The sequence below is a fragment of the Furipterus horrens genome, unplaced genomic scaffold (genome assembly GCF_987537825.1).
Source record: "Furipterus horrens unplaced genomic scaffold, mFurHor1.1.pri manual_scaffold_5, whole genome shotgun sequence".
NCBI classification, from domain to species: Eukaryota; Metazoa; Chordata; class Mammalia; order Chiroptera; family Furipteridae; genus Furipterus; species Furipterus horrens.
The window spans coordinates 182,435,995-182,507,930 of record NW_028327175.1 but is presented as its reverse complement, the minus strand read 5'-3'; the positions used below and the strand labels follow the sequence as shown (position 1 = coordinate 182,507,930).

General features: G+C 41.1%; 3 protein-coding genes, 1 non-coding gene and 3 pseudogenes across 10 annotated transcripts in view; 2 read left to right on the top strand and 5 right to left on the bottom strand.

The window, feature by feature from the left end:
* Window positions 1-26,631, bottom strand: part of CNNM2 (cyclin and CBS domain divalent metal cation transport mediator 2) — a 133,471-nt gene extending 106,840 nt beyond the window's left edge. For both annotated transcript variants that reach the window (XM_090278529.1, XM_090278530.1), the window contains exon 1: window positions 24,751-26,631. In XM_090278529.1, the coding sequence (XP_090134655.1) occupies window positions 24,751-26,371 (1,621 nt within the window). In that variant the 5' untranslated portion in view covers window positions 26,372-26,631. The remainder of the gene's footprint in view (window positions 1-24,750) is intronic.
* Window positions 18,118-19,177, top strand: LOC150010571 (ATP synthase F(1) complex subunit gamma, mitochondrial pseudogene; annotated as a pseudogene).
* Window positions 19,856-20,620, top strand: LOC150010570 (large ribosomal subunit protein eL8 pseudogene; annotated as a pseudogene).
* Window positions 26,632-43,418: 16,787 nt separating the features above from the next.
* Window positions 43,419-44,020, bottom strand: LOC150010568 (ribosomal protein eL22-like pseudogene; annotated as a pseudogene).
* Window positions 44,021-48,528: 4,508 nt separating this feature from the next.
* On the bottom strand, window positions 48,529-57,461 carry AS3MT (arsenite methyltransferase). The gene is given in 13 exon segments (XM_090279423.1): window positions 48,529-48,660; window positions 51,151-51,269; window positions 51,386-51,417; window positions 52,139-52,254; window positions 53,867-54,146; window positions 55,013-55,088; window positions 55,091-55,144; window positions 55,868-55,914; window positions 55,916-55,982; window positions 55,985-56,007; window positions 57,167-57,224; window positions 57,227-57,298; window positions 57,452-57,461. Coding segments are annotated over 13 exon segments (1,086 nt in total).
* On the bottom strand, window positions 50,056-50,126 carry TRNAG-CCC (transfer RNA glycine (anticodon CCC)). The gene has a single exon. It is a non-coding gene; the product is annotated as a tRNA-Gly (tRNA).
* Window positions 57,462-64,875: 7,414 nt separating the features above from the next.
* On the bottom strand, window positions 64,876-71,712 carry BORCS7 (BLOC-1 related complex subunit 7). 6 transcript variants are annotated; one of them, XM_090278524.1, is made up of 5 exons: window positions 71,559-71,711; window positions 67,598-67,660; window positions 67,463-67,506; window positions 66,480-66,506; window positions 64,876-65,757 (listed from the first exon to the last, which is right to left on the bottom strand). In XM_090278524.1, exons 1-5 carry the CDS (start codon window positions 71,667-71,669, stop codon window positions 65,706-65,708), a joined length of 297 nt encoding a protein of 98 aa, XP_090134650.1. In that variant the 5' UTR covers window positions 71,670-71,711; the 3' UTR covers window positions 64,876-65,705. The 6 variants fall into 6 exon arrangements, with proteins under 6 accessions (XP_090134650.1, XP_090134648.1, XP_090134653.1 ...); XM_090278522.1 differs by having other exon boundaries at window positions 71,532-71,709; XM_090278527.1 differs by having other exon boundaries at window positions 66,480-66,500; window positions 71,532-71,689.
* Window positions 71,713-71,936: the final 224 nt, after the last annotated feature.

Sequence of the window (71,936 nt, the reverse complement as noted above, 5' to 3'; positions counted from 1 at the left end):
TTAGCATACTGGTGTGGGGCCTGGAGAGCATGGAGGAAAAAATAAAAATTGTTACTAATATTTGGATTGCTTCTTTTAATTTGTTCTATATTGTAGCTGTGGACTGTGTCTGGCTAGCAGACAAGCTACCTCCCTACCAATGAAGACTCTTGCTGACCTCTCAGGGCACCCTGCAGAAGAGGAGGGTAAGTGAGACTGTAAGAGCCAGTCACGAGGGGTGCGGTATGGCAGAAAGACTATTCCATGACATGACCACTGCCTGACTGTTTACAGGCTTTCCTGCCAGATCTTGGCCAGAACAGAGACTGCTTCCCGAAAATCCCCTCAGAGATGGTATGATTAACCCCCGCCCTTTACCCCGCAGTGTGCTCATGTGTGCTGATTCCTGGAACAGGCCGTTACCCAGTCCTGGGCAAGCATGTAAGGCCTTACCCCCTTATCTGGGGTGGGTCAGGCCTCAGCTCCACTATCCACCCTGCCCTGTCCTATATAACCCCTAGCACCTGCCACATGGCACGGAGGTCATCTATGGCATCTCCCCACTGCTCAAAATGAGCCTGGCACGTAAGTTCCCTTAATAAACTCGATATAACGACAGAGTAGTCAGCCTCTTCCTGCAGTCTCTTGGCTCCATCTCAAGCTTGTACTCAATCAAATAATTGGGATGGAGTGTATTCCCTCATCAAAAGGTAGCGGTAGCAGTGATTAAAATGACATCTAGTGAGCCTGACAAAGCCATGCTCATGGTCAGATACGCATTTGTTGCCTAGATTTAGATTTGATACACAGGAGTTGAATATTTTAGTTGATATGGTGTCAGAGGATAACTACATTCTCCAAACTGAAGGTTCTGCTCCTAAAAAGATGGAATAGCATAAAAGGGAGAACAGGATTGAGGTCAAACACCTAATTTCAAGTCCCAGGTCTACTTCTGCTTGCTAATCACATGATCTTTAACTCTTTGGGCCTCAATTTCAAATACCCATCATTTGCCCCTCTCCGAGAATCAGTGAAAAGGAGTTTGGTAAAGTCCTGTCACTTTCAGCATCATCAGAATCAGTCCCCACACTCCATCCCAACCAGCGTCTCCTTAGGCCCAGCAGTCATCTCTCACCAGACTTCTGCAACAAGTCCCCAAATGCCAGCCTCTCCTCACCCTTTCCATTTATCTCCAATAGATTTCCATACAGAAGACAGTAATGTTTTTCAAAATTCATCTCTAACCATGCCTGACCCACGTAATCTCAATACTTCACAGATGGATCACTGCCCTGAGAAGAACTGGCCTGCCACAGGCTGACTGGCTCCGCGCCCGCTTACCTCTCCAGCTGCATTTTGTGCTATGCCCTACCCACCCTCACACACAAATTCTGTGTTCCAGCCACACTAATCTTCTTTCAGTTCCCTGCGCACACAGCGTTGCCTCCCACTTTATCACATCTCCCTGTAATATTCTCTTCTCCACACCCAAAGTTCCCCTAGTTGACACCTACATATCTGTCAAATCTGAAGTCACTCAAAAGTCACTTCCTTCCCTCACCTCCCACCTGCCAATATCCTCTCACAGCGCTAAGCACATGTGCTCCAGAGCACATCCCATGATGGCGAGATTATCTGTGTGATTATTTCATTCATGTCTATCGCAGATGTCACCCAACTGTCAGCTCCAAGAGGATAATGACAGTCTTACTCAGACAAGAAATACGGTAGATGTCTCAAAAGAGGGGTGATCTTCTGAAATTTGGTAATAGAAAATTATGAGACAGGAATGCTTACCTGTTTTGTTTTGTTTTGCTTTTCAGTGTTGGTCAACGTTTCTTCTTTGTATTTCCAAATATTTTTAAAATCTTAGCCAGCACCTAAAATCATCACCATGTGAAACACTGAAAGACTAATACCTTTTTCTAAAGCACAGAAACAGGCATTCCACATCAAAAGTGCTTGCCTGCCTGAACTTATTCACAGCTTTAGAACATGTGAAAACATGGCTATTAAATATAAAATTGAACCTTTTATAGGTTTATTTTAAAACCCCGGAAATTGTAAAAGGATTACAGCGCCTATGAAGCAGTAAGAAAACAATTAAAATGTATGCCAGAGAAAGAATTGCAAAACATATGACTGGGGAATTTATGGCAACGAGATTAGTAACTATAAACTTGTTCAGAGCAAGCCAGTATTTATAAGGAAAATAATCAGTTCTTTATTGGTTCACACTTCCTACCTTACCAACATTTACTGTGAGCAAAAAGGCCTGACACTTGGTGAACAGTTATTCAAAATATAAGCAGAAGTATATTTTAAAGCAAAAAATGGAAATTGATATATTAAAAATGCATATATTTAGTTCTTTCTCAGAACACAATATTGTTTTCTCCAATTTGGTACCTTATGTTAGTGTGTTGTAGAATATTTTCCTTATCTGAAAAGTAAATAGCTGGAAAATAAGTACCCTATTCAAGTCCCCAGCCCTTTCTCAATGGTCTTAAAGTCCTATCCCAGAAGTAAACCAAAGTAGTTAAGTAGCTCTTTCAGGCTGCAAAAAAATACACTAAAAATTCAGAATTGAAGCAACAATGCATCATCAGTTTTCAATTATTAATGTACTTCCCCTGAGGCTTAATTTATCTAAGACTGAAGAGTTTGGGCTTAGAGGGGTTGCAGAGCGGGTATTACGTTCTAGACGGCCCCCCGCGATAGGTGAAAATCCGCGAAGTCGGAACCTTACATTTATTTTAGTATTTATATATATTTTAAGTCTTTATGAACCCTTCCCGCACACTTATAAACCGTTCCCAGTCTCTTATTAACCTTTCCCACTCCCTTATTAACCTTTTCCACACTTTTATAAACACTACTTATGTTCTTAAACATATTCTACACTCTTAAACCTACGTAACTTTAACAACATTCATATACAGTACCGCAAAATCCTGCGATATAGTGAAAAATCTGCGATAAATAAATATAATATTTTTAAAAATCCCACCGTACAGTGAGGCCGCAATAAGTGAACCGCGATATAGAGAGAGACTACCGTACTTTGGTTAAAACAACAGCTACCACAAGTGCTTTAAAAAGTCCTCGTGGTAGGAATTCCCCAATAAGACACTTTTCTGACCATACTCATGTTCAATTAATATCAATAAATGTATCCTAGGAATCCCTAAAGGGTAAAAGGAAAAGACTCAGGACAGCAATCAATCTGCACAAAGAACAACCTATATGTACACTATAAATAAGACAAAGAACCCTAAAAGCCAGTCAAATCAAGAGCTCAACTTTTCTGATTCTATGCCTTTCCCAAGACTGTTGCCTCCAAATGAAATGCTGTGACCCTTTCCTCAGCCTCTGGCCTCCTTTGAGACTGCCCCAAGAACAAGTCCTTCCTCTCATTGCTAAAGCACTTTATTCCCGATTGCACCAATTAACTCATTCTTTTTTATAACTACAGTCAGGACTTTTCCTCTATGCTACTTAAGGACCTGCATAACATATAAAATAGCTTTCTATTTTCTACACCACCTTGCACATCATACAACAAATATTTATGGAAACTGTCAGAACTACAGGGAACTAGAGGTCTGAGTGGCAACCATGTCTTTATGGTAAAGCAATCAATGACCACAGAGTTGAAATGGCGTCAGTGACAAAGCAAACATTGATTGAGCAATCTAAGTGGCAAGCCCAGAGAGAACTAAACAAAATCCCTGCCTTCCGCGAGCTCACGGTCCAATAGAAGAGAATATAATTATAAACTGCCGAAAGAAAAAATAATCCCCCACGGTGATATGATGTATGAACAGGGTACTATAATAACAAAAGGGACACCTAACTCAACCTGAAGATAGGTAGGTAAAGGCCTCCTCTGCAGACCTCAACTCAGCTCGTACAACAATCAAGAAGAGAAGGGAAGCAGGGAAAAGGCTCCATGACATTGGTCTTACAAATTATTTTGGAATTGACACAAAAAGCACAAGCAACGAAAGCAAAAAAAAAAAAATAGAAAAACTACATCAAAATAAAAAGTTTCTGCACAACCATCAACAAAATGAAAAGGCAGCCTACAATATGTGAAAAATATATTTGCAAATCACACATCTGATAGGGTGTTAATATCCAAAATATATAAAGAATTCATACAATCCAATAGAAAAAAAGAAAGATAACTTGATTTTAAAAATGGGCAAAGGGCCTAAATAGACATTTTCCGAAAGACATACAAATGGTCAATAGGTACATGAAAAGACGCTCCATATCATTAATAATCATGGAAATGCAAGTTAAAATTATACTGAGATATCACCTCACACCTGTTAGGAAGGTTGTTATCAAAAAGTCAAGGCCCTGGACAGGTAGCTAATTGGTTAGAGCAACATCCCCACATGCCAAGATTGCAGGTTTGATGCCCAGCCAGGGCACATACAAGGTTCAACCATTGAATGCTTGAATAAATAGAACAACAAATCAATCTTTCTCTCACAATTGCTCTTAGGCAAAACATTTAACGCTCACCTAGAAAATACGATGTTTGAATTATTTTCACTACTAGCTCTTCCTATCTCAAACATCTATTTTCTCACTAGAACGGAAAAAGGAACAGATTACTACAGACACAGATGGACAAAGAAGACCTTGCAGAATGATACTTTTTAAAAGGAGATGTCAAAACCTTTCAATAAAAATGTGGGGGGGGGCAGAATATATATACAATCTCAAAACATTACTCCACAGATTGGTAACTCATTAATTATTAAGGGAGGAAGGCATTTTACAATGTAGTATTCTTGATTTTTTTTTAAAGATTTTACCTTGATTAAATAAAGCAATTTCTGCTTAAGTTAAAAAATACAGAAAAGTATAAGATAAATATAAAAATCATCCCATCTTTATTATTAACATTTTGGGATATTTCCTACCAGTCTTTTTTATAGTTTTAAAAACACAGTTGAGATCATGTTGCTCTTTTCAGTTAAAATAATCATTTCCCACATGTTATTAAAAACTTTATAAATGTTAATCTAAATGGTTGTATTATATGTACATGCCTAAATTTGCTTAACCATTCCTCAATACTAGATTTTTAGATTTTTTATCATTTTTTGCTATTTTAAAAATATTTAGTTCCTCAAAAAAATAAAAATAGAATTACCACATTAACCAGCAATTCCACTTCTGGATAGCCACCAAAAAGAACTGAAAGCAGGGACTTGGACAGATATTTGTACAGCCACATTTATAGCCGCATTGTTCACAACAGTCAAAATGTGAAAAATAACCCGTGCCCATCAATGAATGAACGAATTTTAAAAAATACCATATCCATACAATAGAATATTATTCAGCCCTAAAAAGGAAGAAAAGTCTAATAACACATGCTACAACATAGATGAACCTTGAGGATATTATGTTAAGAGAAATATGTCAGTCACAAAAGACAAACAAATACTGTATGATTCCACTCATACGAGGTACCTAGTAGAGTCCAATTCAAAGAGAAAGTAGAATGGTGGCTGTCAGAGCCTGGGCAGAGGAGGGAATAAGGAGTTGTTTAAATTGGCTAAGAACTTCAGTTCTGTAAGACGAGAAGAGTGCTGGAGGTTGGTTTGTAGAACAATGTGAATGTACTTAACACTACTGAACTGCACACTTAAAATGGTTAAGACGACAAATTTTATGTTATGCGTATTCATCACAACTTTTAAAAAAATAAAAGTTAATCTTTTTAATATAATGAGATGATCATCTCTGTGTTTTAAGTTTTACATGCACTTCTCGTTAATTCCTAATATCACATTTCTGGAAGTGGTACTAATAGGTAAAAAGATATGCAAAAAGCATAAGGTTCTTAAGCACACCACCAAGTTACTTTCTAGGAAGATTCTCCCAACTCACACAACCATCAGTGTTATAAAAGAGCACTTGTCTCACTCCAAGCTTTCAGTCACTCAACACTCTTCATTAAGCACCTATGTGCCAGGCCCTCTTGTGGCCCTGGGAATACAAAAGGGAACAAGACAGACAAAAGTCCCCACCTTCATGGAGCACACGTTCTGGTGGGAGAGACAAGCCAAAAAATGTTTAAAACAAAAATTTAAGTAAGCAAAAGATATACCATAAACAGTGAAGGAAGAAAAAATAAAGAAGGGAAAGCAAGTAAGTGTTATAGCGGAGGGGCTGAAATTTTAGATAGGAAGGTCATAGAGAGCCTCACTAAACTGGTGAAATCCAAGTCAAGATATGAAGGAAGGGAGAGAGTCATAAAACTATCTGGGCAAAGAACATTCCAAAGAGGGAACAGCAACTACAAAGGCACTAAAGCAGGAACATGTGTAGAGTACCTGTAGTGTTCAAGAAGCAGCCAGGAAACCAGTGGGCTGAAGCGACGGGAGTCAGGGGAAAAGCAGTAGCAGAGGCAGTCTGAGAAGCAGTCCCCATCTCATGGGCCTTGACCATTGGACATTATCATTTTTTTCTTTTCTTTTTCATTTATTTTATGATAGTGAGAATAACATGAGATCTACCCTCTTAAGTTTTTAAGGGTACCATGCTAACTATAGGTAGAATGTTGTACAGGAGACTTCTACAAGTTATTCATATCACTCTTATCATTTTTTTCTATCCTGGCTATTTTGATAGGTTGAAAAAGACGATGAGTTAGTGGGCTTGGACTGATATAACAAAACGTCATAGATGATGGTATGAGCAACAGACATTTATTTCTCACAGTTCTAGATGCTGGAAAGTCTGAGATCAAAGTGCTAACCATTTCAGTTCCTGGTGGGAGCCCCTTCTTTCTGGCTTGAAGATAGTTGCTTTTTCACTGTTTTATCACATGGCAGAGAGAGAGTGGTCTCTCTCTTCTTCTTCTGATAAAGCCACTAATCCCAAACCTAAGGGCTCCACCCTTAGGATGTCATCTGACCTTAATTGCCTCCCAAAGGCCCCATCTCCAAATTCCATGACATTGAGGGTTATGGCTCAACATAAGAATTTGGTGGGTGACACAGTTCAGTACATAACAGATAATAATAGTTTAATTATAGAAGGCTTTTGATAAAATGTTAAAATGAAAATTATTTTTTAAGATTTTATTTATTTTTAGAGAGAGAGGAAGGGAGGGAGAAAGAGAGGGGAAAAAACCATCATTCTGTGAGAGCAACATCGATTGGTTGCCTCTCACACGTGCCCCAACTGGGACCAGGCTGCAACGTAGGCACATGCCCAGACCTGGAATCGAACCAGCAACCTTTTGCTTTGCCAGACAATGCTCGCTCAACCAACTGAGCCATGCTGGACACGACAAGATGAAAGTTTTATGTAAGGAAGATCAACTTGGCAGAGGTATACCTGATGAATAGACAAAATAAGAGAAATCATCTTGGAAGTTTTATAATAATGAAGATAGACAGACAGAGTCATTCATTCAAAATGCATTTACAGAACACCTAAAACATAGCAGGTGCCAGACAAAGCACAAATAAAAGGGAGTAGTAGCAGTGGGAATAGAGAGAAAACAAAAATGTGTAAGAGGCATTTTCAAAATATGTCAATTAAATTTGATAAGATATACAGGATGAAAAAGAAATAAATGCATATGTATTGCAAGTTACTTGCAAACAGGAAATATATCTACTTCATCTTTGCATTCCACACAGTTTACTATGATGCTTAATAAATGCTTATGGACTAGAGATGAGTAAAGAAAAGTTTTCTAAAGATGGAAAAAGACCATGGAAGGGAGAAATAAAGACAAAGTGTTGGGGAATGCTCAATTAGAAATGGAAAGAAGAAATCAGAAACCTTAAATTAAAGAGGAAGGAGTCAGAAAAGCAGGAGGAGAGCCAAGACTGTGCCATACCGTGGGGCAAGAAGGCTAAGAAGAAGAGGGGCTCTAGCCTTAGTGCCAAAAGCAACAGGAAACAAAGCAGCTAGGAAAGATGACAACCCAGATGTGGATTTGGCAATAATGGAAGTCACTGGCTGTGACAAGTTTGAAGCCAGGTTTAGAGCATCACAGATGAAGCCAGGGGCAAGAAAAAGGAAGTACATGACTACCTATTCCTTAAGAAATCTTGCAATAAACGAAGAAAGGAAAAACAGCGATTCCCTAAAGACATAGAACTCTACCAGAAGTGCCTACATTAGCCTCTGAATGTGCAGTGAAGCTAAGTACGCCTCAAGGAAGTATTAATATTTACAACATCCAGCCTAGTTGGGAACCTCAAACAACCATGTGGGTTGAATCAACACAGGTAAGATTCCATCTATACTACGTATGAACAGGCAGGAAGTCTACACATTTGCTACTAATAGGTGGCGTGCTAAGTGGCCTTAAGAGGTCACACAGAGAATAATAACTGTTGTAGTAACTGCCAGATTTTATTGTAGCTAATGTGAGCTAAACCAGCTTAAGTCAAGTAGGTTCTTTTTTTCTGTTTTAGTCTCGCTAGAGACTATTAGAGACTCTCTTCAAACACCCAGAGATATTTGGCTTTCTATTCATATTTAAGAGGCTTATGCTTAAATGCTAGCCAGAAGTTCTGTGTCAAGTGATGAGCTTCACTGGAGAATAACCATGACAAAATTTGTATACTGCTTTAAATATCAAGGAACTTAGTAAATAACAAATTCATGTGACTAATATCCTTGGGACAGTTTAAGAGCAATACTGTTAGTAATTAAAGCAAACATCAATTTCTCTTCCTAAAACAGTTACTTTTCTTGGGAAGTTAGATAAAGGTGTAGAGTCAAAATCCAGTACCATTATTTTGTGTCCTTTAAAAACAGACTTTAGGAAAGATGCCTAAATGACAGCTAACTTATCCTGTACATAAATATAGTTTCCGTATACATTCAGGTAAAAAAGAAAATCACATCTTTTTATCTGAGATAAATGACATATAATAAATGTATAATTTTATAGGAATATAATCAAAACAAGTAAATGCCTGATCCTCATCAAAGTTAAATGTTTTTGGTCATGCAAAACATATCAGATTGTCTGGAAACTACCGAGCTTCAAGCATGGTGGTTCCAGAACATTCTGTTGTCTCCTTTTAATAATCATCACTAAGTTTATAGTGATGGTTTCTATAGGTAAAAGGAAGCATCAGTTTCCAGAATCTCACTGTCCCCAATCAAAGAAGAGGTATCTTGGGATTACAACTTTATGCTGAAAGCACAAATCTAGTTGAAACTCAACTATTTTACCAATCTTTTATTTAATAAGGACAATCAGGTAAATATAAAAGAGCTTCATTCCAGGCAATCCAGATACAAATCTAAACAAACTGGATTTTGTCACCTACTAACATGTTTTGAAAACAAATACAAGTCAAAAACTTAAATTCCTTTATCTTCACATACAAATTAATTGTATTAAGATGTTGTACACACACACATGCGCACACACACGTTTTATGAGATTTAAAATGCTATTCATATTTCACCCCAAACATTAAGGATTCTTTATGACGATGAGAATAAAATGTCACAAATTACAGTATGAATGCATTATGACAAAATATTCCATATTTCCTAAGAAAAAAGGATGAATTTCACCTAAATATACTGAATTTCACTTAAATACCTAAATCAGTGGTTCAAGTTATACAATTTACACTTTTAATATCATTTTAATCAATCCCTCCCTAAACATTACAAAGTACATAGTTTAAAAAAAACTCAAAGCAATACAGAAAAACATACTTCCTCCTCTAAAATTCACCATCAAGAGGTGGTCATTATTAGTTAACATTCTGGTAAATGTTTTAGTTTTTGCGGGCAAATGGATGTATCCACGAACAAGGAAGTAAAAATTTTAAAGAAAAAAACCTAAGCAGATGGCCCACACAATATTATTTTAATAGTATTTTACCTGATTTGCTTCCAGAAGAATCTCATCCCCTCACCCCAACCAATCCCATGCCCCTAAAGTATAACCACTGAAGCAAGAAAAATATCTCTGCTCAGCACTCAACTCTATAAAGACCAAATTATTCCCTGCTACACCTTAAATCAAGGAGGTACACTAGTAACTAAAGAAAGCAAATCTTGAAGGAAATAAGGGCATGTTGTCTTGTTCTAGCTGTTTTTAACGTTATCTCTTAAAACCTGCTCAAATATTTCCATCTCTTGTGTGATTCTCAGGACTCCCTAAGCCCCAAATGCTGTTCTGCAGAGGCTCCAAGTTGAGTCAGCACATTTTATTATTGCAGATGGTTAAATGGAAAAACTGAGGCTTTGCACAATCCCATAAAGATCAGATGATGCCCTCAGTTTGTCTTTGCTGGTTTGGGAAAACATTCTCCCTCTCATATTACCAGACCTCCATACTCCCCTGCACGCGCACACATACACACTCGTGCATGCACACGTGCACACACATACAAACGTTTCATCTTATCTCTTCTAGTTACTTGGTGCCCCAAAACCTCGAGCATACTGATGAAATGCACCGTGACTAAAAGTCAAGGTATTTTTCTAGTCTCTGTTAAAAATGATCCAAAGAAAACCCTTGGTAAAGTGACCTAGAAAAGAAAGGCACTACAAAACCATTTAGATATTAAGTGAACAGTCTCTTCTGTTCTCCTAGACCAAGTTCTAAATCTGATACAAAGTCACTCTAAATATTAGATAGAAATCGATCATTAACTTTTAAACTCCCAAACTGCAGCCAGCTATATTTTTGGTCTCTTTGACACATTTCATACAGCCTATTTCTCTTTTCCCTGTATCTAATCTGAGATAGAATTTACCCTTTCCTATCAAATTTCCCGAAGGATGACACTGTTAATAACCAATAGTGAGTGCTTCACTTCATATGAAAGTGGCAAGTAAAAATACCTACATTTTTTTTAAGATTTTTTATTTATTTATTTTTAGAGAGAGGGGAAGGGAGGGAGGAAGACAGGGAGAGAAACATCGATGTGAGAGAGAAACATCAATTGGTTGCCTTTAGTACATGCCCAACTGGGGGACAAACCTGCAACCAAAGCATGTGCCCTGATGGGGAATCAACCAGGGACCTTGCGCTTTGCAGGATCATGCCCAGCGCAACCACACCCATCAGGGCAAAAATACCTACATTATTTAAAAGAAAAATAAAACCCACTAAAACAAGTGAAACAAATATAAAATACCCTCCAAAAAACTCACATTTTTAAAAAACACTTTCCTAATGGTTATTAGGTAACCATTTGTTACCTAATAAATGAGTTCAGCAAGGTTGCAGGAAATAAGATCAATATACAAAAATCAATTATGTTTTTATATACTAATGAAAACCTGAAAATGAAATTAATAATTCTATTTACAAGAGCATCAAAAAGAAATTTACTTCTAAGTATTTGTTTAATGAAAAGATTGCAAATACATTGAATACTAAAATACACTGTTGAAGTAAATTAAAGAAGACCTAAATAAATGGAAAGACATCCCATATTCATGGATAAAAGATTTTATGTAGTTAACATTGCAATACTGCCCACATTGATCTACAGATTCAATAAATCTCTATCAAAATTTCAAATACCTTTTTTGCAGAAATAGACAAGAAGATCCATGAAAAACTCACATGGAAATACAAGGGATCCTGACAACCAAAACTATCATGAAAAGGAACAAAGTAGGAGAATTCATATTTCCCAATTCAAAACTTACTACAAAGCTACAAGAACCAAAACAGTGTGGTATTGGCATAAGACATACAGATCAGCAGAATAGAATTTAGGGTCCAGAAATAAACCTTCACATTTATAATCAATTGACTGTGACAAGGACGCTAAGACATTCAATGAGGAAAGAACAGTCTTTTCAACAAATGGTGCTGAACAATTTGGTATTCACAGCAAAAACATGAAGTTGAACCCCTACCTCATACCATATATAAAAATTAGCTCAAAATGGATTAAAGGCCTGGATGTAAGAGCTAAAACTAATAAAATCTTAGAAGAAAACTTCAGCATAAACCTTTGTGACCTTGGGTTAGGAAATAGTTTCTTATATATGACAATAAAAACAAAGCAACAAAAGAAAAAAAAGGAGATAAACTGAACTTCATCAAAATTAAAAACTTTTCTGCTTCAAAGATTACTACCAAGAAAATAAAAAGACAGTTCACTGAATTGGGAGGAAATAATGCAATTCATGTATCTAATATCCAGGATGCACAAAGAACACTTACAATTCAACAATAAAATGACAAGCAGCCCAATTTAAAAATGGGCAAAGGATCTAAATAGACTTTTCTCAAAAGATATACAAATGGCCAATAAGCACATGAAGAGATACTTGACATGGTGAGTCATTAGGGAAATGTAAATCAAAAGCACAATGAGATACCACTTCACACCTACTAGGGTAGCTATAATTAAAAAGAAAAAGAACAAATAACAAGAGTTGGCAAGGAAATGGAGAAATTGAAACCATCATACCTTTTGGTGGGAATGTAAAATGGTGCAGCCATGCTAGAAAAGAATTTGGCAGTTTCTCAAAGAGTTAAAAATGGACTTACCATATGACTAAGCTATTCTACTCCTAGGTATATACGAAAAAGAATTGAAAACATATGTCTGCCCTGGCTGGTGTGGCTCAGTAGATTGCCGGCCTGCGAACCAAAAAGTCACTGGTTTGACTCCCAGTCAGGGTACATGCCTGGGTTGTGGGACACGTCCCCAGTAGGGGCATGCAAGAAGCAATCTACAGATGTATCTCTCACACATTGATGTTTCTTTTCCTCTCTTTCTCCCTCCCTACACCTCTCTCTAAAAATAAATAAATAAAAGCTTTAAAAAAGAAGAACTCTATGCCAAATAGACCAATCCTTTCTCACTTTCATACTTTACAAAAAAAAGAGAGAAAACATGTCCACACAAAAACATGTACACCAACATTCATAGCAGTATTATTTGTAATGGCCAGAAAGCAGAAACAACCTAAGTGTCCATCGACTGAAAAGTGAATAAACAAAACGTGGTATACCATAAAATGAAATATTATTTGACCATAAAAAGAAACGAAATACTAATCCATGCTACAACATGGATGAACCTAAAAAAATCACATTAAGTTAAAGAAGCCAGACAAAAGAGGCCACATTATATATGATTTCACTTACATGAAATGTCCAAAACAGGCAAATCCATAGAGAGAGAAAGTAGATTAATGTTTTCTAGGGACTGTGGAGAGTGGGGGATGGAGAGTGACTTGCTAACAGATACAGAGTTTCTTTTTGGAGTAATAAAAATGTTCTGGAAGTAGCCATAGTCGTGGTTGCAGAACCTTGTGAATACACTAAAAACCCCAAGCTGTACACTTTAAAGGGTGAATTTTATGTCATGTGTATTATATCTCAATTCTTAAACACTTTTTAAAAACCATTTATTTCAGTAATAAAATGTTCCTAAGGAGAAATGAAAGAATATGTATTCCCTAAATATGAGTAAAGATTAGTTTTCCCCAATTCCGGCCAAGATGGAGGCGTAGACAGACACGCTGTATCTCCCTCCACAACTAAGAAGGAATACAACTACCTCACAACTAGAAACAACCAGAAGTTCCAGAAAATCAAACTACATGGAAGTCCAGCAAACAAAAATATAAAGAAGAAATACTCATTCAGACAGACAGGAGGGGCGGAGCCAGGGTGGAGAGCATGCGGTGTGGTGGTGGCAGCAGCGGTGGCAGCAGCAGGCTGGCTGGCAGAAAGCGCAGTCACACGTTTTAAAAAGTCAGGAGGGACACCTGGGGAGTGTTCCCAGCTCCTCACTGGACCTCACAGCTCACGGTCCCAGCACCGGGGAAAATCAAGTCTCGTTGCTTCTGACTGTGCAGACCAGTGGGGGTTGTGGTGGAGGCAGAAACTGCCAGTCTCAGCAGAGTCCGCTTGTTTAAAGTGCCCCCACGGTCCTAGAACATATGCAGACCCATCCACTCTGGGAACGACGGACAGGGCAGCAGCTGGAGTGGCGCCAGTCTGGTGCAGAAGTGGGAGAGGTGCCTGGAAAAGGGGCAAGTCCTGGGCAGGTGGCATTGTTCCCTCTCGGACCCCTCCCCCACATACAGCGCCACAACGTGGTGAAACAGGCCACCCTGTACTGACGGAATCCCTAAGGCTCCGCCCCTCAAACATAACAGGAGCGACAGCTCTACCTGGGACACAGAGGCAAACAAACACAGGAGCCTGTCAGAATGAGGAGACAGAGAAGTATGGCCCAAAAGAGGGAATGGATCAAGGTTCCAGTGGGAGCTAAGCGACGAGGAGATAGCCAACCTAGCAGATGAGAAGATAGACAACTTAAGAAAAAGATCAAAATTATGAACATCAAAATGACAACAAACTCACACCTATCAACAACTGAATCTAGAAAATAAAAACAAAATCCAACTAAGCAAACCAGAATAGGAACAGAATCATAGGTAGCCGGAGTCCCTAAGGCGGTTTGACGTTGTAGTCAACACCGGCAACTCCTGCGGCGCACCTGAAGCCAAGCTGTATTGACTCCGTCTTTCCCTTGGACCCTTCAGCTGCAAAGAGAGGGGGGTTCTGCTGCATGGGCAACAGCAGACCCTCCATATCACCCTGCCCAGGCTCTGTAGCTTCAGCTTTACTGGAGAGGACACTCCAGCGTCATCGCAAGATGTCGATTCAACACGGGAGGAGACAGATACTGTGTCACTCCCGAGTCGGACTGCACAGCCATTCTCGGCGGTGCAGATAGACTCTTAAGAAGCTACACCATCGTCTCTCAAGACAGACGGCTGCCGACGACGACATAGGTATGGGGATCATTTGGAGGGTTATCAGCTGGGAGGGGTGATGGGGAGAAATGGGGAAATGATGCAGGGAGTAAGAAGCATAATCGGTAGGTACAGAATAGACAGGGGGAAGCTAAGAATAATATAGGAAAGGGTGAAGCCGAAGAACTTATATGCACAACCCATGGACATGAACTAAAGGGGGTGGGATTGCTGGAGGGAAGGGTAGTACTGGGCCGAGGGGAGCAAAGGGGGAAAAAATTGGAACTACTATAACAACATAATCACTAAAATATACTTAAAAAAAGAAAAAAAAAGAAAAGATTAGTTTTCCCAAGATTGAGACATAATGCTCTCAGCAGATATGCATTTTTTTCCAGGTATGTTATTGTAGAAAGTTAACAGTGACTTTTGTAAAGTCTGGTTATGATCACCCTATCCTAACACATCAACTATTTTCACTTTTCCCAAGTTCCCTTTCAGTCCATCTACATGTATGTTTTTCTGTAACTATAATTCATGCATAATAATCTGTATAAATTTCCCCATATAGCTACATGGCTTTAAAAATTATCATTAAATGCTGGTAATTAGTTGACATCTGTAATTTTCTTAACTCTTCTTGCTCAATATGTAACCTTGAAGTGTTAGATATTTCTTCCCAATTTTTCTCCATATAAATGCTGCCATATACGTACATGAAACATGAAAACCCAACACAGCTCTTTTCTTTCCTTGAATTATAACTCTGAATTAAGATTTTTTCAGGGAAAAAAGATAACTAAACCAAAATACATTTTTATTACTCCTGGTTTCCTTTAAAAAGTATTACAAATTTACATTGCTATATGCAACAAAAATCTTGCTATATTACACATTACCATTTTTTATGCTTTTAATATAATCGGTGTTAAAAGATTTTATCAGGGTGTTTTGAAATCTTTTAGTCTTCAAACTGGTTATTCAAGGGCATGAGCTTGCTCCAATTTTCTTAAGCTTTGTTGTTGTTTTCAATCACTTATAGTTTAGGAGAATGAAGAATTTTTTAAAACTCAGTATTCTTACTCTACGATGGGTAGAACATATAATCAATTGTTCTGTTTTCCTTAAAAATATATCAGGAAAGGCACATTTTTCTTAATCTTTGCATTAGCAGGTGGTCTCCTCCCCTCAAGACGAGAATTCAAAAAGAGAAACATTCCCACCTAGGTCTGACAGCAGGGGAATATAAAGCATGAAGAAATGAGGATCCCACCATCATCACAGCAGTATTTATGATCAACGATAGCACTAATGTAAAACAGGGGGACAATTACCTCTCCCATTATCTCCATCAACCAACCCCTAAGCAGCCTAATAAACATATCATCTACAGAGGGCTTGTTATTAGTCCCTTAGCTCTGCCTTCCGAAGCTGCCATCCCTGTAATCCCTCTAAATAGCCATCTGGAGTTGCCAGTGTAAGTGGTGACAAAAAAGAATGCTTCTACTGTCTCTCCTTTTCTGTGTTGGTAGGATTGGGGATTCTTGTTTGCGCATTCAGAGAAAAAGAAGATAAAAAGACAATACTAAATTAAATTGTATTCAATCTTAGTGGTCCATTTCCATGTATTTAGTTTAACAAATATTCCTCATATGCCAAGCAAATCTTACAGAAACTGAAGTTTACTAACAAAAAAAATATGCACTTTTGAAAGATAAATATCATATGATCTCACCTATAAGAGGAACCTAACGAACAAAATAAACTAGCAACCAAAATAGAACCACAGTCATGGAAACAAGGAACAGACTGACAGCGGCCAGAGGGGAGGGTGGAAGGGAAGGGGAAAGAGAAGGGGAAGGGTCTAGTCAAAGAACATGTATGAATGACCCATGGACATAGACAACATGGTGGGAAATGACTGTGGGAGTCGGGCGTAGGCTGGGCGGAGGAGGGCAAAGGGGGAAAAAATTGAAACAACTATAACAGAGTAACAATAAAATATTTAATTAAAAAATAAAATAAAATATATATGCATTTAGAGGAAAAGGTCCTGTAGAAATATGCTACTTTATACATAACCAAAGTAAACATCTAATTAAGAGTCCAGAGGTTTGTTCTTAAAAGTTTAAGTAATTCAACAGCAAATAAAACCATAAAATATTATGTTGGCTCAGTCTATTTTGTGGGTTTTCCTGATTAATAATATTTCAAATTGTGTTTAGATTTGCTAACACTAATTAAAATTAACCGGTGCCTCCTAGTAGTTTTGAATGTTTCAGAACTTAAATAATTCTGAGACTCTTTATAGAAGGGAGCAGGTGGTATGTAATCCCCATAAAAACCAAGAGAAAAGCAGAACAAGGTATTTTCCTGTTTCATCCAGACCGCAATAGGTCAGAGCCGGTATGTAACTATGGTGTCTCCAGACCTAGAAGGCTATGCTCAGCCTTCTGTGATACTAGTAACACAAATAACCTCCAAAAATCAGACATGATTCTCTGAAAGAATTTAGGTTGCATTACAAAAATCCTAGAAAAAAGCACACATATGCATGAATGGGACACATTCATGTGTTTTGATGAATATTTCAATGGAAGCTTTAGACTTGTATGTGAACAAAAATTAAAAGAGCCAAAAAACTTGCACCCCATAGTCCCAAATCCAACCTTCATTACTCTCACAAACAACCAAAAATAAAACATAATTCAGAGGTACCCAAAACAAGTTAACTCAAAAGAAATATCTGACATTTAACCACCCAAGGTTTCAAGAAATCTAGATAGCTCCTAACATAGTCTGGTCTTAGCAGAGTAAAAACCTCAATTAAAGTAAGCTAAAATAAAATAAGCTCACACAGTCAGACTTATTTTCTATGTAACAAAATGCCTGTCAAATATATCTTGACTCAGGATATCAAAAATACTGACATCAAAAATCACAAGAAATCAATGGCAAACCTGAATATTTGTTTTTTCAATGACACAGATCATTTTAGTGATGCAGGTACCTTCAACCTGGGACCAGAAGGCCTGCTTGTTGGAGCAGAATGAACTCCAGTCCAGAGTCAGGGACAAGGGGGCCAGTCCCCTTGATGCTACTAGCTAGGCAGACAGTCCTAAGCAAGTCACTTAACACTTTCTCCTCAGAGTTTACTTTCCTTACTTAAGAGGTTGACTACACCAATGATTCCTAAACTCACCTAATCGTAAGAATTACTTTGGGGTAACTGTTAACAAACTGGATTACAAACCCTCTTCCCCAGAGATTCTGGAATATCCAGGAGGTCCCTAAGTGAGGCCTAGGACCTCATAGTTAGTAAGTGATCCAAAAGAGGAGGCCAGTACCACCATGTTTCCTTGGGTGGACATCATTGGGGTCTCTGTCTGGGCTATACAGCCTCAAAGGATCCAAGTTTGAAATATGGCAACTTTGAAAGATATTGCCAGATAACTAAAGTCAATCTAAGACATCCAGAAAATTGCCCTGGCCAGTGTGGTTCCGTTGGTGGGAGTGTTGTCCAGTGCACTGAAAAGTCACAGGTTCGATCCCCAGTCAGGGCACATACCTAGATTACGGGTTCAATCCCAAGTCCAGCCAGGGCATGTACTGGAGGCAACCAATTGATGTTTCTCTCTTTTTCTCTCTAAAATCAAGAAATTGTATCCTCCAGCAGGGTTAGGGGGGAAAATCCAGAAAATTACCAAGTCTCTGAAAATGGCAGCAGCAGCAAAATATACCTAGACTGAGAGGAAGCTGAAACCAGCTCAAGTGTATGGAATAGGATTTTTGGTTCCATATGAAAAGATTGATATTAAGGTGCCTGAAGACAAGAAACACCCCTTATCAGTGTGTCCTCAGAGCAAGAGGGCTTTGTGGTGCCACCCATTCCTTGGTTGCTAACCAGGTGAAAAGTTAAGAGGCTATGCTCACAGCAGCCAGGAACGAAGTTTATGGTTGTTGGAACTGGTGGTCAAATTAGGGGTATATTTCATAGGACTCATTCTGACCAGTTTCTGATGACATTCAAAGATGTGGGAAGAAAACCCCCTACTTCTGGAGATGTGTCAGTCATTGTCCTGGACTTATGAAATTCTGGATATGAATTTGACAAAGGGTCTATCATCTTTAATTGATTTCAGGTCTGTCATCTCAAACAAAACAGAAGAAAAGCCCATCTTTTCCCTTTTTACCACTCATTGCAAGTGCTGAGAGCATGAGTATCTAGGATGATATTGATGCTGACATGCTGCAGAATTACCAAGAATACAGGCTGGCCAGCATCGTCTACTATTCTGTGAAGGAATCCACCATGAGTGAGCCAAGTGCCAGGATGACAGCCATGGACAATGGGAGAAAGAATGTGTCTGACATGATCAGCAAATTGACTTTGACTCTGAACCGCGCTCTCCACGCTGTCTTCACAAGGAGTTGACTAAAATGTCTCCAGTGCTGCAGCTTTGAATCAATGAAAATCAAGTTTCATCCTCAGACAAGACGTAAAGAAGGAAAATTCTGCCAGCTGATTTTGTTTTTAGCTTACTGCTGTCCTGTTCAGAAAAAATTATTGGCCCATTGTTTAAATTACTAAGGACAGCAAGATATTTGTAAATTATCTTACAATACATGACTTACAATAAAAAAAAAAGTGATCTAAGTAATTCTTATCCTCTGGTAAGTTTTGCAAACACTGGACTAGGTGATCCTCTAGCTGTCATGTCCTTTCAGGTTTGATCCTATACTATCTAAATATTTCATAAAGGTATTCTAAAAATATGCACAGTTATAAGAGTTAACATGTGTTATTGGACAAAAATAATAAATAAATAATAATAATAAATAATAAATAAAGATCATAGAAACAAGTACAACCATCTCCCACACCACAATGCTATTCATATCTTTAAACATCCTCCTAGATACTGGGCAAGTGGAATAATTTATTTGCTGGGGGAAAAAAGTTTTTAATATTAAACTCTCAGCACATTAATATGGAAAGACTTGTGTTAATAAGAAGAGATAATTATATACCTAATATTTTAAGTGAAAACTATACATTGCATTCTTCCCTTAAAGAACAACATTATCTGGCTCTCTCCTCCTGCCACCCAAGATGGGCCAGGGAAAGAAAGCTAAGGGGAAGAAGGTGGCGCCGGCCCCTTGCTGTCATGAAGAAGCAGGAGGCCAAGAAGGTAGTTAATCCCGTTTGAAAAAAGGCCCAAGTATTTTGGCATTGGACAGGACATCCAGCCCAAAGGGGACCTCAGCTGCTTTGTCAAATGGCCCCACTACATTCCACTGCGGCAGCCAAGGGCTATTCTCTATAAGCATCTGAAAGTGCCTCCTGCCATTGACCAATTCACCAGGCCTTGGACTGCCAAACGGCTAGCTACTCAGCTGCTCAAGCTGGCCTACAAGGACAGACCAGAGACAAAGCAAGAGAAGAACTCTGGGAAGAGAAAAAAACTCCCGGCAAAGGGGATGTCCCCACCAAGAAGCCACCTGTCCGTTGAGCAGGAGTTAACCAGAAGGCCCAGCTGGTAGTGACTGCACACGATGTGGAATCCCATCAGCTGGCTGTCTTCCTGCCTGCCTTGTGCAGGAAGATGGGGGTTCCCTACTGCAGCATCAAGAGGAAGGCCAGGCTGGGGTGCCTGGTCCTCAGGAAGACCTTCCCCACCACTGCCTTCACACAGGTAACTCGGAAGACAAGGGAGCTCTGGCTATGCTGGTGGAAGTTATACAGACCAATTACAATGACAGATGTGATGAGCTCCACTGCCACTGGGGAGGCAATGTCCTGGGTCCAAAGTCGGTGGCTCGCATTGCCAAGCTGGAAAAGGCCAAGGCTAAAGAACTGGCCACCAAGCTGGGATAAGTGCACACTGTTGAGTTTTCTATACGTAAAAGTAATAAAAATGCTCCTTCAGCCAGGAATTAAAAGAACAACAAACAACATTATCTGGTGATTCTACCTGTTCCTAGCTAAGAAAAAGCTACAAAACAGTCTGGCTAAGTCCCTAGCAGCTAGAAAACAGCATGCTCTGTGATACTGGACTGCAACTGTTACAAAGCTGAAAGTAAACAACATAAAACAAAAGAACAATAACTGGTTACTAATGCTTCAAATTCAACGTTGTAGACAATTAGGTGGCTAAGAGTCCCCAATCTTTAGAATGCTTTCTGCCACAAAGGTAGCAAACTTTAATTTAGCCTTTCCTTTTGTTACGCTATTTTTGCTATAGACCATTTTTCTAAAATTCTTATAATCTTCTATAGGATTTACTTTTATTCTCTTATTTAGATTTATAAGTAACAAAACTAACAAAAATGAGAAAGCTTGATTGCATGGAGCCAGAAGGGGCAAAACTGCAAAGGATGCTCATTATCAACCAACTATCATTATGCGGTTCCAAAAAAAAAAAAAAATCAAGATGAAAACACAAAGCTGAGTTTGAGTCACCCCTGCAACACAAACATGTAAGAAACTAAGAGTAAAACGTGACTACATGCTTCAGCTATTAGGGAAACAGTGCAGAGAAGCCCGCTAAAGCAGTGCACACTAGTACAGTAGGTTAGCATTAAACATGTTCAAAATGAATCTTGACGCTTGGTGCACACTAGTACACTAGGTTAGCATAAAACATATTCAAAATGAATCTTGACGCTTGACGTGGAAACACTGGAAATATACTTCATTAGATTTAGGATCATACAGGCCAAAAAGCACTTCACTTTAATGACAAAAGTAGGAACACCAACTGTTACGTACAACATCACAGAAGCACTGAGTTTAAAGCCAGGTATATGCTTAAGTACGTTTATGGATCTGTTGCCCAACAAGCTCTGAGGCAATGTTTTGACCAAACCTCACACTCTATTAAAACAGAAATGTAAAATCAGGATCCGGGGGACCAGCCTAATAGTGTGATTAAAAGCACAAGGTTGGCTGTCACACAGACCTGAGTTAAAATCCCAAATCAACAAATTACGATGTGACCTTGAACAAATCATTTAAGCTAAGCCTCGATTTTCTCATTTGTAAAATGTAGATAATGCTTCACTCAGCTATTATGAAATTTAGGCAAGGTGATTTCATGTAAAGCTTTCAGCCCTGTAGTTGGCATAGGGATAAGTAAGCAATAATAACAAACTAACTGTAAAGTTAGGATGATCACTGTCTTCCAACCTCAAGTAAAACTAAAAGTTTCCTGGTGGCCAGACAAAAGTTCTAATCGTTAGAAAAAAAGACATTCACATATACTTATATACAGGTAGTTTTTCATTTCTTTACATGTTACAGGAACTTTCCCCCTCCTTAGTACAACTATGTACAGCAAAGGCTTCAACGCAGGCCTTCTGAATTAGGGAGGGTAATTTTCTATGAGATCTGAATTTGAGGAGTTAACAGTTGGTATTGTTAGGAGAAAGAGGAATAAAAAGCCTTCAAACCAACCCACACACCACTGTTCAATAGAGAAAAACAACAGTTGACTGTTCACATTGTTTCATAATTGAATTAGAAAATGAAGAAGAAAAAAATCAGGTGAACTATTTTAACTTATACAGAATAAGGAACTAACACAGTTATTAGTAAGATTAAAGTGACCAAACTCACCAAAAAAAGATCAAGGAAAGGAAGGTGAAAAATCAATTATTCCCATAGTTTAAGTAACACCCACACACTGTGCTTTTAAGATCATGGCTCAAATTTCCCATTTCCTACTGTCTTTGCCCACTCTTCCAAATATGCCACTAGCTTGAAGGTACCTTTAATTTGTACTGTCTTCTTAACCAAGTACGTTACTCTGGTTAAGGACAAAAATTAAAATCTTGTGCACTATTATTTTCCTAGAATTCATGAGAAAACTTCCTAATTCAATTATTTAAGGGAGGCATTTCAAAAAATACTTTAAGAGGTCATTGGGGGGGGGGGGTTCCTCATGAAAATAAATCAGTCATAGTAATATTGTTCAAGGATAACCAAAAACAAATTTCAAAAATGCAAATTCTGAAATTTTGTGTTAGGAGCAGGAATAATGAGCTGTGAGGTACAGAACTAAATTCTCAAAGGAAAAAGTGAAGGACAGGCTTCTGAAGGGAGTATACACTGCTATCAATCTATCAGTAGAGGTGCCAAAATTCTGAATAATAAAAAAAGGAGAATAAATTATCTGTATCAATATTGAGAAATTTAGCAACAGAAAGAATATAAAGTATTCCATAGATATTGTCAAGCATTTAAAGATATCTTTGTGTTACAGATATTACTGCAAAACGAAAGAAGAGGCTGGTTACATGGTCTAATTAACAACTTAGCAGCGAAAGGATAATGACAGGTCAAAAGCTCATTACCTAAAGGTAATGGACATTTTCTTTTTACTGTTTAAGAACACAGAAGAAGCCCCGGTGCAGTATCTCAGTTAGTCGGCCCGATATGCCAAGGTTGTGGGTTCGATCCCTGGCCAGGACACATACAAGAATCTACCAATGAATGCAGGAATAAGTGGAACAACCAATGGATGTTTCTCTCTCTCTCTCTCTCTCTCTCTCTCTATCTCTATCTCTCCTTCCCCTCTCTCTCTCTCTCAAATCAATAAATAAAAATTAAAATAAAAGGGCCCAAAAGAATCTCCTTCTGCTTTTAAATGCAAATTACCAATCTCAGAAGCACATTCTGCTCTATTCCTTTATCTGAAAATTACTGCAAGGTGATCTTGTTCCAGAGAGGACCCATTCAGGCAGCAAAATGAAATTAGGACAACCACACACTCTATACATTGAGACCATCACATTCAGTGAGCTGTCACCCTAACACAGGGTCTTGAACCGCTATCTGACATCAAAATTCTCTTTGAAGAATGAAAACTTAGTTTTGAGGACTATTGGGTCTTTAAAGTTTACATATACAAATGACAACACAAGCTATTTACTGAAACTTTTTTACGGCAGAATTTCAGTAATAATATGAGTTGCTATTGAGTTGTACATTACATGGTAAAACGAACAAAAAATACACCACAGTGCAAGAAAGGTGAGTACCTCAGACTGCACTTCTCATCCTTGTTAAAAAATTCCCCAGAACAGTGAATGCTGATGTGGAGACATACTGCAATTTAATGTACCAGGTGATCAAGGTCAAAAAGAACACTTTTCCACCAGGAAAACTCAAGGAATAAATAAACCATAATAAAGGGATTCAACCCATTGTTAAAGTTTCAAGCTTTCTGCCAAAGCCACACTTGGTTTGGGAAATTTTATTTGTTGTCAGGTAAATATAAACAAATAATGAAGAACACTGGACAAGATATAGCCTTCGAAAGGGTTAACTTACCTCTAGCCTTTTCAAATTATATATTAAGAAGGAACTTTAGTGTTCAAAAAGCCCTCTTTTCTAGCTAAGGCAAGTCATAGTCAAATGAGTGCATTTTTTTGGTCACACTTGGTTTATCCCATCCCCTATCACCAAAGGCAGACCTCGATCTTCCTCCACCTGACAATCAGGAACAGAAGCTATTGAAAATGCACTTCCAATCTCTGAAACGTCAGTGAATGTTTAAGGAGGAGGAAAGAGATTGTGTTGAGTTTAGAAAAGCTATTTAATTGTTTTCCAAATGCCTGCGATTAGTACATGTCAACCAAGTGGCGTAGCATGGCAATAGCCGCCCCCTCCTTTCATCTACCCACTCAGAACCGGGCAATGAATGCAGCAGAGCACTCCAGACCAAAGAGCTGGGACAGTATCATGCACAGAAAATAGGAAGCCTGCATTTTTGATACGGGGAAAAAGCAAGTGATGGCAGTCTTGTGCTTTTAAAGAACCTAGAAGCGCTTACTAGTTCAACCCATCCCCAAATCCAAGCCACCCTTTCCACTTTGCAATTAAAAGAGAGGAGAAATTCCGGTCAACTCGCCTTGGGGGGTTGGGCTGAGAGCTGAGGGTTCAAGCAGGGAGGAACAAGAAGAGAGAGAAAGAACAAGCCAATGAAAGATACCAAAATTTCCCACCTTTCTTAAATTCTTCCAGCATAGCGTCCAACTTGGTGTCATTGAAAACAAAGTGTAAGGGGTGGTTATAAAATTTAGTGATGGTTTTCAGGGGAGTACAGTCGTCTGGATCCACGAATGCCAGGTCTTTAACAAATAGGAGGTCCACGATGTTGGAGCGCTCCCCCTCGAACACTGGGATGCGAGTGTAGCCGCTCTCCATGATCTCCGACATTGTGTTGAAGTCCAGAATGGCTTCACCGGTGATCATGAAGCAGTCCCGCAGGGGAGTCATCACGTCCTCCACCGTCTTGGTGCGGAGCTCCAGCGCCCCTTGGATGATGTTCAGCTCCTCCTTAACGAGGTCATTGTAGGGGTCTGTGACCCGGAGCATCTCCAGCAGTTTTTCCCGGTTATAGACTGTGCCTATCTCCTGGCCGAGGACGCAGTCCAGCAGCTTGCTGACTGGGTAAGAAGCGGGGAAAGTCATCATCATGAAAAACTTGGTGAGGAAGATGGTGTTGGCCCCTACCGCCAGGCCGTGCCGGGAGCAGATGGCCTGGGGCACGATCTCCCCGAAGATGACGATGCCGATGGTGGAGACCACCACGGCCACGAGTCCTGAGCCGGCGATGTCGTCGAGCAGGATAGTGAGCGTGGTGTTGACCAGCACGTTGCCCAGCAGCAGCGAGCACAGCAGGTAGTTGCCCTGCCTGCGCACGGGCTCGATGCGCTTGGCATAATTCTTCTCCTTCTCGGTGCCGCAGTTCTGCACGATGCGCAGCTCCATCGGGTCCAGGGCCATGAGCCCCAGGTTGAGGCCGCTAAACATGCCCGACAGGCACAGGAGCAGCGAAATAAAGATCACCTGCAGCCAGAAGGGCAGCAGGAACTTCTTCTCCTCGCCCACGATCATTTTGGTGTCCTCGCCGTCGTGGTATATCCAGGTGGTCTCAGCCCACGGGGCCGGCGGGAGCCCGGCCACCCCGGGGCCGCCCTTGCCCCCGACGGTGCCACCCGCGGACCCCGGGCCGCCGGCGCCCAGGGCTGGTGTGGACAGCGATGTGCACAGGTAATAGGACTTGCTCTTCTCCATCTTGCGCAGCGGTTTGATCTCGATCTCAATGATGCCCGATGTACGGCGGTTGAGGATGATATGGGGCAAGATGATGATATCTGATGTGCGCATGCCGCAGAGCTGGGGGCCGCTGTCCGGCTCTGGTGGCGCGGGACCCCCCAGCCCGCGCTCTCCCGGGCTGTGACGCCGCCGCTCGTGCTCGGTGAAAGCGATGCGGGTCCAAGTCTCGTTGTTGATGTTCTGCCCATACACCCGCAGCTTGACCCGAGTCCGCTCGCTCACCCGCAGCGCCCCCCCTTCCATGAACGACACGTCGTTCGTGTCCTCCAGCCGCAACCCGATGATCACGGTCTCCTCGTTCTCGCCCGCCGCGGTGCAGCGTCCCGCGCCGCAGCAGCAGCTCAGCAGTAGCAGCGGCAGCAGCCGTTCCGCCGCCGCCTGCAGGACCCCCCGGCCGCGAGCGCTGAGGCTGCGGTGCGCCGCCATCTTCCAAGTGGGCAGTGCGGCAGATGCCTGCCCGCCCGCCATCTTTACTTCGGGTTCACAAGCGCCACAGCCAATCATAGGGTGGCTGCTCCAGCTGAGGCTTCATCCTTCCCAGCCGGAGGCGCGAGTGCAGACACCGGCCCTTGAGCGAGATTGCAATGGAGTGTTCGCACCCAGTGCTCAGCAGTCCGCCTCCCTGACTGACACTGACTCGGCCTCGGCCAGCTAAGGAACCTGGAGGATCGCGGTTGGGGGGAGAGGGAGGGGAAAGCACCAGCCGCTACCGCGAGAGGCAGGCGGACCAGCCAGTCGCGAGCGGACGGCCGCCCTCCCAGCCAGGGGGCTGAAATGGGGGCGTGGTCGTGAGCGGAGCCGCGGGCCAATGGCAAGATAAGTGGGTGGGGATAAGATGCCCACGATCCTCCTCAGCACGCCAAGTTTCCAACTGAAAGGCGCGTGACTCTTGTGTATGTGCGAGGGAAGGAGGTGTGGCTAGCGGGGGCCCGAGAGCCAGTCACAGATGAGAGCTGTACGAATGAAGGCGGGGCCCTCCATCGGGCTGCCAATGAAAAGGGGCGGTCCGCGGGGTCGCGGTTCCCTGTGGAGCTTTGGTAGTGGAACTCTACACTGAGATTGGCCAAATGAGACTAAAGTCCCGCGGCGCGAGGCTGCAGGTTTCTCGCTGCACCGCGTTAACAACTCCCTAGTACCCGGTGCGGGTGAAGAGGAGGCTGCGCCTTCCTGCCCCAGGGGCCTGAGAAGCCCAGTAGGCACAGCTTAGGATGTACATTAGCTTAAACTGAAGCCGGGGCACCGGTTGTGCCTCACTCTTCTAGTCGTGGCCCCAAGACCGCACAGACCCGCTCTCCCAGCCTCCCTAAGGGATGTGCGCGCTCGGCAGCTTGCGGTCAGGTGCCGCCACCTGCCGGCCACCTGGGTGCTCTGCTACTTTCCAGGTGAGCCCCAAATCCTGAAGTGTTCGGGACGCGGGGTTAGAGGTGAGCAATTATCCCATCTTCCAAATCATAGCAATCTACTCATATTCTTGCTTACATCCCATGGACCCCATTTCATCCTTACTGAAAGGGGTAGGACCCAGAAGTCTTTATTTATAACAGGCACCCAGGGAAGTTTGGGAAATGGGAGGGGAGAAGACAAACATTCTAAGCAGACACATAGAGGCTTATCCTTTTTTATTTTAAGACTTTATTTATTTACTTATTTTAAAGAGAGAGAGGAAGGGTGGGAGAAAAAAGGAGAGGAACACCGATGTGCGAGAGAAACATCGATCGGGTTGCCTCTAGCACGCCCCCAACCCTCAATCCAGGTTTTATGCCACCTCCCGGAATCCAACCAGCGATCTTTCGTTTTGCGGGACGACCCACTGAGCTACACCAGTCAGGGTCTTACACTCGCCCCCCAGAACGGTTGTATTACAATTTTTTTATTGTTCAATTTTAGTTTCCACGTTTTCATCAATAATTACTAGTATTAGTAAAAATTAAAAAACAAATATGTGCATATGCATGCATACACTCATACACACTTAAGAATCCTCATCTAGAGTGCTTTTGTTGTATTAAGTGCATAATCTACTCAATATGACAGCCTCATTCTTTTTTTTAATTTTATCTTACTCAGATAAGAACACTTAACATGATATTAACCATCTTAACAAATTTTAAGTGCACAATACATTGTTGACTATAGGTGTATGTTATACATCAGATCTCTAGAGCTTATTTATCTTAATTGCCTGTTTCCCCCCTCCCCCACCCTCTAGCAATCACCATTCCAGTCTTTGATTTTATGAATTTGACTATTTCAGATAACACATAGAAGTAGAATCATGCAGTACTGGTTTTTTGTGTGTCTGGCTTGTTTCTTTTAACATAATGTCCTCAAAGTCCATGCATGTGTGGCATGTTGCAGAATTTCATGAGGCTTATTCTTAATCACACTGACCAAACCCGACCTAACTGGGCAGAATTCCCAAGCCCATGCTATCTGGAGGAGATAAGGTAGCAGAGAAACTGACAAATGGATTTTCATCTTGCAACTTTAACATCCAAAAAATAATTGCTTCTCTTTTTTTGTATTCTGCATTCCCTTTTTGTAAACCAGTCAAACTCTTCTGATTAATTTCTGGTAAGGATAATTGCAGTGGCCTCCCAACTGGTCTCTCCTCTACACCTGCCCCCTTCCTTCTCAACCTGGAAGCTAGTGGTCTTGTTAAATCAGATGCTCTTGCTCCCTTGTTTGAAGCTCTCCTCTGGACTGCCCATCTCATTGCAGTAGAAGTCATGGTACATACATTACCTGACAAGGCTCTCAAGGGTCTGCTGCCTCCTTTGACTTCTCCAACCTGCTCACCTGCTACTCCAGCCAGATCCTCCTTTTTCTCATTCTCTCCAGGAGGCTCGCCTGGGAGCCTGTGCACTTGCTGCTGTTCCCTGTGCCTGGGGCTCTCTTCCCTCAGCTGTCAAACAGCCCCTTAGCTCACCTCCTTCAGGACTACTCAAGGGCCACCATTTTAAAGCTTGTAAACTAACACTCCCTGTACTCCATCTCTGTTTTCATTTCCTTAATTTAGTTTATTGTCTGTCTCCTTCCACTAGAACCGGAGCTTCCTGATGGGAAGGATTTTTGTCTGTTTTGTTCATTGCCATATTATCAGGGCCTACAATGGTAGGTGTTCAAAACGGTATTTGTAGAATGTTTAAGAAATGAAAGAATTTTTATTCTGATTATTTCAAGTAATGTCCCCCATTCTAGTTTCCAGGCCTTCAGTTTCTGGTGCTGCTCCCCCATCTCCAATTCTCATACTGCTATATTGAAAAAATAAATTCAGATGAAAAAACATGGATTCACAGACTTGGAGTGTATTTATAAAAATAACGTTACTGAAGGTTAGAAAAAGAAAAGTTGAGCTTTTTAGAAATATCTGACAAAGGTTAAAGATAGGTCCTCCTAACTCAGCTGATTGAAAATGAAACTATTTTAACTTCATAAAGAGTATGAATGTATGTGTGTTTAAGGGAGCTAAGAGGGAAGATGATTAAAAGCTCTCAAATGCTGACTGTACACTTTTGGAATAAGAGTGTGGAGAACAGGGCGGCGGACAGCTTGTCAAACCTACAGACACTTCCTGTGTATTTCAGAGAACCCTAGAATAGTCATGAAAGTGGGGCATTCAGCAATTTAGAAGCAAGTTAGAAATTCAGGAATTCATAGCAAGAAGGTCAAAAAGGACATTTTACAATATATTGTTTCTCAACATAAAGCTCTAATTTTAAAAAGAACATCCCCCCCCCCCCCCCCGCAAGTCACCTAGTTGTGGAAAACCATTCTAAGTTATTGCTTCAAGAACTGCACTGTAATTGCACCGAAGCACAAGGTCTTCTCAGGAAAATACGAACTGGGAAAATGCTGGAGATACCCAACCTTTTCCTGGACTCAGGCCTATTCTCCCTGAAGCAACATTGTCCATCCACTTGTTTGCATACATCGGACTCTTTTAGCTCAAATGAGAACTTTTCACAACAGTGACAAAAATAAAATAAAATCAGCAATGCCACGTGCCTTCTTGTTTGGGGCTTTTCTGTTTCCCTCCTTTTCTAGATATTTGCTAGATATAGCCACTGCGGTATAAAGAAAAAGAAAACCATGGCTTTTTGACAGAGTAATGAGAAAAGCTCCCTCTCTTGAGAAGGGCCCAAGTTCCTCAAGATTAGGGAGTCTGGAGTCTCAAGTGGGTGTGAGGAAGCCACCCTGCTGATGACAAGTGGCCCCTTGCCGCTTCCCGCTCTGCCACCACCTCCCACCCTCCCACTCCATGCCCCCAATGCCCTCCTCCCAGGGAGCCTGCCCCTCCTGAACCTCCCACTGGGCAGCCCCAAGAAGTCCCCTGTACCCTGCACTGTACACTGTCACCCATTCCTTCCTCACTGCCCCCTTGACCTCCTGGGAGACTCCAAGAAAAATTCCTGCTACTACAAATGTCTTATTTCTGCTCTAGGATACCTATCATCCTGGCGGCAATGCCTTACAACTGCAGGATTTTCTGGAATCTTTTAGAATGGGCTTTCTGACTGGGATGGCCCAGTTCCAGCTTCCAGCTCAGCCTTGGACAAAGGTATAAGAAAGGCCTGGAGCTCGATTATCCTTATCATTTTGACTAAAGCACTCACCCCAGGATGTGATTTTAGGGAAACTTTTCACTTACAGAGTGTTTCATGTTGACCCATGTGAATATTGCCACTCAAAGATCTAAAAGGGAAAACCACATATGGGGAATGAGGAAGAGGTTGGAGAAAAGGGAGACCCGGGGAGGCAGATGGTAACTAGAAATGGGACCACGGGAAAAAGAACAGATCCTAAATGGCCAGTTCTGAGCCCTCCCATAAATTCAGACTTGCATTTATGATTAACTTCAGAGCTTCAATTTATGATTAGGACTCAAGTCATAAAATGCCAGTTTCCCCACACCAAATGACTCCGTTCCCTTGGTCTTCTTTTCTACACCCTCTGAAGCAGGAGCAAAAACTCTACTCTAATAATAAGTCAAACTCCCCATGTATAGACAAATAGTATGTCAGTCCTCAGTGGAGAAAATTTTATTTTTATTTCTTCTGAGATACTTATTTATTTTCTTTTAAACATCACTAAACTGAAGATTTAACTTATTTCTCCCGACTTATTAATATACACCTCAATTCTCTGCTTCCTCTTTAAATTTTAAATAAAGTTTGTCTTATTTCTCACCCTATTTCTTTTTTCTCTTGTAGTGATTCATTCATTCAACTAAAATATATATTATATATATTATTATATATTTTTAATATATATTATATATATAGTATCTAATAAACCCTGGCTGGTTTTGGCTCAGTGGATTGAGCGTCGGCCTGCGAGCTAAGTGTCGCTGGTTCGATCTTCCAGTCAGGGCACATCAGAGAAGGAAAACTCTGACTCCAAAAAACCTCCACTGCCTTGCGGCATACCTCTTCAGGGGAAAGGCTAAGGGAGTAAACCCTGACAGAAAATCCGGAGCCGGAGTCCCTAAGGCGGTTTGACGTTGTAGTCAACACCGGCAACTCCTGCGGCGCACCTGAAACCAAGCTGTATTGACTCCGTCTTTCCCTTGGACCCTTCAGCTGCGAAGAGAGGGGGGGTCTGCTGCATGGGCAACAGCAAATCCTCCATATCACCCTGCCCAGGCTCTGCAGCTTCAGCTTCACTGGAGAGGACACTCCAGCGTCATCGCAAGATGTTGATTCAACACGGGAGGAGACAGATACCGTGTCACTCCCGAGTCGGACTGCACAGCCATTCTCGGCGGTGCAGATAGACTCTTAAGAAGCTACACCATCGTCTCTCGAGACGGACGGCTGCCGACGACGAGTATCTAATAAGTTTCAAGCATGTACTGGGCATTATGGAGCTGTAGTTTTCAATCAGAGGTTATCCCTCAAAACTTACCAGTAAGGAGGCTAGGAAACATATACTAAATAACTACATAATATAGGATAGAGGACCCCTGGCTGGTTTGGCTCAGTGGATTGAGCGTCGGTCTGCGAGCTAAGTGTCGCTGGTTCAATCTTCCAGTCAGGGCACATCAGAGAAGGAAAACTCTGACTCCAAAAAACCTCCGCTGCCTTGCGGCATACCTCTTCAGGGGAAAGGCTAAGGGAGTAAACCCTGACAGAAAATCCGGAGCCGGAGTCCCTAAGGCGGTTTGACGTTGTAGTCAACACCGGCAACTCCTGCGGCGCACCTGAAACCAAGCTGTATTGACTCCGTCTTTCCCTTGGACCCTTCAGCTGCGAAGAGAGGGGGGGGTCTGCTGCATGGGCAACAGCAGACCCTCCATATCACCCTGCCCAGGCTCTGTAGCTTCAGCTTCACTGGAGAGGACACTCCAGCGTCATCGCAAGATGTCGATTCAACACGGGAGGAGACAGATACCGTGTCACTCCCGAGTCAGACTGCACAACCATTCTCGGCGGTGCAGATAGACTCTTAAGAAGCTATACCATCGTCTCTCGAGACAGACGGCTGCCGACGATAGGATAGAACATCAAATGTCTTAAAAAGCCATATGAAAGTATCATAAGCTGGGTGGCTTAAACAACCGAAATTTATTTTCTCACAGTCCTGGAGGCTAAAAGTCCCAGATGAAGGTCCTGCAGGGTCAGTTTCTGGTGAGACCTCACTTCCTGGCTTGCAGATATGGCCTTTCCTCTGAATGCAAGCCTGGAGAGTACAAGCTCGCTGGTCTCTTCTTTTAAGGACACTAATCCTATTGGAGCAGAGCCTCACCCTTATGACCTCATTTAACCTTACTTCCTTAGAGGCACCGTCTCCAAATAGTCACACTGGTGGTTAAGACTTCAACATATGAATTGGGGGCCACAAATATTCAGTCCATGACAAAGGGATTGAGAGAGAAGAAAGAAAGAAAGGTACTCTGATAGAAAGAAAAGTATGAGCCCTGGCTGGTGTGGCTCAGTTGACTGAGTGTTGGCCTGTGAACTGGAAGGTCACTGGTTTGATTTCCAGTAAGGGCACTTGCCTGGCATGTGGGCCAGGGCCTCCCAATTGATGTATCTCTCACACATCGATATTTCTCTCTCTCTCTTTCTTTCTCCCTTCCCCTCTTTTTAAAAAGTAAATAAATAAAATCTTTAAAAAAGAAAAGAAAAGTATGAAATGAGGTCGGGAAGTGAGCAGCATTTTTGGAACACCATGTGGTTGAATTTGCCCTTATATATTCCTTGAACAGGAACAACAAGAATAATGTTGGAAAGTTGGTTGGGGTTGGTTTGTGGTGGGTTAAATGCCAAGTATAGGAGTTTAGATTTCATTCTGTAGGCACTAAGGAGCTATAAAAGGTCTAAGTAGAAGGGCTTTACTACAGAAAGGCTACCTGACAGAAACCAGTGCAGTGATGCTGGGGCCCTGCCATTTAGGGACTTAGGAAACCCCTGCCACTCCAAGTAGAAGAACACCTTCATGGTTTTCAAAGTACTTTCTCATATATTATCTTAGACTGACCCTTCACAATTAGGACTAAGGGATACACAATTTCTCAAGCCACATGTAGGAAAAAGAAACAGAGATCATAATTTCCTGCCCCAGAAAAAAGCGAGGACACCACACCCCCTGTCCAGGAAGTCCACACCTGAATCATAACTACTAACTCTGCAGTCTGTAGAGTGATCATGAATCTTAGAGTGAACATAAGGTTTCTCAGGTTTCTCAGGATGACCCAGAATCCTAATCATAGGTCAAACTCCCTAATATATAGTTTTATTTTTAGTAAAGCTCTTATTTATTTACTTTTAGAGAGAAAGGAAGGGGGGGAGAAAGAGAGGAAGAGGAACATCAATGTGTGAGAGATACATCAATCGGTTGCCTCTCACACACCCCCAATTGGGGACCTGGCCCACAACCCTGACTGGGATTTGAACTGGTGACATTTCAGTTCACAGAACAGTGCTCAATCCACTGAGCCACACTAGCCAGGGCCCTAATAAATACTTCTAAACTTAAAAAAAAATTTCTTGAGATATAATAAATGTACATAAATGTGCATAAAGCATGTATAATAAATAGCTCACCATATAATTCATCATCTAAAACAAAACCCGTTGGAGAGTGAAAAAAAGGTATTATTAATAATTAACCTAATTTAAAGCTTAAATTGGGATAGTTCCAGGCAAAGATTAGGTTCACTTTATAATAACTTGTAATGGTAAAGGAACCACTCCATAGTTGAGCAAACCCCCATATTCGCTTTTCAGATCACACCCCTCTCCTCCACTCTAGATGTAAATACTATCCTTACTGCTATAAGAATCATTTCCCTTTTTATTTCTATGTTTTTAAATTTAGGAATCCCCTGAAGAAAAGCAAGGACAAACCCTATAACACAATGGGTGAAGAGTCAGAAGACCTAGTTCTAGTCTTGGTTCTAGCACTTAGACTGTACTACCATTGTGCAAGCTACTTAAATAGCCTCAGCCTTGGTTTTCTCTTCTGTCAAGTTAGAAAAATCAGCATTTTGAGGGAGGTGGGAGGAAATTATTTGTAGTAAAGAACCAACTGGGGATATTTGGTTTGGTTCATATCCACAGTGAATCTTCTTCATTACCCTGAGAAATCACCATTTTTAAAGGATTGCATCAGCTTCATGGGCTTCTGTTACATTATTTAAAAGCAAAAATAAAAATATCTCCTTCACAACATGTCCCTAGTTAGACCCAATTGAAAGGAGTAGTAAGGTTAATAAAAAAAAGAAAATAAGGACAGTTCATAAAAGATTATTAAGTACTCAGCTGAGAAGCCATTCAAGTTCTCCTGCCCTTACTGTGCAAACCCTTTCTCTTCAGCAAGTTGACCTTTTGAGGATTTGCTTTCCAGAGGATGCTCGTTTAATATTCACAAAGGAAGCTGTGTGATGGAAGCTTGTCAACTGCGGGAACAGAGCATAAACTGTCCAGGCCACCTCACCTGTCACGATTAGGCTCTGAGTTATATGTCAAATTACCATAAGCAGCTCCAGCACTCTTTGGTCCCCTCCTGCGAGCATGCTCTGCAAAGCTCCACATGCTCTTCTTGGCTGCTGCCTGTAATGAATTAAATATATGGCAGAATCATAGATTAAGCCATTGACCTGCCACTGAACTACAATTTTTAAAGAAAGAAAATTAACTTGTAGCTTTGATTGAATTTTGCTAATTCTAGTCCTAAAAGAGGGCCACAGACTCAAAAGGTCAGTAAGGTGGACTGGGCAGGGATGGTGAAGAGCTGCCTATAAAGACATGTCCTGCATGGAGGGGAAGCCATTACCCACTCCGGTCATGGCAGCTGAAGCAGAAGTGCAGGGTCAATGATGCTGGCATTTGCAGTTTTTCAGGAGAAACCAACAATTCATAGGTTATGTAAAACCTGTTGATTTATAAATGTGGGCAACTAATTCAAACAATTTTTTAAAACTCTGACCTCTCCAGAATCTAGAGCTATACATGCATTTCTAAGCGTGGAAGGGACCGTAGAGTATAACAAGTTCAACACACTAATTTTACAGATAGGGAGAGTGAACCCTAAAGTAGACAAAGAATTGTCCTATGAGCAACTAACTAGTTCAGCAGCAGAGCCATGTCTGGGAAGAACAGCTGCTTTCTGTCTCCTGGATCGCTTTTCATTCCATGAATGAGGAGAAGGTTAATGGCTTTACGCCTAGTTCTAAAAGTTAGTAGACCCACTTCTGGCTTACAGTGCACCCAGAACTTATTGGTTTACCATTCTACGTTTTTAATTCTCTCTGTCTTCTGGACAATGTGTATGGGGCAACGGAGAAGCATTAGGGCAGAACATTTTTGTTCCACATTGATTTTCCCCTCACCTGGAGCATATCTCTGTCCAGAGGCTCTGCTACGTGAAAGGAGGGGCTAGCGTGATCGCATCGGAGAAGGGCACAGGCACGGTAGTCAGTCCAAGACAAGCAAGGCTCACTCAGCAGGAGCATATTAAGTACAAAACTTACATTCACGTAACACTCCCATTGGCCTCAGTGGGAGTTGTGCTTACAGGAATTGCAGGATCAGCAGTTGAACAGAGACTGGAATGAAGCAGTAAAGCTCAAGTCATAGGTTACTGTTAGGATTTTTAATTCTAGCTTCCTATTTACAAAGGACTTCATTTTTATAATCTAATGAGATCCTCCTCTACAGACTCTTAGGGCAGGGGCTACAAAAGAACCCTTGTTTAGACCCAAATTGTGGTGTGTGGTTGAAGAAACTTGGCAAATCACAGAAGTTAGGACAGATGCCAACCAAGTTTAGAAAATAGGCTTAGTTACTTTTGTCCTATTGCCCCACAGTGTTCATAATTCTCCATTGTTAGTCATCCTTGCCTAGGACAGTGCCTGACACACTCAAGTAGGTATTTAATTAATATTCAGTGAAAAAAAGAAATAATGGATGGGTATGTCTACAATCTTTGTCAGCTGAGTTTAGTTGGCCTCCCAACCTGTGAAGGCAAAACTACTGACTATTTTGGCTGCCTCGTTGGAACCATGCACAGAAAAGCCAAGCATCAACCAGAGGTGCAGGTTCTGCCACTGCCTTGGCACAGAGCCATGCCCTTTTCAGCTCTGCATGGCTGGAGGTGAGGGAGGCAGGAATGGGGGTGCTGTTCAGGCTGCCGTGGGGACTATTCTGGTAGGTATGCTGAAGAGCCTCTGCAGGCTTCCAGGATTTTTAAATAAATCCTCCCCCTGTGATAATGAAGCACTGAAAATACTATATTTGATCCAATAATCAATTAGAAAATCTTAAACTCTCAAGTCCAATATTTTTTGAAAAGGGCTTGTGGCTAGGAAAGAATTAGGCCCATTTCTATGGCTCTCATGTTAGTAAATAACACTAAAATGCATAAAAGGATTGCAAAAGGTGGTGGGTAAATGGCTAGTCATTACAATTCTTTAAACTTTTCTGTATATTTGAGAACTGTCCTAATAAAGTGTTCGAGGGAAACTTGACTGCTGTCGAAAGAGCTACAGGCAGCTTACCAAACCATGCACTGGCAGCAAAAGACATCCCATGCTGGCAGCAACCATCTAGATCTAAACTAACAATAATCTCAGCCCTGCCATGCACTCTTTCAAAAAACGTTATACAAATGAGGAAGTAAAGGCACAAAGATGTTAAAGAATTTTCTCAAGGCCGAAATGCTAAATGGCAGAGATGAGTGGGAAAACCGCCTTCAAAGTTGGCTTCGGGTGTTTGCTCTTCTTAACCATCCCGCCATGGTGCCTCTCATTCTCAAAGGAGAGGCATCCTCTCCTGTTACACATCCCTACTCGTCTCTTTCACCTATTTTAAGTATTTAAATAACTATTTGTGTTATTTTTCTGAGCAAAACACACCTATTTTCATTTTATATTGTCTAACACATATCTTTTCTAAATTATAAGTCAAATACAATGCTTAAAATATATTTTTTGCTGGAAAATAATGGATAAAATATATGTTATTCTTGGGAAAAGGAGAAGGTGAATCTCTATATTCCAGCTCAGTCTTATCACTCAACATCTTTGGGGAGGAACTGAGAGTTCAGAATGACAAGTAAAAGGCTAATACCTCCTTCCCCTAAGTTTGGAAGAGTCTAATAGCCAAATAACCAGAACACTTTCTTTTCATCATTTCCCATCTAGCGGGACCACCTTGTGCTCGTGGATAGTGAAGTATGCTTACTCCTAGCTCTACCATTCTAGCTAATGCTGTCATCAAAATAGGTTATGACTGGGTAAATACTGAACTATAAAACCAAGAAAGCACTGCTTGGAATCAAGGTCTAAATAGGGCTTAAAAGATATCACCCAGTACTTTCCTTCATCAGTAGTAGTAAGTGAGGGTTTATAGCCAAACATAGTTAGTAATCTGAGAATTTCTCCATTTAAATATTTTTTATTTTTTACTTTTTTTACTTATTGATTTGAGAGAAAAAGAGAGAGAAAGAAAGATCTATTTGTTGTTCCATTTATTCATGCAATCACTGGTTTTCCTGTATGTGCCCCGACTGGGGATCAAACACGCAACCCTGGCGCATCAGGACAACACTCCAATCAACTGAGCTACCCTGCCAGAGCAGAGTTTCTCCATTTTTAAAAGCTGTATTAAAAGAAAAGTCTGTCCCTGTAGAATCCATTCCAATGTTTTACAGGGTCTAAAAATTCACATACCCCTAATAAAAAAATCTCTTGGTCCATGTCAGCTCCCCCTTGTTTGTGCACTGAGCCCAGAGCAACTGATTGAAATTTTCTTATTAAAACCCTTCGTCGCTTGAAACTATTATTTGAAAAATGAACTATCGGCTCCTGATGACGAGGATCATGGCTTATGTGATCCTTGTCATCTTTCTGTGTCCTCTGACAAAGTCTTCGAGTGCTGGACTTCAATTTGTTTAATCATTCTTGAAACTTGCCTTAGTGTTCTTAATTTCTATTAATGTAATCGGTCTTGAAATATTCCTCAATCTTCTTCTTTAACTATGGAAACTAGAACTAAATCTAATACTTTCCTACGGTGCCTTATAAAGGAAAAGAAAACCCACCAATCTCCTAGCTCTTCTTTCAAAAATTATCAAACCCTTTTCCTAATCTGGTTAGGATTTACTATAGAGAGTCATTATGTTGTCATACATTAAGGTGAACTGAGGTCAAAGAAGTTTATCATCCCTTTGTTTTCTTCATTCAACTGCATTTTTTTAAGTGTTTGATTTAAAACACCAATTAATGCAAGAACATTTCTACCAAATTTGATTTGGCTATCTTTTGGCATGAAGCACAGTTTGAGTATGAGCTTTGTTTAATAAGCAAACAAGATGAAAAATCTAAAAGGTGTTTTGGAGGCCAGAAGAAAGATGGTTTTCCTGAGACTGACAATTGTTATCGCTGAAGCCTTGCTTGCCCATTGACACCCTCTCAGTTCCACTTCAGACCACTAAGTGGCACCAGAACTTTGAATTACTTAAGAAGGAAAGAAACTGCATAACTAGTCTAGGTGATTTGCTGTGAACCAATCATTAATACCTTCAAGAAAGAATCATTTCTTTTTACCAATGATCTAGATTATGGTGACTTTTGCCACTCATTCTTTCTTATCGTCTATGCTATGGGGAAGAGCAGGTTAAAAGACATGTAGCCCTGGCTGGTGTGGCTCAGTGGATTGAGTGCTGGTTCAACTCCCAGTCGGGGTACATGCCTGGGGTTTGGGCCAGGTCCCCAGTAGGGGGCGTGCGAGAGGCAATCGATCGATGTTTCTCTCTCACATTGATGTTTCTCTCCCTCTCTTCCTCCCTCCCCTTCTCTCTAAAAATAAATTTAAAAAATATTTTTAAAAGGGGGAAAATAAAGACATGTGTAGCCCTGACTGGTGTGGCCTACTGAATTGGGCATCGTCCTGCAAACCAAGGTGTCGCTGGTTCAATTTCCACCCAGGGCACCTGCCTGAGTAGCTGGTCAGGTCCCCTGAAAGAGGCAACCAATCGATGTTTCTCTCACACATCAATGTTTCTCTCCCTCTCTTTCTCTCATTCCCCTCTCTCTGAAAATGAATTAAAATCTTTTTTAAAAAAGAAGAAAAAGACGTTTGTAACTCATTCCTTAACCTCCTGTCCAATGTCTTCATAGCAGCTTTTCTCTGTGCTTCAGCAGCCTCTAGCAACACCAAGGGAACAAACAGACTTCATATAGTCAGACTTTCCTGCAAGCCTGAGTAGATCTGTGATTTGATCCTATCAAGACAGACCAAAATGCAAGGACAAGTTAAATGTGTCTGATGGACCCAAACACTAATATTTCAGCTTGATTTAGGTTGATTTACCTAGAAGGGAGGTAAAATTTCACAGTTCCTTGGGGGCCTGAGAGTAGTATCAGTCATTCAGTTACAAAGGTGGCCATTTTTCCTGAAGATTTTAATCCAGTTGTTACCACTTCCAAAGTAAACTTCATCTAAAGCTTCTTAAAGGCCCTGGCCAGCATGGCTCAGTTGGTTGGGTGTCCTACTGCAATTCCTGGTAAGAGCAGATGCGCGGGTTGCAGGCCTGGTCCCTAGTTGGGGATGTGCAAGAAGCAGCCAATCAATGTTACTCTCCCTCTCTCTTTCCCTTCCCCTCCTTCTAAATAAATAATTTTTTTAAAAACAATAAATGATAATTTAAAAACCAAAGCTTCTTAAAGGCAGTCCCTATTGTGCCAGGAGAGTTTGTTCTGTTCTGTTTTGTTGTGCGGGCTTCCCATTGGTATGTGCCTTTTAGCCTTTAGGAACTGAGATACTGAAGTGCTCAACCTTCCCTCCTCTAATCCCCAGAAATGTAACCAAGATAAGAAGATGAAGTTCTACATACCAGGGCCATCATAGCAATTGCTGCCTTTCAGATGTTGGGATTGTCACCAAAAGCCAGCAAGATCTCAGGACAGAGTAATGGAATTTTCAAAAGACAAAATGACCGTGTTTATTTTTCCTCCTTTCACCTCCATCAGCAGTGCCAGTGGGGCCAGAGAAAAATGAGGCACAAAGGTAGGAACTCAAGAGCAGACACAAGCCACCTTAAATAATGGAAATAAATTCATTAAAGATATATTTACACTCTTACTATTTATTGTTGGTCACGGCGAACATAAGGGCGTCCAAGGCAGGCACAGGCCTTGCATTCATGAGTGAGTCTTATGGCCCACTCCCTTTACTGAAGTCACTTACTGGGGGCTTTGGCCTCTCTGGCCCTCAGTTTCCCCCCTCTCTAAAATGAGGAGGTCTGCCTAGATCTAGGCTCCCTACCAGGCAGACTAGCAGCCAGCAGGGCATCACTAAGCCTGGAGGAGGGCTGACTGTGGTGTTGCTGCTGCCATGCCTCACACCCACTGTCTTTCCTCCCCTCTCTGCACTGGGATTCCTGGTTGGAAGGCTTAACCTCTCCCCCTTTTCACCCAGTAAAATGATTTTCCTTACTCTTCTTCCCATTTCATGTCGTTTCTACCAATAGGAGATAGTGATGTTAATATCACTTCCAAACGCATGCTCCCAACCCAAAAAATGATCTCAAAACTTAAAAGAAATCAAAGGTGAGACACCTTAATAAGTGGTCCTTTGGCGCACCACCATCCTGTGATCTTATGAAAGTATAAATATAGAGAGTTTGTATAGCTTATGGCAAGAATGTCAGTTCTAGAATCAGACATGGGTTCAAACTCACCACTTCCTAGCTGTGTGACCTTGGATTAGAAAATAAATGTCTCCTCCCTGACCAGCAAGGCTTAGTGGGTTGAGTGTTCTGCTAAACGAAAGGTTGCTGACTGGATTCCTGGTCAAGGCATGTGCCTGGGTTGTGGGCCAGGTCCCTGGTTGGGGACAGCTGATCAATGTTTCTCTCTCTCTTTCTCCCTCCCTTCCCTTCTTTCTAAAAATAAAAATAAAATAAAATCTTTATTTAAAAAAAGGAAAGAAAAAAAGTTAAAAAAAAGAAAATTTATCTCTCTGAGCCACAGTTTCTTAACCTATAAAATGAGGATAACAAGAGTTACTGTTGGGGGAGGGGAGTGGTGGAGGTGGAAGAGGGTATACGTGGGATAAATGGAAAAAACACAATAAAAATAAATTTAAAAAAATAGTTATTGTGAAAACTAAATGACATGGTGCCTTGACTATATTAACTATTCAATACAGGCTAGGTCCTCTGTACTATTACTACTGTTGTTAATATTCATGGATTATACCACTACTATTAATTGACCAACACAATACATAGCACAAGTCTTATTTGTATCATTTCAGATGCTGCAGTGTTTTTTTAAGATTTTATTTATTTATTTATTTTAGAGAGAGGGGAACGGAGAGAGAAAGGGAGAAAAACATCAATGTGCGGGAGAAACATAGATCGGTTGCCTCTCACACGCTCCCAACTGGAGACCTGGCCTGCAACCCAGGCGTGTGCCCTGACGAGGAATCCAACCAGGAGCCTTGCAGTTCGCAGGCTGGCACTCAACCCATCCAGCCACACCAGCCAGGGCTGCTGCAGTGTTTTAATAATGTAGTTCTTTTAATAGCAAAACACACTTTCTCAGAATTAAAAAAGAAGAAGGAAGAGGAGAGAGAAGAAAGGAAACAAAAGAAAAAGAAGTACTCTCAAAAAGAGCCATTTTGGCCCTGGCTGGTGCAGCTCAGTGGGTTGAGTGCCAGCCTGTGAACCAAGAGGTCGCAGGTTCAATTCCCTGTCAGGGCACATGCCTGGGTTGCGGGCCAGGTCCCCAGTTGGGGGCATGTGAATGGCAACCAAATGATGATTCTCTCCCTCTCTTTCTCCCTCCCTTTCCCTCTCTCTGAAAATAAATAAACAAACAAACAAGACCAAACTATATACTGTGTACAAAACACATACACAATTTTTAAAAAACAAGCAAACAAAAAGAAAACAGCCATTATGGAGTCACCCTTGAGAAAGGCAGTACCTCGCATTCCTCTCTGTTGCAGCAACTGATGGGGCGAGGTAACTACGAGCAAATCCCTGTGCGCCACCTGCCCACGCTGTACTTGAGGGTTTATCATAAAGGTCTGCAATAAAAAAGATAGGGGTGGCCTCCCTCAAGAGCACAAGGTTATATCTCTAGGACACACCAGCTGTTTCATTCTTTAAATCTTTCTTCAGTGTCAATTATTCCCATTTCAAAAGCTTGAAACTGTTCTGAAGACATTGGCACATGTGCAAGCTGAGAGAAATAAGGCAGAATAGAAAGGAGATTATTGGAGTAAACCAGTTCAAATATGAAGAATGTTGCAACCCATATCTGAGGTCAAAAAGCCCACCTGTACATGGCCCCGCATACACACTAGGAAGGAGAGCAAAAACAGCTATGCTGAAAGAAAATGGCTTTCTGTAGAAGCAAGATCATTTAACTACATTTTTTTATGGCCAATGTATACTGAAATGTTGTGACAGGAAGACAGACTCCTTTTCCTTGTAAATAACTGTAATCCCCTGACAGCTTTTATAGCCAGCATTCAGAAAACCAGGTAACAGGAGTACCAGAATGATGAAAACATTTCAAAATAAACATTAATTCCAATCAACAGGTTTTATATAATCCATGAAATTCTAAGAATTTCAAAATATCAATAATACATTGGTGAAATATTTAAAGGACTGAAAAGTCAGAAGTCAGATTTCTCTGCCTTCCAAAATATCATCCTCTTAGAAAAACAGAAGAGTAACAACAGCAAGAGCTCAAGATTTGAATAAAGCAAAGAAAGGAAATCATTCTTCAGCTCTACAGGTGTTTTCTATATTTAGCTTGGGCTCAACTTACGCATGTGATAGTGGTCAAACAAGAACATATTAGGGTTTTTTGTCTGTGGGCTTCTCATCTCTTATGTTTGACTAAACTTTCTCAGCTACAAATGTACCTTTTTTATTTTTTAGAGTGATCTCTAAATAAGCTTCACTCCCCGCTCCCCAGAGTACTGTTTTTTACTCACTGATAAACTAAAAGTTCATTTCTAGATGTTTCTCTTGTACACTTCATTTGTTTTCTTAGTAAGCAAAGCCCTCTAAAAGGTGGCCTCCCCTAGTCCTCAGACTCAGATTTGTCTTCATCTTGACCTATCTGGAAGTAACAAAGTTCTTAAATCTCCTTGTCAGATGCAACTACATGAAGCCAATCACAAAGACTGCTCTTCTTAAGGTATTTCTTGGGAAGATATTTCAACTATGTTTTAGAGAACTGTTTCTCAGAAACCATGATTTTATTTTTGAAGAATTCAGTGTGACTAACATTCCCAAGACTTCCAGGTTTTCCATTGACTTTAACCTTCTCCCATAGAAACTGTTCAAAATGTGTGGAATCAAAAATTCCATCTTCTACTGGGTGAGAAAGGCCCAGACCAAACTTCCAGGTTGTCTTCTTAGGCTTCTTGCAGGCACCATCTTGCAGGCAGTCCCTACAAGCAAAGAGCAGCTTCACTCTTATTCTTTTTTTTTTTTTTTTTAATTATTGATTTTAGAAAGAGAGGAAGGGGGAGGAAGAGAGGAACACCGATTTGTTGTTCCACTTATTTATGCATTAATTGGTTCATTCTTGTATGTGCCCTTAACCGGGACTGAACCCACAACCTTGGTATTTTGTGCAGTGCTCTAACTAACTGAGCTACCCAACCAGAGCAGCAGCATTACCCCTAGAGACTGCTTATGAGGTAACAAAAGGAGGAGAAAAAGGCACAAGTTACTTGGATATCAATGTATGCTCAATGTATCCAAAATTACTACAAAAACACAAGCAATAGAAAGCAAAAAAATTTATGGAGCAAGATTACAGAACTTCTGAGCCCAAGAGAAAGGGAATATAGGAGAATAATAAAAGAATCCTATAAAGATGGTCAGAACTCAAATACTTGAACAGAATCCCAAGCAACCAAGAATCTTAATAAATACAAACCGATACTTATAACTGTTGCTATTTCTTAAGTATGTATCATGCCCTGGCTGGGTGGCTCAGTTGGTTGGAGCATTGCCCCCACACCAAAACGCTGCAGGTTCCATTCCCAGTCAGGATACATGGCTAGGTTGCAGGTTTGATCCCCAGTCAGGGTGTGTAGGGGTGGGGTGGGGGGGGAGTTGATCAATGTTTCTCTCTGACATTGAAGTTTCTCTCTCTCCCTCTCCCTCACTCCCCCTTCCTCTCTCTTTAATATCAATGAAAACTTATCCTCAGTCTGGCTGTTGTGGCTCAGTGGATTGAGCATCAGCCTGGGATCCAAGTGTTGCTGGTTCAATTCCCAGTCAGGGCACATTACTAGGTTGCACGTCAGGTCCCCAGTTGGGGGCGCGAGTGAGAGGCAACCACACAGTGATGTTTCTCTCCCTCTCTTTCTCCTTTCCCCTCTCTCTAAAAATAAAATAAATAAACAAACAAATAAATAGATAAATCAATTAATTTTTTTTAATAAATCATCCTCATTGACATGTACTTGTCAAAAAGAAAAAGAAAACTTATCCTCAGGTGAGGATTAAAAAAGAACTAAGTTTGTATTATGTGCCAGGCAGGCATTGGGCTAACATTTTCATTTCATTTGATCTTCACAATCTGAGGGAGAAAAATTGATTATTACCTCCCCATTCCACATGAGGAAGCCAAGGGTTTAAGGAGATAAGGTAACATACCCAAGATCACATGTAAGTGACAGAGCCAAGATCTGAACCTAGTCTCTCTGATTCCACAGCCAGCATATTTAAACCCCATGCTATGTCACCATCTGACCACAGCAATATCAGTATCTTATTTCCCTGGGGCCCCACATTCAGTGCCTTGAGGTGCATTCTGTCATGAGTGTGGTGAATGTTGGAAGTTCTGTCAACCAAAGGAGACTTGACACCCATCACTAAGCCTAGTTTAACAATAAAAATATTATAAATGAATGAATGGATTAATAGAATAATTACGATAGCATGAATGGGGAAAATGTTGGGTAGTTGTAAGAGATGACATGAGATAAATTGTGATAAAAGTCCATAGAAAATGCAATATCAATATCTCTGTTACTAGAATAATTCTAAATATGAATCAAAAATATTTTAGAAAATAATTTTAGAATACAGTGGAATACTGGCTCAAATATACATTTAAGAAATTAAGATATGATGCCCTGGCTGGTGTGGCTCAGTGGGTTGCGTGTTGTTCCACAAACCAGAGGGTCGCTGGTTCCATTCCCAGTCAGGGTGCATGCTTGGTTGTGGACCAGTACCTGATTGGGGCATGTGAGAGGCAGCCAATCATTGTTTCTCTTGCACATCCATGTTTCTCTCCCTCTCTTTCTCCCTCCCTTACCCTCTCTCTAAAAGTAAAATTTTTTAATCTAAAAAAAAAGAAAAAGAAAAAGAAATTAAGGTATGATACAAACAGTGGAAAATTATGCTTATTTAATAAAGGAAATGGGAAAACTTGTACTAGTTAATGCTCGGAAAAATAGTCACATTTTTACCTCAACATTTGGGATAAAGTAAATTTTAGATGAATTAAAATTTTAAACATGAAAAATAAAACCATGAGTATACTAGAAGAACCTTCATGACTTCGGATTAAGCAATGGATTCTTAGCTATTACACCAAAAGCACAAGCAAGCAAAGAAAAAATTTGATAAATTGAACTTCAAAATTAAAACCTTTTGTGCATCAAAGGACAATATTGAGTGAAGGGAACAAAGTTTTGCCATCCTGAAGCTGCTTTTTGGGATATTGATTTTAAGCTGTTTATTAAAAAACGAGATCATCTGGTCAAGATGGAGGCATAGGTGGACATGCTTCGCCTCCTTGCTCAACCATAAGAAGGATCACAACTAACCTCAAAACAAAAACAAAAACAAAACAAACACTCAGACCTGCCAGAAAATCAAACTATATGGAATTCAGACAACCAAGGATTTCAAGAGGCCACTTTCACCCAGACAGAGAGGAGAGGTGGAGACCGGAGCCAGAGCAGAGAGGACACGGTGAGGCGATGGCAAGGAGGCGGCAGCAGCAAGGCAGCAGCTGCAGTGAGGTGGCAGCAGCAGGGTGGTCCCACATTCATGTGTGCTGGATAAAAATTGGGAGGGGCACCTGAGGAGCGAGGGATCCCAACCCCAGGCCAGACTGTGCAACCCAGGGTTCCAGCTCCAGGAAAATAAAGCCTTATAACTTCTGGTTATAAAAACCAGTGGGGGTTTGGGCGACAGAAGAAACTGCCCGTCTCTCAGGAGAGTCTGTTTAAAGGGCCTGCATGGTCCTAGAATGTATGCAGACCTACTCACTCTGGGAACCACCACCAGGGCAGCAACTAGAGGGGCACCAGACACATATGGGAAGTGGGTGAAGTGACTGGAAGAAGAACAAGTGACAAGCAAGCCTCCAGCAGCCAGACAGCGGCATTGTCCCCTCTCAGACCCCAACCCATATACAGAGCCACAAAGTGGTGAAGTGGGTTGTCCTGCCCTGGCGATGACCTAAGGCTATACCCCATAAAACCTAACACTGGTGATGACCTAAGGCTATGCCCCATAAAACCTAACAGGTTCGCTAAGGCAGAGAGTCAAAGCAGCTCTACCTAATACACAGAAACAAACACAGGGAGGCTGCCAAATTGAGGAGACAAATATGGTTCAGATGAAAGAACAGAGCAAAACCCCAGAAAAATAACTAAACAAAATGGAAATAGCCAACTTATCAGATGCAGAGTTCAAAACACTAGTGATAAGGCTGCTCAAAGAGCTGACTGAGTATGGCAGAAGCATAAGGGAAGAAATTAAGATTACACTAAGTGAAGTAAAAAAAAATCCACAGGGAACCAACAGTGAAGGGAAGAAAACTGGGGTTCAAATCAACTATTTGGAACACAAGGAAGAAATAATACAGAATGAAACAACAGGAATTTTAAAAAAGAGAGCATAGAATAAGAAAACTCTGGGACATCTCCAAAAGTGTCAACATCCCAATCATAGGGATGCCAGACGGACAAGAGGAAGAACAAGAAATTGAAAACTTATTTGAAAAAATAATGATAGGAAACTTTCCTAATTTGGAGAAGGAAATAGACATACAAATCCAATAATCACAGAGTCCCAAACAAGTTGGACTCAAAGAGGACCACACCAAAACGCATCATAATTAAAATGCCAACGGTTAAAGATAAAGAGAGAATCTTAAACAAAGCAAGAGAAAAGCAGAGGGTTACCTACGAAGGAGTTCCTATAAAACTATCAGCTGATTACTAAAGACACTTTGCAGACAAGAAGGGCCTGGCAGGAGTATTCAAAGTGATGAAAAGCAAGGAGCTACAATAAAGATTACTCTATCCAGCAAATCTATCATTTAGAAATGAAGTGCAGGTAAAGTGCTTCCCAGACAAGATAAAACTAAAGGATTTCATCATCACCAAGTCATTAATATATGAAATGTTAAAGGAACTTATTTAAGAAAAAGATCAAAACTATGAACATTAAAATGACAACAAACTCACAACTATCCACAACTGAATCTAAAAAACAAAAACAAACTAAGCAAACAACCAGAACAGGAACAGAATCACAGGTATGGGGATCAGTTGGAGGGTTATCAGCTGGGAGGGGGAAGAGGGAGAATGGGGGAAAAGGAATTAAGAAGCATAATTGGTAGGTACAAAATAGACAGAGGGATGTTAAGAATAGTATAGGAAAGGGTGAAGCCAAAGAACTTATATTCACGACCCATGGACATGAACTAAGGGGGGTGGGATTACTGAAGGGAAGGAGGTTACTGGGCAGAGGGGAGCAAAGGGGGAAATGTTGGGACAATTGTAATAGCATAATGAATAAAATATACTTAAAAAGAAACACGCTCAGCCCTGGCAGGTGTGGCTCAATTGGTTGGAGCAGCACCCCGTAGACCAAAAGGTAAAGGGTTCAATTCCCAGTGGGCACATGCCTACGTTACCAGTTTAGTCTCTGGTAGGGTTGCATGCAAAAGGCAGTCAATTGATGTTTCTCACATCAATGTTTCTCTCCCTCCCTCTCTAAAAATAAAAAATTTAAAAAATCAGAGTGCATGTCCTCAGGTGAGGATTAAAAAAAAAAAGAATAATGACTTGTTTCTTGCTTTAGTAGTTTGTGGCCAGCATAATGATTATTCAAATTGTTCTCTGAGGGTAAGAAATTAAAAGCCAAACCTTTCATACTAAAGCAGGACAGCCTCCACATGTTGGCAACTTCTCTCCAATTGGTCTGATCAAAAAATCTTGGGCAAATCATGAATTCTTCAAGACAGCTGCTGTTTCCTCATCCACTTCAACCATTTCTCCTTCCTGAAAGGTGCGTTAAAAACGCACATTTAAGAAATGTCACTTCAGTCTCAAAAGAAAAAAAAAATCCAGAAGTTTTACTAATGAGTGCCATTTCAGGATACAAGACCTACACCTGCTGACATTGTATTTACTCATGTTCAGACCCTGCTGCCAGTTTCATGCGTATTTCCAGATGGAATTGACTGGTATCATATCAGTTTTTCTTTGGTGGAAATGCAAGAAAAGGACACTCATTGCTCCAGTATCTAATCTCTCCTCAGAGACAGGTGTAGAAAACATTGAGCTTCACCTTATTCATCATTAAAATGAGGACTTTGGACTGGTCATTTTAAAGTATGTTTCTATGAGTGCCAGGGTGCCTGGAAAGCATGTAAAAGGTGCATGCCTTGGAAACCAGGAGTGAGCACTGGAGATTCTGGGCAACCATCAGATAAACTGCATTTGCCCCTTCATATATTGCAGTTATGTAAAGCAATCCCTGACATAGTAGGTATTGGAGTTTTAAATAAGTGGTTGCTTAAAAAATAATCTCTGCTATTAGGCCCTGGCTGGGTAGCTCAGTTGGTTCCAGTGCCATCCCAATATGCCAAGGCTATGGGTTCGATTCTGGTCAGGGCATATACAAAAATCAACCAATGAATCAACAAATCAATATCTATCTCTCTCTTTCTCAAATCAATAAATAAAAAATAGTAATTCTGTTATGAAAAGTGTTTTGTTTTGTTTTTGAAAGCCACTAAACAAGAACAATGGGTTCAAAAGCCCTTCTTTTTCTGATTCTGTGAATCTTGGATCAGGCAGTAGGTCACAGGGCTGTGCATCAGTGAAAAAACATTAATGGCTCCACTACACCAGTAGTTAAGAAATTTGAAGATGCTATTTGGATGGAAGAAGAAGGAGAAGGAGGAGGAAGAAAAGAAGGAGAAAGAGGAGGTGGGGAAGGAGGGGGAGGAGGAGAATAAGAAGAAGGAGAAGAAGGGAAGAGGAAGAAGAAAGCAGTAAGTCCTTCCACCTTTGGGAAAAAATGGCTGTATCTTCTATTTACTGAGTTTCCAGTATGTACAAATGTTTTGCCATAGCATTGCTAACCTTTATAAAAATGCTGCAAAATAGGTATTGTTATCCCTACTTTTATAGTGAAACAAACTGTCGTCGTCGGCAGCCGTCCGTCTCGAGAGACGATGGTGTAGCTTCTTAAGAGTCTATCTGCACCGCCGAGAATGGCTGTGCAGTCCGACTCGGGAGTGACACGGTATCTGTCTCCTCCCGTGTTGAATCGACACCTTGTGATGATGCTGGAGTGTCCTCTCCAGTGAAGCTGAAGCTACAGAGCCTGGGCGGGGTGATATGGAGGGTCTGTTGTTGCCCATGCAGCAGACCCAAAAGGGAAGGTAGTGCGCCGCCCGGGAATCGAACCCGGGTCGCAAGAATGGGAATCTTGCATGATACCACTACACCAGCGGCGCTCGTTTGAAACAAACTGTATCTCAAAGAATTTTGGTGACTTAGTCAAGCTTACTCCAGTAATAAATAATAGAGCTAGAATTTGAACCCACATAACTGATTCTAAAGACTGTACTTTTCCATTTTGAGAAAATAAAACCTACTCCACTTTTGATGGGGGAACTCAAAAGTTAGAAAATTTTAGTTTTAGGTAATAGTTAATAAGCTTTGTAGTTAATGCATGTAAGAAGCTATAGTTTCAGGAACTGAAGGTTTGGTCCACCCTAACTCCAGGAGACCACGAGCAATCCGACCTTTGTGCTCCAGAAGAGACCATAAGCAATCAACATGGTATCTGAGTCATTGTGTTCCAGGAAGAGGCATCCCACCACCCAGGAAACAGATATACAAAATTACCCAGGATACAGGACACAGGTCCCTGATAGAAAATCACTGGTCAACAGATGAAAGGATGTTAGGGGAGTTGCTGGACTGCAGCTGTTATCTGATTTACCTCTTTCCTGAATTCCAAATCCCTTACCTACACTTTCTCCATCCTTCTAAAAAAGGCTGGCTTGAAAGGAAATATAAGACAGTCTGAGAGGGTGCATAACCCGCCATCTTCTCAGATCGCTGGCCATGTGAATAAAGCACCCGAAAAGATTCAATCCCTGTCTCTGCTTATCGGTTTTAGTGGTGAGAGGCAGCACGAACGCTGACTTTTCCAATTTCACTTTGGCCCTGCCCAGGTCGCTCAGCTAGTTAAGAGTTTCGTCCCCATATGCCAAGGTTGAGGGTTCGATCCCGGTTAGGGCACATATAAGAGTCAACCAGTGAGTTAGTGGGTGGAGGAATTGAGCAAAAAGGAAAAAGGAATCATGGTCATGGACAACAGTGTGGCAATTGTTGGGGGGGGGGGTGCAGTGCAGTATAAGGGGGATAAATGGTAATGGAAAAAAATACAATAATAAAAAATAAAGGAATAAACCAATGCAGGTATAAATAAGTAGAAGAACAAATTGATCGCTCTCGGAAGTTTTTATTTACCTTAAATGTGAAATTTGTATCAAATATTAGTTCTTTTTCATGTCCTTGGCATCTTTTGGCTGGTCCTGTCTTAGGGAGTTTGAAAAGGGAAAATGTTGCAGAAGCAAAACAATAGTCACCTAAAAACAGAATTTACTCATGGTTCATCTCCAGCATTCAGACAGCTACTGGGTTGCTCAGCAGATGAAGAGCATACATATTATAAGGATGATTTGCTTTGAATGCCAGCAATTACCTGTAGGGGACCGCTTTGTGTGGTATCGGGAACTGTAGTCTCACTGTGAGTTAGGCCTTGCAAAAGGCCTGTAAGTCTCAACCAGAAAACTGGGAAAGCTGGAGGCAGACATGACCCAATGATTGCACCAGGGATCCCTGTGGGAAATCAGGCTTAAAGAATGTATATTATGCTTTGAAGCTTGCTCTGCTCTCACCTGGTGATCCTTTGGCACCAGAGGATCCAGTGGACCTTAACCTAAAGCAACCACTGTGCTCCTTTCGTTGTTATCCGTAATCCCTAGAAGTTAATAGTAACCAAAACATTTGGGATTAATTGGTGATTTATGTATCCTGACTGTATACCCCTACACATACCCTTCTCAATACAAGGTACGAGGAAAGGGGGTTTGGGGCTTTTCTCCTCTAGAGATAACTGCCACCTCTCTTCCTCCTAGACAGAAATCAGTGTCCAGGTTAACTCATGTCTCCTCATCCGCAATCCCAAAACCTCTGCAGGACAAAGAGTATCCACCAAGCCGGGGCGTGCCCCCACAATTATCTTTCTGGGCATTTCACTCTATTTATTAACTTAAAAGTGCTTTATTAAATATCAAACTTTGGGAGGTTGCCATTAAACAGAAGATAAAATGCAGATTTCCAGAGGACATAAAGTCTCCCTCAGTGAGACTCATTCAGTTGACACTTGCTCCTCACCAAATGTGAACCATTCAGGGGATAATTATAATATTCCGTACTGCATCTTAGCGATCACTCTAGTTTCTTGTTGTGAATTGTAACAAGGTTGGCAGTGACCACACATGGAGGGCAGAACCCAGCGTTTGAGGCAAGGATGACAAGGTCCTTCCAGTACAAAGCATCACCCAGAAACTCACCTGAAAAAAGAAAAATCACAGACCCACCAATAAAACTAGGTATGAAGGGGATTACTCTTCTACATAATTGATAAGGATATAGTATTAGTTAACACATAGGTCCTAGAAAGTCATCGTTAAAATTGAGTATGCTAGCTAATGGTCTCTGGGGACCATTTTTCAGGATAGTCACTAATGTAGTGATTCCACCCAGCTGTTACCCTAATACTCATTCATGTTGTGTCACGTTCTGAAAAGTACTAAGTTATGCGAGTATTAAAAGGCATAAAAGAGAAACTACAGCTCTGACCGAAGTGGCTCAGTTGGTTGGGCATCGTCCCGCAAAGCAAAAAGGTCACCAGTTTGATTCCCAGTCAGGGCACATGCCTGGATTGTGGGCCAGTCCCCCGTTGGGGCGCATTCAAGAGGCAGCTGATCAATGTTTCTCGTTCACATCAATGTTTCTCTCCCTCTCTGTCTCCCTCCCATCTCCTCTCCCTAAAAATAAATAAAATCTTTTAAAAATAGAAAAGAAAAATTACAAAATAGCCTTTTAGCTCCAGATTAATTTCATAATGATCTGCTACTAGAAAAATCACTACTACTAATGTTAGTAAGGCATTGTGCAGCTTTTTAATTTATTACACCAAATTAGAAACAACTGAGTAATTGCCGATAAAGAAATGGTCAAATAAAGTATGGTACAGCTGAGTACAGTTGTGTAACACAAACATCTAAAATATTTTAAATGTTTAGGCTTAGGAAATGTTCTAAATAAAATCTGAATACTAAATTCTATATATGGCATGCCCCCAGTTCTATTACACCCACAGAGGGAAAAATAATCCGAAAAGGATACATATCAAAATGTTGAAGAGCTTATTGCCAGGCTATATAATTAGTAGTAATTTTGTCTTTTACTTTTTGTATTTTTCAACTTTTTGACAATATCCATGTATTATTTTATAAGAAAAAAATTTAACATTATTTTTAAAGTAAGAACTTTTGATTTCATAATTAGATGGACCACACACATGTATTTATCTCAATTTCCAGAGACTCCATTACCATGACAACAAAGGAATAAACAACACAAGATGAGAGCAAAAGGGGATTAAGGGGTATCAGTTCAGGGACAGTTGCCTTCATTTCCACACTACAGTTTTCAAAGTATCTTCCACATTTATTACCCCATCTAATTTTCAAAAGAGCCCTATAAACAGATTGTAGTATTATTTACATTTAACAATTTGGAAAACAATGATTCAAGGACATTAATTAAATTGTCCAAGGTCATACCACTTTTAAAATATTTTTTAAAATTTATTTTTAGAGAGAAGGGAAGGGAAGGCGTGAAACATCAATGTGCAACCCAGGGATGTGCCTGGACTGGGAACTGAACCAGCAACTTTTCAGTTCACAGGCTGGCACTCAACCCTCTGAACACCACTAGCCGGGGCAAAATCATACCACTTTTAAGAGGCAGAGGAAGAATGGAACCTAAGCCTCCAGATCTGATCCATGTACTCCCACATCACAAAGCCTTATCCTAGATATTAGCAGAATGGCGCTGTGTACATGAACAAGTATCTGCCTTAAAGCAAAACACAACAAAACAAAAAGGACACCTACCCCCATAAAATTTAGTGTGTTCTGATTCCTTCTGGCAATTCAAGGCTAGCAGAGACGTCACTGAAGTACAGCTCCCCATCATGCTGAAACAGCTTTAGTCCAAACAAGGTTAAAGATTGCATTAGTTCCAGATAGTGAAGAAAGGAATGAGGGGCTAAAATCAATATTAAAAACCAAGGGGGCGGGGAAAATGTAAATGCTTGAGCTGATACTTTGTAAATGAAGGGACCAAGTTTTGCCATCCTGGAGTCGTCTTTCTGGGATATTGATTTTAAACTGTTCATTAAGAAAAAAAAGACTCAGAAGGAAACTTTGACCCTCCCCCTCAAGAAACTCAGACAGAAAAACCTACCAGGGACAGACAGTCTCTGTTCTGTATCGATGTCCTTTGTCTTAGTCCTGGGGCATCTCCAGAGTTTCCTCACTCCTGACTATCTCCTACCTCACTATCATGTACTTTCATAATAATACATTTTTTCAATATCATCCTTAAAATCTCAGGCATATAAGTGAGCAGGAATTTTAAGATTTTATTTAGCTAATTGGAGACCTAGTTCCTACAATAACGTCTCTCCCTGCCTCCCTCCCCTCTTTCCCACACTCAACTTTTTCCCAGGGTAAGGAAGATGGACAGTGTTTAAAATCTCAGTAAATTGTTAGCAAATTTGAGTGCAGGAAAAAAATTGAGGCATGCTTCTTACTTGTTCATACCCTGATGTTCATGCAACAAAATGGCCTGGGGCCAGATGCCTCCTGTACAAGGCATTTCTTATCCCACATGTAAAAAGGCTAAGTTCCTTAAGGCAGTTTATTTAAGACTGTCAGTTGGGCACGATTTGACAACAACTCAAAGGAAAGAAGCACAGAATCCTGTACTTTGCTATGAAAATAATATTAAAGATAACAGGTCAGTGTGTATTGTATGAGCAGACTCAGTGGTCTCCCTGTTCTTTTGAGCTCATTGGTTTATGGTGAAGTTTAACATAAGTTCTCTCTTGGGCCAGACCAGCTCCTTTTCTTTATTAAGTCATGCTAAATTCAGTTTATCACCCTAAATGAGAGTTAATTCAGCAAATAGTGGTGACATTGGTGTGTTCAATAGGAAATGGGCTGTATTCATATCAGTAAGAATAGAGACCTACATAACATCATAACTCTCATTTTTTATTCCAGCCTCTCCCAGCTTCTCTATGTAGCCATGAATAAAAGTCACCTTGGTGCCTGGAAGCCATATTTTTCCAGGTGACATTCAATATACTTTTTAGCCACTTCTAAGAAAAGCAAAATATAGATTTGATAGTTAACATTTTAAAAAATACACTACTTTTCTCCCTAAAAATTTCCTGTTACTAATGGAATATATTTCCCCCAGACTATTTTCGATAAGTATACAAGGTTCCTCTGGGCATGTACATACTACAGCCTGGGACAACTCAATGGGGCATTCCCTGATTGGTACCTGGTTTTTGCTTGCTCTTCATTCATTAACGAAATCTTGTAGGGTAGGTGGCAGCAGGAAAGAAAAGATCAAACTCCACTGGATCATCATGATATTCATATACCAAATCAAACCTCTGACTGTGTTCTTCCAGAAGAACCTACTAGTTGTCAAAGTGCTCAGCTTCCAGGGCAAAAAGCATGAGTGACACAGATAAGCATTGCATTTAGCAGAATTCTTCAATTTTCCTTGAAGAGCCCTGACTGGTGTGGCTCAGTTGGCTGGGCTTTTTCCCACAAAACAAAAGGTCGCCAGTTTGATTCTTGGCACATGCTTGTTCAATTCCTGGTATGGGCACATGCCTGGGTTGCCGGGGCATGTGCAAGAGGCAACCAACCAATTGATGTTTCACATATCAATGTTTCTCTCTTTCTCTTTCCCTTCCCCTCTAAGAATAAGTGAATAGAATCTTTCAAAGAAATTCTCCTTGAAGAGTCACAAAGGAAACAACGTTATCTCTAAATGAATGCTTCTGAGAATTTTTTCCTCCAAGTCATTGTTTTACCTGACCTTCTGTCATTTCCAGTAACACGTCCCTTCTCACGAGAACCGTCTCAGTGCATAGCAATCTCGGTCACTTTCACTGCCCAGGCCCAAGATTCGGCATTTTGATGGATGACCAGAACACAGCCATAATATCTAGGAAACAGAAAATACATATAAACATATTTTTTTCCCTCTAGAGACTAGAAGATGTGGAACCACTAACCCTTAGAAATTCTTCCTCCCTCCCTCCTTTCCTTCCTTCCTTCCACCATTCATTCAATTTCCACGAAACTGGAAGCTCCATGAAGTCTGCGGCTCTGTTTTGTTTACCATTGCATTGTTGGGCACTGTGCCACGTGCTAAGACAAACAAGCCTTCTAAATTATTTGTTGAATAAATCCATTTAGACAATAGCTGAGCACCAAATGCAGGTCCAGAACTGTGCTAGTTATTGAAGAAAATGTAGGACAAGATTTCTGCCAGCTCAGTATACTTGACTGGGGTGCTAAAACATGAGCACAGAAAAGATTTTCCATTATTTATTGACAAACTAAGTGGCAAAGGCAAGTAAGTCCTGTAGTGGTTTGGGGAAGGGGGTGCTCAAGGATTCGAGAAAGCTTCAGAAAGTAGGTAGGAAATCAGTGAGGTATTGGGGGGGCAGGATTTGGAAGGTAGAAAGGAGAAGGAGGACATTTAAACTACATGCTGACAGGCAGAAGTCATGCTGGTGGTTCTGATAGCAGGAGGAAGGGAAAGTTCTGGCTGCAGTAATATACTGTATCAGAGGGAACTGAGGTTGCTTAGGAAGAAGAGCCAAACTAATGAACAGTCTTTTGTTTTGTTTTGTTTTTACGATTTTATTTATTTTTAGAGAAAGGGGAAGAGAGGGAGAAAGAGAGGGAGGAAGACATTGACATGAGAAACATCATTCAGTTGCCTCTCGTACACACCCCAACCAGGAACAAACCCGCACCTCAGGCATGTGCCCTGACCGGGAATCGAACCTGCGACCTTTAGCTTTGCAGAACGACACCCAACCAACTGAGTCATACCAGTCAGGGCTGGACAGTCTTGAATGTCAGGTCAAAGGAGTGTGAATGTATCCTGTGAGTAAAGTGGAGGGGGGTTGGTTACTGGAAATTCTTACACAGAGCAGCAAGATGACCAGTGCTGTGATTATTAGTTCTATGACACACAAGGCAGGCTGGGTGGCTTCGGCAATGGGATAGTTCCCTAGTGACCAGCATTGCTATTTTTTGAGAAAGTGTTGTCTGGAGTCTTCATGGGGGCAGCATGGGGCCCTCTATTCAACATCAAGGCTACTTCTTCATGTACACAATAGAGGTCTTCTCAAATATGCTGAGGACCCACCTGGCTGCAGTGACACAGGCAGTAGTCTGGAGGTCTGCTGATTTCTCTAGTACCTGCCGTAGTAGTAGTAGATCTGACCCAAGGGCAGGGTGAGTTGGGGAGAGGGAAGAAATACTGACTATGACACCACCCCCACCCCCAACCCACCCAGGCTTAGTCAGCGTTCGCTCCAGGCAAAGCCCTAAACTCAGATTCTGCCCTGCCCCAGTCCTAGACTACACTATACCTTTGGCCATTCCTTATTGCTTTCACCTACAAGTCCTTCCAGATTTGGGGGGTGAGGGGGCAAACTGCCTAGAGGGGGAAAAGATGGCTGAAAGGAGAGGGTGTGAGCATGAGCCTAGGGGAAGCAGGGCACTGGGATGGAGAAGTAGGTTAAGAGGTACGTGGTAGGTCCAAGTGTTAAGGGTAGTGGTGAGGGGGTCAGGGAAAGGAGCTGGGCGCCTGGGCCAGGAGGCAAGGGGCGGCACACTCACTATCTCCTGGGTCTCCAGATTCCAGGACTCTGGTTCCCCAAAGCCAGCTCCAGAGACTGAGATAACCTGAGGTCCCATCCCAGGGTAGGCAGGCCTGAGCCCAGTGGGCTTCCAAGCCAGCACCCAGCCTCTGCCGGCCACCCACCCTGGACTGCTTCCAGCCTGACGCTCCAGCACAGACTTCTCCATGCTCTGGTACTGCTGGGCCCAATGTCACCTTGGCTATCTTTAGTTTTTACAACCAGGAAGGGGCTATTACTATTTGTTTCTATCTTTCTTTATTGCTCACTGTGGTTTTCACCATCTTATAAATCTTGTAGTCTGATATAAATGAACACCCACATATATAATGATTTTTGCCCATTTGGGAAATGAACTCACTTTTTCTCAATCTATTTTTTAAAGTTAGTTTTATTGAGATATAATTTACATTCAGTTCCTTTTTTTATTTAATTATTTTTAGAGAGAGGGGAAGGGAGGGAGACAGAGAGAAAGAGAAACTTCATACAAGAGAGAAACATTGACTGGTTGCCTCCCACATAGGCCCTGACCGGGGGACCAAACCCACAACCCAGGCACGTGCTCTGACTGGAATCAAACCGGTGACCTTTCGCCTTGTGGAAAGATGCCCAACCCACTGAGTCACACTGGCCAAGGCAAAATTCATCTTTCTTTAGTGTACATTTCTGTGAATTCATGAACAGTCCTCATTCCCAAAAATGTTTCTTCCTGCCCCTTTGTACTAAAAGTCCCTCTGTTGAGGAAAAAATGTTCCACCTATAGAAAAGTTTTCTAAGAATTCATTTGAGCCAACTTTTTGAGGATGTGCTCACGGCAAGATCTCAATGGTTGGGAAAACACTCCTGAGAATGTCAGTTCTGAATCTCTTTCATGAATTTAGAATCCTAGGAGAGAACATAAGAAAGGTACCTGAAATCCACTGGTGATAGAGTAAGGAGGCAGGAGATAGCAAAGTGAGGAAATCTGTAGCATGGATAAAAAGCAAAATGGAGAAACACATACTGCTTTTACATGGGTGGGTATGGGATACTTAATACAGTATACAGAGATGGTATGCAGAGAACATGGTATCAATGAAGGGCTCTGTGGTGTCATGTTCTGGTGGTCTTGTGCTCTGGTGCCTGCAGTTGTGTCTTCAAGAAAAGAAAATATTCCAACCCTGACCAGTGTGGGTCAGTTGATTGAACATCATCGCATAAAGCAAAAGTCTGGAGGTTCGATTCCCGGTCAGGGCACATGCCTGGTTTTCAGGTTTGGTCCCCAGAAGGGTATGTAGAAGAGGCAACCAGTCAACATTTCTCTCTCACATCAACGTTCCTCTCCCTCTTTCTCCCTTCCTTCTCCTCTCTCAAAAATAAATAAAATCATTAAAATAAATAAATAAGTTGTGGCAAAATACACACAATGTAAAACCATCTTAAACATTAAAAAGAAAAAAAACTATTCTGACATTTCGAAGGCATGTTATCCTGTGCTCGCTTTGGCAGCACATATACAAAGGTATGTAACCCTAGATACACAAAAATAGGGCTCTCTTAAGGCAAAGATTGATCTTTGCTAAAGCTGTAGGCCTGGAATGTGACTACGTCCTATGACATCCCAGCCAGGAATTTTTTATCAAACCATCCTGTGTGGTTTCTTTCAGTCACTGAGCTTGTCAGGCCTGCCATGTGCTCCCTACCCCCATCCCTGAGCTTGTCAGGTGTCGTATATAGCCCCATTTTTGTTCACACCTTCCCTCACCCCAAAAACCATAGACCTGTTCTCTCTCCTTTTCCAGAATGTCATAGACGAAATCAATACAATATTCAGCAGTTCTCAATTTTGAATTTTATTTAGGAAAGCAACTTTTGCTCAGTTCATTCTTAACCTCTAGTAATTTTTGATCAATTCACTTGTGTGTCTACTATTATCATTTCATCTTACAGAAAGTTGTATTTATTTTTCTTCCACACTTACATCTGCATATCTTATTTCCTCTTGCGACTGTAACAAGCATATCTGTTCATTGGGACAGTAAGGAGAGATAATGTTCCAAGTGAAAGGATATCTAAATGGAAGATTTACTAAATTATACTCATTTTAAAAAAAAATTTATTGATGGGAGAGAGAGAAACATCAAATTGTTGTTCCACTTATTTATGCATTTATTGGTTGATTCTTGTATGTGCCGTGACCAGGGATCAAACCCACAACCTTGGCGTATTGGGACAACACTCTAACCAACTGAGCTACCCAGCCAGGGCCAAATTATAATGTTTTAATTTCATCTGCCAATAACAATCTTCCCTAATGTCAGTTAGCTGTCGTTAAATATTAATAGGAAGGTGTTGTATTTTTATTTTCTTAACAAATTAAACCCATCGGAAAAACCTTGTTGAAATATCTTTATAAATAAGAATATTTCCAACTATGAAGTATGTAAAAAAAAAATGAGTGTTTTTACAGGTATCTTTTTTAGGGTATCACATAATGATGAAAACTCTCTTAAATATTAGTTTACAAAATACTCTCCCCATATAATTAGTTCCTTTCTCACTCCTCATTAAATGGAATCTTTATTATCTTGAAGGGTCAGATTAGTGGAAAGTTAAGGGCAAGGCTCTATCATTTCCACTTGTTCACTTGTGCTTGCTTTATTATATTATCTCCAGTTTGCGGTTATTCATAAGTATCATTTGATAAGCCTTAAATCCACTTAACCACACACAGATAAACTGCAATAAAGCAAACCATTATCAGTTCAGATTCAATCATTCCCAGTTCTCCCTCAAGATCTAGTGTGCAGGGCTGATTCTGAACAACACGGCTTGTGACCGTCATTCCTTCTGATCGGTTAGTGCCTCAGCCAGTTCTTGTTGTGGTTACTGTTGCTGCTGCTGAATAGCATCCCTGCTAAATGACAGGGACGTTATGCAGATCAGTATGCTCCATAAACCAAATCAGAACGCTCATATCAAGCTATATTGTAAATATTAGCAAAAGATAATTTTCATTTTTTAAGATAAAAGATAAACATAAATGGAAATTTTCACATTTTTTTCCTTTACCTCCAAGGCCTTGCGTGTACCTCCACACATCCCACCTTGGAATATACTAGTCTGAAAATTACAGGATAGTTCAGAAAGTCAGCTTTTGGTTCAGTACACGGAAACATCATTCACGTAGAGCTTTCCAAAATGGCCAGCATCCCTAAGTAAAGGATTCCCCAAACCCTGGAAGCATTCAAGCAGGATCTACATGTCTACTTGCCCGAGACGCAGCCCTGGGACAAAGACTGGATTCAATTACTTACAAGATCCTTTCTTGTGTATTAAGTACTAGAAATAACAGGCAGCACCCTCGTTTTTATTTATAAGGAAAGTAACATAATAGAGAGCTAGACTAATAGTCAAAAGACCTACTTAAGCTCAGTGACCTTAGGTAAGTCATTTCATCTTCCTAGCTTTGGTTTTTCATCTGTAAAATGAGGCCAGAATTTAATCACTTTTTGAGGCCTCATACTGTTCTAACATGCTGGGGTTCTATGATTCTTCTTCACCAAATATTATATATTGGTTCTTAGATTTTAAAACATACTCTTTTAGAAACAATTATTTTTAATTTTAATAAGAAACTAGTTGAATTTTTTAAAGCCTTTTTGGTAATTACAGTAATATATGATTTTATTGTTTTTTTAATTTAATTAATTTATATTTTTAGAGAGAGAGAGGAAAGGAGAAAAAGAGAGAGGCGAAAAACATCAATTTCTTTTTCCATTTATTCATGCATTCATTGGTTGATTCGTGTATGTGCCCTGCCTAGGGATTGAACCCACAATCTTGGAGTATCAGGACAATGCTCTAACCAACTGAGCTACCCAGCCCAGGTTGAGTTTACTGTTTTTTCATGCAATGTGTCTTAAAGCTGTTATTTCAACTTTGTAATTCTGGAATTATTTTAGCAATTCTCAAAACTATTTCTCTATTAACTTTTTCTGAGATTTTATTAGGATTTTTTAAGGGGCAAGGAAATGGTGACTCCCAAACAAGTAGAAAATAATTAGCAGCAAAGGACAAATGTAATTAAATCTTGAATCAGGGGTCTCTGAGCCAGAGTTAACAGTATCAGCACACTTACAAACCAGGAAGGGGACATTCCGCAGCCCAGCACAAATGCTTCTGAGGACAAAGGATATCTGAGATCAAAAAGTGGGGGAGATAGTCATCACCAAACTCTGGGAAATGGGAAAATGTAGCTACACAGCCCAGCAAACAAGATAGGGAAATTTCAAAGAAGAGCTGGAGACAGGCCTATAACCAGATCACCTGGAGTTAATTATCTCCCTCAGTTAATTTAATTAATTGCGTTAGATTGTAACTCCGGAGTATCCAGCATAAAAAAACGGAGGAGGGGGAGAGGGGAAGTGGAGTGTTTACTCGCATTAGGATAAAACCAGCAAGCTCCATTTTGTCGGCGCACACCTTGATTTGGCTTTTTGGCTGCACCCAGAGCTGCAGATCTGTGTTACTGCTGAAGTCCTGTGTCCCAGTGTTGTACTGTGAGCGTTTCTCACACATCTATGTTCATAATTAACCTCTTAAATTTTCTCATATCTTGCTTTTAATTTTTTTAATGAAAACCACATTGGTTCAGCAAATGACCTGGGTACCTTACTATCATTTTCTATACTTTAGGAGTACATGGGAATATCTTCTTTGACAGTTTAGAAAAGTCTCAGGAAAGCCATCACAAGCAAATGACATTTTAATTGGTTGCTTTTGACAATCTGTGGATTAATTCTCCCAACGAGTCTTGACATATTCTCTTTTAAATGTCAGTTTTGTAATATTATGTTCTTATAAGAAGCCAGACATTCTGATGCTTACAGGAATCAAATTTTTAACATCGAGCTGACTGATAACTCTTTCCAAATCTAACTGATTTATTTTATATATCTTCTACGCAACTATAAGTCTGTCAATCTGTATTTTTATGAAGCTGACATTTTTTTATCTGTAAGAACCAATTAATGGTTTCATATGTTTTTCAAATTTTTGTCATTCATACTTGGTTTTCTTATTCCATTTTGTTACTTTTGTTGTTGTTGTTGCTTTCTTTCTCAGTTCTAACCACAAACCCCTTAAAAAAAAGAAAAATTTATTTCTACCCTTACCCCTAATACAGATTTAAAGCATGTTTTTCTTTATATAACTACTTTGATATCATCACATTAATTTTCTTGCATAGAACTTGAATTTTCATTAGTTAAAAAATATTATCCCTCCAACATATCCTCTCATCTCATCATCGGCAGCCGTCCGTCTCGAGAGACGATGGTGTAGCTTCTTAAGTGTCTACCTGCACCGCCGAGAATGGTTGTGCAGTCCGACTCGGGAGTGACACGGTATCTGTCTCCTCCCGTGTTGAATCGACATCTTGCGATGACGCTGGAGTGTCCTCTCCAGCGAAGCTGAAGCTACAGAGCCTGGGCAGGGTGATATGGAGGGTCTGCTGTTGCCCATGCAGCAGACCCCCCCTCTCTTCGCAGCTGAAGGGTCCAAGGGAAAGACGGAGTCAATACAGCTTGGCTTCAGGTGCGCCGCAGGAGTTGCCGGTGTTGACTACAACGTCAAACCGCCTTAGGGACTCCGGCTCCGGATTTTCTGTCAGGGTTTACTCCCTTAGCCTTTCCCCTGAAGAGGTATGCCGCAAGGCAGCGGAGGTTTTTTGGAGTCAGAGTTTTCCTTCTCTGATGTGCCCTGACTGGAAGATCGAACCAGCGACACTTAGCTCGCAGGCCGACGCTCAATCCACTGAGCCAAACCAGCCAGGGGCATATCCTCTACAACTAAAATTTATTTAAAGAAGTAGTTTTTGTTTCCACATATTTGATTACCATTTAATTCCATGTAACCTGTCTATTTCTATAAGAGACAAGGTATCACCCTAGCTGGTGTGGCTCAGTGGGTTGAGTGCTGACCTGTGAACCAAAGGGTTGCTGGTTCAATTCCCACTCAGGGCATGTGCCTGGGTTATGGGCCAGGTCCCTGGTTGGGGGTGTGTGAGAGGCAACTGATGTTTCTCTCCCTTTTTTTCTCCCTCCCTTCCCTCTCTCTAAAAAATAAATAAAATCTTTAAAAAAGAAAAACTATTAAATTATGTTTATATTTCAGTCTGTTCTCATATTTCTGGCTACTTCTCTTTCATGTGGTTTGGCATTATGGTCTTTAAAATGACTAAATTCAATACTGCTAAGTTTTTATTATTTAATGTAAACTTTATCTTTACATTAATCTTATTTACCATTAACATTTTGATTGTGAAATTTATTTCATCAGATATAATGTAGGCAATCACTGCTTCTTCATATGTGTTCCAGTATGATAAAGCATACTTTTGTTTTTCATTTTAAGTACTTCTTTGGTACTTATATACTTAGATGGTTGGACTTTTGCTTTCTAAGTTGGAGAAATGTTTTTTAAAAATCAGTCCTTAGAATTTCTAAGCTATAAAACTAGTTCTTTCCCCATTCCATTACTGAGTCCCAGAAGTTACCCAAGGAATCTATAGAGAATTCTATGATAGATCATGTGACGAATAGTGCTACTGGTATGAATAGTATTGAGAAGTAGTCTAATTTAAAGTAGATAATCCTACCATATAATAATAATAATAATAATAATAATAATTTTGTCCCTTCATTGTTATAGTTACACTGATTTTTAATTTCTGTCCTAGGCATAGCCACCAACAAAATGTTGAATAGAAACAGGGATTGTAATAGCCTTGGATAATACTTCAAATGTTGTACTCTTGACATTTGCTGTAAGTTTCCAACCCTTCTTTTTAAGTTAAATTGAGCTTGCTTATATTTAATAATTGTAATAAAAACTTATAGAATAAGTGCAAAAGTTAATTTCTTCACATCTAATTTGTTTGTTTTTAACCTTAAGTTAACATGTATATGTACAATGAAGGATAAATGCAATCTGATATTAGTCAATTTGATGATATATAATATGAATTAAGCTGGACTTTTTCTTTCCTCCCAGCGAAAATTTCATTTTCTTATGTCTGATTTCCCCCAGCCCCTTAGTAAATTAAGAACTGAAGTGGAACAGAAGAAAGTCCCATTTCAAATCTAAATGGAGTAAAGACATTCAGACTTAACTACAGACAATGAAAATGCCATTTAATAAGATGAATTCAATGAACATAGGTAAATATCTGCAAACAGAAGGTTTTCCCCAAGGCACAGCCCTACACTTCAATTGCACGCAGTAATTCAACTGCCTTCGCATTTGGCAATGTCACACAAGTGGATTTGCTGATTACTAGCAATATTACAAAATGAACCCAAGGCCACATAATCAAGAGTCACAACAACAAAGAAACCCTTGGAATGCAGGTCAAGGCAGGAGTTTGCAGCTGGCCAGATATGATACAATTTGCCTAATTTTCACTTAGGTATTTGCTATAAGAAATAAAATAATTATCTCCCGAGTTACTAGAAAATAAAACAAGTATTACCCATCACCATTGTGTGACCAGGAAATTAAAATGTCCTGAATTTGTGATTAAAAGAAAAAATTCTTTAAAAAGAATATTAATCATTCTCTTAATTTCACAGTAGAAGCTCTATTTCTGAATTTAAAACATTACTGATATTTATAATCCCATTTAGACAAGATGGCTTTTTACATTAAAGTTCTATGGGAAAAATGAAGACATCTTTTAATTTTGCTTTAATCTCAAACTAATACAGTACCTTAAAAAAATAAAGCAACTTAAAAATTCAAGAAGAGCATGGGTTAGCCTGACTCAAGAAGTGCTTCCAAAATTCAACCACCTAGCTTCTTTTCAGGAGAAACTGTACATCATCATAGGCCTTTTCTAACTTAACTTCGGGAGAAGAAAATGGAGAATCAAGCAAGCCCCCAACTCAACACTGTGGTAGATATTTCCTCCTCAGCGTCAGGCAAAGCCTTCTTATAAGCCGTTCTATTTCAACAGATGATTCAACTGGTCCTGTAGATCCGATGACTGCTCAACACTAGAAATTAGAGAAAAAGTTTATCTGAAATAAGCCATAAAGACATCTCTGTGTAGCCCTGGCCGGTGTGGCTGCTGGTTGGAGCATCTCCCTGTACACCAGAAGATCGCGGGTTTGTCTCTCTGTCAGGGCACATGCCTAGGTTGTGGGCTTGGTCCCTGGTCAAGGTGCATGTTAGAGGCAGACTGATGTTTCTCTCTCACATTGATGTTTCTCTCCCTCCCTTCTCCTCTCTTTAAATAAATAAATAAGTAAATAAATAGGCTGGTTAATAACTTTAGCACATTTACTCTACTTAATGATTATCACCAATGTAAAGTTTTCTTTTAAAGAAGATTTGTTTTTTTAGAGAGGGGGGAAGGGAGAAGAGAGGGAGAGAAACACCGATAGGTTGCCCCTCGCATGCACCCCAATCCAGGAACCAAACTGGTGACCCTTCGCTTTGCTGGATGATGCCCAACCCACTGAGCCAAACCAGTGAGGGCTAAAAGTTTTCTTAAGGTTGGTCTCTATACACTGTAACTTTTAGAAAGCCTTTACTGGCATTGCATGCCTTTGAAAAATCCTGTATTCTTTACATCCCAAATGTGCTCTTTCAGAGGGTATGTCAATTTAGGGGCATTTGTCAATCAGAGTTTTGCACCGATCCTGGAACCAGCTGTGGAATTTCCCCTGGCCTGCTTCGGCTGGCCACCCACTCCCCTCGCTGTGCAGTTACTTACTTCTTCTGAATAGCTTCTTGCCTAAACCAGAAAAGGAAAGAGGAAAATAAATATAAGAAAACTCGGTGAACCAGAAGTTATTTATGGCCAGATATATATAGGCAGAACTAATTTCCAGCTTAGGTCACATTCTATATTTCTGTCCATCCTATCCTAAGTTTGTGGCATTGAACCTGTTCACTGAGTGCAGAACTGAAAAGATGGATTCTAAACCTAAAGAGGTAATAATATTCTGTCACAGAATGTGGGATATGCTCCAGCAAACTACATGCATGACTCAAATTCAGTTTGCAGATTATGTGGAGTAAATGGTCAAATAACTGATACATACACACCCAGAGAATGAACATCTAGCTATTTAAAAATCAGGAGTTAAACTCCCAACCATACATTTCCAACAGTACATAAGTATAACATCAACTACATAAAATACAAAACAATGAAATCAGATCAAAAGCTAATTGAATTATAATTTTATCCAACATCATAATGGAGAAGGTGTCTTTACATTTCACAATCTCCTGGATGACCAACACGTAGGGAGGGCTGAGCTACACGTGGGAATGCAGGATACAGGTCACAGTTACACTTGGCTCACCAGTAAAGGAGCAGACTCCCCAGGAGAAAGCCTGAGCACAGACAATCAACAAATACTAATTAAGGGCCTACTGGGTACCAAGCACTGTGCTACATGTCCTGGGCATGGGCCTTGCCCTTATGGGGTTTGCAGCTTCTTCCTGGGAGAAGCCCTCAAATCAACCCAGAAAGGTTCACAGAAAGTGGTCTCTGCTCCTGATCTCACCCTTCACCCCAACTTCTGCAACCTTGGACATCTTTTCCAGAGGGAGCTCATCCTTGGCCAACCCCATCTATCCTCCCAACTCCTGCCTCCATAGGAAAATGAACAGAAGCACCAAAGCAACAAGAAGCAGTCCAAGGACAATGATTTTGTAGCAAGTAGTTAGCAGAGAGGGCATACTCACTGGTATTGAAGGTGTGTTGTTATTATCGCCATTTTCCTTAAACTCTGCATTGAAGAAAAAAAAAAAAAAAACATTTCACTTCCCTGTAGCCACACAAACTCTGTATATGAAACCCAAATCATAAAAGTTTCTTACATCTTCTGAGTGCAAGATAGCGTCTTCCTGCAGTACCATATTTCGAGCTGCCTGACCTAGCATCTGGAAGGCAAAAATAAAATGGACATCTTCAACATTTCCAAACTTCCTGGAATCTTCCCTCTGCAGCTGTTATACCCCTGCCCTCTCTCCTCCCCCACTCTCCCATGCAACTACAAACATGCTAAATATAATGGATAATAATGTTGTATTTGTTCATGCTGAAAATCCACTTCATTGTCACTGTGGCAGCTCTGGCACGGGCTCCATGTCTGTCACAAAGGCCCCTGCCTAAGAAACCCCATGCTCTGTAACTGCTGAGCTCTCTGCACAGCTTCTGAGTCAAGTGCTACAAGAAGTCTGCAAAAAAGACTTTTGGCTTCACAAGCCTGGTGAGAGCCTAACTTCTGATTCTTTAAAGGCAAATTTGAGATTTGGAGCGGTTTGCGAGGAGTGAGGAGGGCAGGGGTCAGGGAAGGACTGAAAAGGCTCTAAGGAATGCAGCTCTTCAGAAATGGAATGAGACCCAGGGGCGTGCGGGGGAGGAAGGCCTGAGAAGCAGCTCCAGATGTAAAGTGGGGAAACCACCACATGAAAGATGGCAAGGCCGGGCTAGGGCATAAGGAAAGAAAGAAATGGGGAGTGAGGTTTTAATGAGCTCACTGATTACTGGGCCCTGAACTCTGTCTGGTTCAGCTGGGTGGCCAGTGGTCAAGGAGATATGACTCAGCCCTGAGAGGCAAGAAGAGATCAACACGGGCATCTGGCCTGCTGCTGCACCCTGATCCTGGCAGGCATTAAGTTCAGCCACGTAAAGGGAGCTACTGCTACGTGTGTCCTACCAACCTTCCCGTCCCTGCTCTGGTAAAAAGAAGACCCATGACTTCAAATTAACCCGAGACATGAGCCCTGCTACAGCCATCAGAGTCCTTCCCTCATGGAAACTTTTATTTATTTTTAAGTTTTAAAATTAATAAACCTTTACATGCTTCTAAAGTCAAAACAATAACATAAGACCTTCCATTCCTGTCCCTCCCCCTCCCTGTTATCTCTCCCCTATGCATAAATGTTTTAAATTAGTTTTTGGTTTATCTTTACAATGTTCCTTTTAAAAGCAATGGACAGATATATATACACATTCTGTTCCTGTTACTTAAAATGTAACCTATTATAAGCCCTCTTCCACACCCTGCTATTTTCACTTGATAATATACACTGAGCTGGATCTGCAGCATTATCACTGAATCTCTGCACTGCTTTCATGGCTGCAGACGCTCGACTGTTCAGATGTCCTAAAAGAGTATTCAAAGCCCCAGAAGAGGATGTGGACTTTGAGGCTGTCTGCAGTCTTCTGCTATGATGAGCAGTGCTAGAAAAAAATACCTTATATATCTTTGCATCGTTTTACCAGTCTTTCTTTGGGATAGACTCACAGAAGCATGATTGGATCAGAGGGTTTTCATTTTGCTACATATTGTCAAATTCCCCTTCCATTAGTTATACCATTTTGCATTCCCACTCACAATGTGCGAGAGTGCCTGTTTCCTCCTGTGGCCACTTTTAAGTAGCAAACTCCAAACTCCTACAGATGGAGGGTGGTGACTGACAAAATGATGGCAAAAAAAAAAAAAAGGGTTCTAATGGAATCTTCATTTACTCATTCAGTCATTCGACAAATATTTACTAAGATCCTATGATATGCCAGTAAGAGACAGTCACTGTCCTTACAGGGCTCACAATCAGGGGTTACACAGAGGATAATGGCACTACAGTACCTTGTGGTAGGTAAACGCTGACAGGGAAGCACTGGATGCCTTGAAAGCATGGCAGTGGTGGGGGTGGGGGCATGTCTAGCCCATTACAGGGGCAGGTGTTCAGGGACAGCTTCCTAAAAGAAGTGTCTTCTAAGCTGAGATCTACAGGTTGGGGCTTGGAATTCCTCTTAATTTTATAGAACAGCGGCCTGATCAGATTTACCATTTTAGAAGTGTGGTAATCAGAATGGACTAGAGGGGGGACTGAAGGCCGAGAGATTGGTTAGGAGAACACGGCAGTATTCTAAGCAAGCAGGCAGAGTGGCCTGAACCACAGAAGTGGCAGTAAAGAAAAGGGGGGAGGGAGGTTGAGAGACTCAGAAGATAGACAGGGGACAACTTGTGATCTCCTGGAATGCAGGAGCCATTGTATAATAATGGAGGCCAAGGGGCTTGCCTTTGACGACAGATGTATTCAGTGGCGTTGCGCATCATTTTCTTGCATAAGCCAACCACACACATAATGTAGGATCTAAGATTTTCGGTTTGGGTTTCTTTAAAGAGGGACAACATCTTGAATACACCTGTAAAACAATCTGAGTACTAACTCCTTTTATATTTCAAGGAATTCTGACCTCAGGCTTTTACCGCTGTCTTGCTCATAATTAACTGAACAGCAGTTTGTGTTAGCACTCATCTCCCAACAAGTATTTCTGATTTTCAACTTAGTTTTCATAGCAATAGCAACCCTCTTTCTTTTGTACTCATATTCCATTGTTTTCCATATTATTTCACTAAATAATGTAGTATCAATAGCAAGCCTAAGTGCCTTACACAGGTTTAGGAAGAAACACAAAGGAGCCCCCTAAGCACACAATTCAGCTGGAGGAGGGCTGGAGGTGTGCAGAAGAGGAGCACATTAGTCACAAGCATTCACTGTGCTGTGGGCACAGGCTGGCACACTTTTCTCTCCCACTGCACCAGCTATACCGGCCTCCATGAGTTTCTTGTGCACAGTCCCACCTCAAGGCTTCTGCATTTGCGGCTTCCCCGGAACTCTCTGCCTCTGTATACCCCCGTGGCTTGCTCCCTCACTTCATTCAAGTGTCTGCTCAAATGTCACATTCTCAGAAAGCCCTTCCCCCTTCCCTGACCAACCTACAGTATTTGGGTGAACCCTGTTGTCACTCTCTATCCCCAGCTTTGTTTTCCTTCATAGCAGTTATAACGACCTGATTTTGTGTGTGTTGTCTCATTTGTTTGTTTCTTCACTAAAATGTTAGCTTCCTAAGTACAGGGGCTTAGTTTGTTTCACCATCCTCTCCCGACACACCGCAGGTACTCAATAAATATTAACTGTATGAATGCTGTGCAATGAATGTTTACATACGGAAAGTGTCAGTTAATCAAACAAAATAGCTATGTAGAGTCTGCTGAAGAGAGAAGCAATGCTCTATGGGCTGAGAAGGACTGAAAATCAGTAAGACATGGTCTACCAAAGGAAATGGCAAAAATATGTAAACAACTGTAGCTGTGTAAGTATCATGTAAGAGATCCAGTAAAAAGACAAAGTTCAGTGTGTGCTCCCTCCTGGGGGCACACCAGCGCCTGTCCCTTCCCCCTCTTCCTCTCTCTCAGGTCTGCATCTCCTTAATTCTAAGGGTCCCTATGAGACTTGCAACCAGTGAAGCAATGGGCAATTGGCAGGTTGTCCCGGGCTAAACCCCTGAACCTGTCTCCAAGGCCCCCTTTTTCTCTGACTTCCTAGTGAGACAAAGCAGTCCTGCCTAGGCTCATTTTTTTCCCTTTATCTTTTTAAATTTTTTATGTATTGAATTGAGAGAGAGAAAGGGGAAGGCGTAGGGGGAGGGGGCAGAGAGACGGATAGACATGGATTTGCTGTTCCACTTTGTGCACTCACGAGATGCTTCTATTTCGTGCCCTGACCGGGGATGGAAAACAGACTCCCTTCATCTAGTTCCTTTCCCATCTATACCTTTAGTCGACCCAAAGAGACTACGAATCCCAGAATGCAACACTGGCCCTCCGCCAATAAGCTCTATTCTCCCCACAATTCACGGCCTACAATTCCCAAGATGCAACGCGACTCCCTTTCCCACTGCTCTGAAAGACAGGAGTGCCCCGGGTTATGAGGCACAGAGAGTGCACTCGCAGCTCACCTCCGAGCTACGGGAGCCCTTCAGCACCTGTTTCGTGAGGGCGATCACGTCAGTACCGCAGGTGTTCACCTTCTCCGTGAGAAGCCCCTTCACGGACTGGCCGAATCGCGCCTGCGAATCTGGTGGCCCAGTCGCCATCACCTCAGCTAGTGATACGCCTCCGCACGGGCGATGGCGAGTCGCTGGGGCCAAAAGAGCCTCAAAGCGTAAGGAAAAGAAGAGGCGTCTAGCCTAGCGGGGGTTAATCTTGGCTAACTTTAAATTCATTTATAATGCTCAGTTGATACCGTAAAGAAGACAGGTCCCAGGCAAACAGCTCTGGAGGGAATGGAGGACAATTTCAGTAAACCTGTAGTTTAAAGTCATTAGAGGCCTGATTACAGTCCCCATTGTGCCATTTGTGTG

Coding starts and splice junctions, on each gene's coding strand:
- BORCS7 (XM_090278522.1), bottom strand. CDS start 71,669: ATGGCGACTGGGCCACCAGATTCGCAGGCGCGATTCGGCCAGTCCGTG. Junction 67,507..67,597: donor CTATCTTGCACTCAGAAGAT/GTAAGAAACTTT, acceptor TCTTCAATGCAG/AGTTTAAGGAAAATGGCGAT. Junction 65,758..66,479: donor CAAGAAGCTATTCAGAAGAA/GTAAGTAACTGC, acceptor TCTAATTTCTAG/TGTTGAGCAGTCATCGGATC.